General features: G+C 46.6%; 2 protein-coding genes across 2 annotated transcripts; one reads left to right on the top strand and one right to left on the bottom strand.

Annotated features, from left to right (window-relative positions):
• Window positions 1–44,797: 44,797 nt before the first annotated feature.
• LOC141153258 (interferon lambda-3-like) lies at window positions 44,798–46,515 on the bottom strand. The gene is made up of 5 exons (XM_073637964.1): window positions 46,375–46,515; window positions 45,643–45,720; window positions 45,356–45,499; window positions 45,150–45,230; window positions 44,798–44,887 (listed from the first exon to the last, which is right to left on the bottom strand). The coding sequence occupies exons 1-5, from the start codon at window positions 46,513–46,515 to the stop codon at window positions 44,798–44,800; spliced, it is 534 nt and encodes a 177-aa protein (XP_073494065.1).
• Window positions 46,516–47,523: 1,008 nt separating this feature from the next.
• On the top strand, window positions 47,524–56,874 carry LOC141153257 (interferon lambda-3-like). The gene is made up of 5 exons (XM_073637963.1): window positions 47,524–47,664; window positions 55,964–56,041; window positions 56,173–56,316; window positions 56,434–56,514; window positions 56,785–56,874. The coding sequence occupies exons 1-5, from the start codon at window positions 47,524–47,526 to the stop codon at window positions 56,872–56,874; spliced, it is 534 nt and encodes a 177-aa protein (XP_073494064.1).
• The last annotated feature ends 15,215 nt before the right edge of the window (window positions 56,875–72,089 follow it).

The following is a 72,089-nucleotide window of genomic DNA, read 5'->3' as shown; positions in this document are numbered from 1 at the left end:
CAAAAGATTTTACTTCACTAGGTGCAGTAAAAAAATTGGTATTCTATACACAGGTGGTATATCTTGCAAGACAGATAGGCTACTCCACTGACTAACACACTCTGCAATAGGCCAAAAAGGATTAGCTTTGCTAGATTCAGCCAAATGCTGTGAAAAAAACTTGCACAGCACTGGCACAGACCTGCCTGGCAAAAACTGATAGGAACTGATGTAACCTAGTCCTGAAAAGGACTGCAATTACAATTAGTCTTTACTCCCACAATCTATCTATTTAAGAGCACAGACCTGCCTGATAAAAGTCGTAGGAAATGCTGTAACCTAGTCCTTAAAAGGACTGCAATCACAACTATTCCCTACTCCCAAGCTATCTGTAGATTTGTGCGAAAATTGGCTTGAAATTAACAAGGTATAGCGCACACAGCAACAGGGGTGCCGTCTAACACGCAGCTGCAGCAGTGAGAAAATGGTGGCGACTGGGAAAATGGCTTGGTCTTATAGGGCAAGGACATGTGACATACACTGCCAATGACACATGCCCTTGCTTGTGTGAAAAACAGCAGTTCGCTCCGTGTGTGCGCTGCTGATAGGCTGACAGACTGCACCTCCCCACTGCAAATGCGGGAAAGAGAAAAAAAAATGGAGATCTTCATTATTCCTGCAGAGATCCATCCCCTGCCCCTCCCCCCACCCCGCTGTACACTCAAACTGCGTATTAACATTAATTTTCATCATTACTGAGAAAAAATCCAGTTATGATTTTGGTGCACGAACAGTTATCGAACATAACCTCGAACAGCCGAATTTTTCTCAAATCGTTCGTGTTCGCCGAACGGCTCGAACACCGCCCAAAACAGCTCGAATTTGAGATTGGCGAACAGTTCGAGTAGAACAACGCTCATCTCTATTCTCTAGTCAGGGGAACATTAGCATGCAGTACCCCCTGTCTCAGGCCAGTAGGGGGAGCTGGCTGCCCCTATAAAAGCTGGTACTGGGGGCAGGGTTAGGGAGAGCTGGACAACCTGTCTCAGGATTCAGGTCCCAGAGCAGAGAGGGACAGTTGTATTGCACCTAAGAGGAAGTGTGGCAGGAGGAGAGCCACAAGCCAGAGACAAGAGGCGAAGAGTGCCTGTCTTGGCAGATAACGGACTTAATTTACCAGACTTTGGTGTCTGAGGCTGGGAGGATTCCACATCCCCCAGCAGATAACCAGTCCGCAGGGGACTGTATGTTCCTTGGCCTAAGAAGCCTGGAGGCCCTGCCACAACCGAAGGGACCAGTAAAGCCGTACAAGGCTGGGAGCAGAAAGGAACCCACGTCGCAGGCCATACAGGCGAGAATACACGGAAAGCTCGGAAACGTGGGCTGTTACCCTATAACGAGGAGATAGCCAGAAGGAGCACAGAAAGCACGGTAGGCCTACACCCTCACCCTGACCAGGGCCAATTTCCCCGTTGCTCTCAGACATCTAGGTCCCCTCCTAACTAGGACTGTTTGTGGGTCAATTTACCTCTTCTAGTAAAGACCCTGGACTGCAACCTGTTGTCTGCGCGCTCCTTGCTCCTCCAGCACTATCAGCACTGGGACTCTCACTACCATCACTCCTAACATCCACTACACTGCCCTGGGGCCGCACTCTTCCCGTGGGGAGTCACACCATCCCAGCTGCGTACATCATCAGCCCCAGCGGTCTGCCCAGCAGCGGCGGTTCCTAATGACCGCAAATCCACGGGTGGCGTAGTCGGACATAATCATCAGCACATAACGGACTACCACTGGCCTGACCACCCTGAGCCACGGAACCGGGTTGCCACTACTACTCCCATCGTTCCCCTACTGCCCGGATCCGAGTGCCCCACGGCCCAGGGGGCGAGTCACAAACAACATTCTTTACGTTGAGAATCTTACCGCGCTGAAATGCAGACCAGCGCACCTCAACATCCATCAGCTGCCCCATCAAACGCATCAGCTGCTTCTTCCTCCTCCTCTGTTACCGTGCCAAGTATTGTCACGTGGGGAACTGCTCCAGTCAGGCTGAGTGACAGCCCGTCAGCTGGAACGGAAGCGGACATGCCTGCTGTGTTTGTTTCACTGAGCACACCACATGTTTCTCAATCTACCGTAACATCTGCACCTCACTCATGCTCCACTAGTTTTTCTGGTTCACCATTCTCTGCCCTCTCTCAGCACCTTAGCCAGCCCTCGGTCCCACAGTTGTGGTCACGTAAAAGATTGTTTCATCCTATGCATGACAAAGCTAAAAGGTTGAATTCCACCATCTCCAATCTTTTGGCCACAGAAATGCTGCCTTTCCACCTGATAGATACAGACGGTTTCCGAAAAATGATGGCCATCACAGTCCCCCAGTACCAACTGCCCAGTTGCCATTACTTCTCTAAGAAAGCTGTGCCTGCGCTACACCAGCATGTCGCAGACAACATGACCCAGTCCTTGTCTAAATCTACATGTGCCAGGGTACATTTCACTACAGACACCTGGATGAGTAAGCATGGCCAAGGGCGTTACTTCTTGCTGACTGGGCACTGGATTACTCTTGTGGCTGTGGGGGCAGGCAGGGGAAGGGGCTGCTCCACAAATCTTGGAATCCCCAAGGCTTGCAGAAGAAACCTCTGTATTTCCCACTTCCTCCGCTGCTTCTGCGTACTCCACCTCCTCTAGGGCCTCCACCCGTGCACTCAACCTCTGCCTTAACGAGACACGCGTTCCAGGGGTGCGGAGCAAATACACACCACCTCTGTACTGCGCAGTTAGGGCTCACCGTAATCAGGCAGTCTTCAAAGTAATAAGCCTTGGAGATCGCAGTCATGCAGGTGAAGTGTTGTGGGCAGCTCTCCAGGCTCAGTTTGAGCAATGGCTGTCTCCACTGAACCTAGAGACAGGGAAGGCCATGTTCGATAGTGGTGCGAACCTGTTAGCGGTCCTAGGCCGAGGCAAGCTCGCACATGTGCCTTGCATGGCTCACGTCCTTATTCTGGTGGTACAGCGATTTCTCCACCTCTATCCTGGCCTGGATGAGCTGCTTAACAAAGTGAGGAAGCTGTGTGCTCACTTCCGCTGTTCGCACTCCTTATGTCATCGACTTGCATCGATACAGAGGTCTTTATCTGTGCTAGTTATCAGGTTGATCTGCGATGTGCCGACGCGGTGGAATTCCACTCTGCACATGTTGAAGCGACTGTGCCAGCAGCAACGAGCTCTGATGCAGTATGTCATGACGTATAGCTTGGGGCAACGCAGTACGGACTTGGGCATATCACGTTTGCGGAGTGGGAACAGATTAAGGACCTCTGAATCCTTCGGCATGGTTTTAAAATGGCTACTAAACTGGTTAGCACTGACGATGTCATCATCAGCATCACTATTCCGGTCATATACATGCTGGAACAAAGTTTGAATAACCTGCGGCAAGAGGTGGTGGCCCCAGAAGAAGAGGTGGATGCAGAAGGGATACCAATATCTCAAATTTCCAGACTGTCGTCACACAGGCAAATGCCAAGTGACGGTGGATTACATAGATCGAGGGGGTTTGGTGATACCAGGCAAACTGTTAGTGAAGGTGCAAGAGCTGAGGAACTAATGGAGCATGAAGAGGTGATGGGTGACCAGCTGTCAGAGGATGAAGAGGATAATCATCCCCTCTCGTTTGAACATGGTTGGCAGGAGGGGATGGAGGAAACAAGCATCAGTGTTACAAAGCCCGCTATACAGCCTGGCTTTGGACCTCCTGGAAGAGCCCGACATATGAGTGCCTACTTGATGCACTATCTGCAACATGATCCCCATATAGTTAGGATTCTAAATAATGCTGACTACTGGGTTGCCACTCTGTTAGATCCACGTTATTAGAATCAACTTTGCCAGAAGCTTCCCGCCCTGGAAAGGGACCCGCTTATGTTGGAGTATTGAAAAAAGCATTTAAGCAACCTTAATAGAGGCTTTCCCCAAGATAACAGTGAGGCACACAGTGTGCATTGCAGCTGTAGTCTTTCCACCTCCAGCATGTCAGTTCGTCAACACCAAAACATTAGCAGCAGCAGCAAAGTGGCTGAAGCAATTTATGGGAGTCCTTTCACACATTTTTATCACCAGCTCATGCACCAGCACAACAGAGTACAAGTCTGACATGTGGTGAATGACTGGAGATGCTGGTGGAGGAGTATCTAGAGCTTAATATGAATACCATCAGAGAGGATTTTTACCCTTTTACATTTTGGTCTTCAAAAATGGATGAATGGCCTGAGCTCGCCTATCACGCCTTGGAGGTTTTATCATGCCCGGCAACCAGCGTTCTCTCTAAACGAGTCTTCAGCACTGCTGGTGATGTCTTGACGGATAAGCGCACCAGGCTGTCCCCTGAAAGTCTGTGATATGGCTTCTGTGCCTGCTCTTGCTGCTGCTGCAGGTCTTCGGCCCTAATTTTGGGAAATGTGGAGAATTCTGATTGTGTATCCATCCATTGGGTTGGCTGTAGTGGGACAGGTTTGAGTCTGTGTTAAACTACTTGTAGTCTGATGACATTGATGCCCCTTCGGTGGTGTTAGGCCCTCATTTAGGGCAATGTGAACGCTCCTGGTTAGGTCTCCATCTCCTGTGTTGGCTGTACTGGAAGAGGTGTGGGTCTTATTTACACTATTTCTACTGTAGTGAAATTGATTACACTGTGCTGGCGTCTGCCGCTAATTTTTGGAAATGTGGGGAATCCTGAATGGGTCTCCATCCATTGGGTTGACTGTAGTGGAAGAGGTTTTGGTCTCCATGCATTTCTATAGTTATACTGTAGTGAAATTGAGCATTTGATGCAGATATTGTTTTCCCCAAACGGGTACGCAAATGTGATAAACTCTAAATTCATTTTCAATAAACAACCATCAGCCACTCCATCAAACACCTCTGCCGCTTCTTCCTCCTCCTCTTCAGTTTCCGTGCCAAGTTGAGTCACACAGGTGTCCAACAGAGCCAGCTGTATACTTACTGGAGTTAGGCTGAGTGACAGCCCGTCAGCTGTAAGTGAAGCAGACATGCCTGTTGTGTTTGTTTCTCTGAGCACACCACAAGTTTCTCAATCCTCCGTAACATCTGCGCCTGCATCTCACGCACGGTCTATCGACTTGTCTGTTTCACCGTACTCTGCCCTCTCTCAGCACTGCAGCCAGCCCTCAATCCCACTGTGGTGGTCACGTAAAAGATTGTTTCATCCTACACATGACAAAGCTAAGAGGTTGAACTCCACCATCTCCAATCTGTTAGCCACGGAAATCGTGGACTTAAGCCCTATTTTTTTTTTATGTAAACACTTCCGATTGAGTCTGCATCTCCTGGGTTGGCTGTAGTGAGAAAGGTATGGGTCTGTGTTAAACTACTTGTAGTCTAATGACATTGATGCCACATCAGTGGTGTTAGGCCCTCTTTTAGGGCAATGTGAACATTGCCGGTTAGGCCTCCATCTCCTGGGTTGGCTGTACTGGAAGAGGTATGGGTCTTATTTACACTTTTTCTACTGTAGTGAAATTGATTAGACATTGCTAGTGTCTGCCACTATTTTTTTTAAATGTGGGGAATCCTGATTGGGTCTCCATCTATTGGGTTGGCTGCAGTGGAACCTTCCTGTTCTGCAGTCTAAGTGTAAGGCTGTGTACCAGTCCTTGCTGCACTCCTGATACAGACTCTGCCTGCTGCACTCCTGATACAGACTCTGCCTGCTGCACTCCTGATACAGACTCTGCCTGCTGCACTCTGATACAGACTCTGCCTGCTGCACTCTGATACAGACTCTGCCTGCTGCACTCCTGATACAGACTCTGCCTGCTGCACTCTGATACAGACTCTGCCTGCTGCACTGTGATATAGACACTGCCTTCTACACTCTGATACAGACTCTGCCTGCTGCACTCCAGATACAGACTCTACCTGCTGCACTCCTGATGCAGACTCTGCCTGCTGCGCTCTGATACAGACTCTGCCTGCTGCACTCTAATACAGACTTTGCCTGCTGCACTCTGATACAGACTCTGCCTGCTGTACTCTGATAAAGACTCTGTCTTCTGCACTCTGATACAGACTCTGCCTGCTGCACTCTGATACAGACACTGCCTGCTGCACTCCTGATGCAGACTCTGCCTGCTGCACTCTGATACAGACTCTGCCTGCTGCACTCTGATACAGTCTGTCCTACTGAGTCCAGCTGCTGCACATCCATTGATCTGTCCTGGAGTGGCACCTGATGTTCTTCAAGAGCCAAGTCTAACCTTTCCATCAGAGGCACTAGTGAACAGTCTGGTGCTCGCTTAGTCACGCCCCTCCAGGCTGTCCGGGGTCCGTGGCACAGTGGTTCCACAAACCACATCCGTGACAGTGCGCCCTCGCAGGCAGGGTCCTCTCTCCTGTTGTACCAGTCGGTGACCCCTTTTGACATGTAAAGCGCAACTGAATAAATGTTGCTGTCACAGTAATAATAATTATAGTACTTGTACTCTGGGTTAATTGATGGCACTTTCTGGTGTCTACAACTAATTTGATGTGTTTTGGCAGCTTTTGGTCCCGTTTCTAGTTGTTGTATATGCATTTTTTTGGTCCCCACATTGACTCCTATGGGATTCGGAAATGTTTGATGAACATGCGACGAATAAATTCGGGGAATATCAATTTGTTCGGCAAACTTTTCCAAACCGAGCATTGAAATGTTCGCTCATGCCTAATGTTGACATGAAATAGAGGCTTTTGTTTTAAATGAGAATCATTATGTTTGGAGAAAGAAAAACACTGTGTTACACCATATAAACTTCATACAATCTGTAAAACATGGTAGTGGTAGTTTTGGCCTGTTTTGCTGCATCTCGGCTTGGACAGATTATCATCATTGATAGAACAGTGAATTCTGAATTCTACCAGCAAATTGTAAAGGAAATTGTCAGAAAATTTGCCCAAGAGCTGAATCTCAAGTTATACTTTTGTTACATAAAAAAATATAATTTGATTCAGCAGAAAACCAGAATAGACATAAATACAATAACATACATTAATAATTATATCATATGTATTAATATAAATATTAATAAATATATATTTAAAAATATAAAAAACATTTATATATTATTCATGTTTAAGAAAGTTCATAGAGGGAAGTTCTTCTTGACTTTGAGGTCGTATTTTGAAGCTCCTCGACAGGTGACTGAAAATCCACTTCTAGCGTGAACTTATTGGGGTTAACATGTATTTTCTTTATCAGTTCTTCACAATGATCATGAATCATAAGATAAAGGGAAGGGAATTATTGGTGATTCGCTTGGAGGGTGTTCTACTGTTTGAAGAATATGTGGTAGATTTGTGTTTCTTCTTCAAAGCCTCTTTGTAGCTACTTCCCATGAGCCCAGCACCCAATATCTTCCACCACTAATGGGATGAGACTGTGTAACACAGCCTCCTCGAGACATTGTGGAGATGCCCGCAAAATAATATATTGTGATTATTATGTATGTTGAGAATTCACCATTAACAAAAAGTATTCTCTTCGTGTTATCTCCTCTGTCTGACATCTAGGGTTTTTTTTCTTCCTTTTGTCTTATCTATGTAGTACAGATCATTGAAAAATGTGATGTCCTCTAGTCATGATCAGGACTTCATCTACTGTATATGTCCAGGGTCACTTATTTGCTTCATGGAGGACAGGATCATACTTCTGCTTGTTACTATAAGATACTTACCTCTTTCACAAAGTGGTGGAGATGGTGCAGCCATGGCCTCAGCTTCTCAGAAGGTGTTTTACTGTGTCCTGGTGATTCTCTCTGAATACATAATATACAAGATGAAGATAAGTTTTGGGTCAATAAGTATAGTATTAGTGACGCGCCCCCTGGGCCAGTGTTGTTTGGGGGATACCCGGAGCCGGATCAGATGGGGGTTGTAGTCTCCGAGTGGCGGCGACCCGGTCCGTGCCCAGGGTGTCAAACTCAGTGTGTGGCAGTCTTTACAGATGTTATTAGTTGTTCTTAGTGTCGACTACGCCACCCGTTGATTTGCGGTCAAAAGGCCGCCGCTGCAGCAGGGTCCACTGAGGCTGGTGGTATGGGTGCAGCTGTGGTAGTATAACCCCCAACGGGAGGGGTATAGCCTCAGGGGGTCAGGTGTAGAGGATGGTAGTAGTGGTGGTGCAGTGTGGATGGTAGGAAGACTCAGAGTCGGGCTGTGCAGTTCAGGGTTTTTACTTACTGCTGTTCTGTTGGTCACTCTGGCCTTGAGTGACCGCCCGAGCCGTGCTGCGTCCACCAGGTCCTGGACTCGGCCAACCCCCAAGCAATTCTGGAGCGTGGTCCTGAGCTCCCTTTCTGACTGTCCTCTCTACTGGCCGTTCCCACCAGGGGTCCACTTATGTCCGGCTCCCTCGGGTCTCCTATTGGGTGAACCTTCTTTGGCTTCCCTGACCCTATGCTCGGTGTGCCTTCTTAGTGGACTTGGTGAGGGGCTGCTCCACATGTAATGTCGCAGCCTCCGGTTCTTAGTTGAGGGTTGTTTCTCTCCTCCACTAATTTGGGATCCGGTTCCCTTGCGTGCCAACCCTTCACCCTTCTGGTCTGATTCTGGGTTCTTGGGGTTCCTTCTTCTCCCCCTCTGGGTCCTTCTCTTCTCCTCTCTCTTCTCTCTGCAGGCGCTCCTGGACCTCTCTCAGGACTGACTAACCCTCTACAGAAGACTGACCCTGATCTAAGATGGTTCCCACCTTATATACTCCCTCTATGTGTGAGCTCAGGTGACCAGCACCCAATGAGCTCCTAGCTTTACCCAGGCTGCTCCCCCTATCTGCCCCTACACTACTGGGATGTTCCACCCCCCTCCCACACCAGCCAGGGACAGACGCTGTCGTACCTGCACATATACTTGGTGGGAGTACCGTCGATCTGTCCCCCGGAAATGGGATGTATGTAGTGTATGCAGCTAACTGAGCTCAGTTCCACACTCCATCCTTACCCGGGAGTGGAATATCACACCTCTGGCTTGAGGTGCAATACCCCTGTAGCAGCCGAATCCTCAGGGTGCTACATTCCCCCCTGGTAAATCACAGCACGTCCTCGGGCTGTAAAAGAATAAAAACATCCATAAACATACAATTTTTTTTTCATAACAACATAAACATATAAAACATTATATATATCATCAGCATAAAACTTTTCATAGTAAACATTCTTGTAAATTTTTCTTGTTCCTCCGGCCACGGTGCGACTTGTGACCGGGTAAAGTGCGACAGTCTCTTTTAGAATAACACAGCTTTCCTATAAAACCAGTAGGGGGCGCCTTAAAAAAGCGCAACTATATACAAGGGGAGGTATGGCCGCTCTCAGTCCTCGGCCAGGTATTAGGGAGGAATGACCGCTCTCAGTCCTCGGTCAGTGGGAATAGGGACTCACGGGTTTCAGTTCAATTTGCTGGTCCCAACGGGGACTATATTTTAACTAGCAGCAGTAACAGTTCTTATACCCTGACGGGTAACTATGTACAGTCTCTTTACCGTACTTTAATGACGGCGTCCTCCTGCTCCTTCTTTGTCTTCAGACCCGTCCGGGTCCTCTTGCTCCTCCTCACACCGCAGCTCCTCCTCCGTCAGGCGATGTACATGGAGGGCGTAGGGTCCTTTGGCACACTTGTGCCGGGTGAACGTGACCTCGTCCCCTACATATAGGTCACGACCTCTGTGTCCCTCCGGCAGATGGCTTTCTACGTCTCTGCGGGTGACAAAGACGTCGCCGGGGGTATGATGAGCCCTGATGAAACCCCAACCGTGCTGCAGTTGGAATTTAATTACAGTCCCGGTGGCACTGGGACCGTGGGCTGCACGGGGGTTCCTCCTGGTCCGGCTCTTCTGCTCTGCGCTCTGGATTTGCAGCCGCTGCTCACGGACCCGCCTCTCTCTCCTCTCCCGGTCGAAGACCTCTAACTGCTGCCGGCAGCACTCCGCACGTTCAGCTGCGGCCGCCCGAGTTTCCTGAGTGAACCCCATGAGGTCTCCTCCGGTGGGGTCCCACTCGAACTGCGCTTCTTCCAGCGGGAGCGGGGTCCTCTTAACGGGCTTCGGAGCCGGAATCAGGGGCTCGCACAGGGGCCTTGCTTTTTGGAGTTCCAGTTGGTAGTACTCCTGGGGCCATACAAAGGGCTGCCCATCCGGGCACGTGTGCTGGGCAAATAGATCTTCGCCCAGGTGCGGCACTCTAGATGTTGAGGGCGCGGTGGTGGAAGTGGCGCCCGGTTTGACCAGGCCTTGCGACCAGGCCTGGGGCACCCTAAAGGTAAAGGGCACCGTGAAGACGGCGGTGCCCGGGGGTACTCGGCCTTGCGACCAGGCCGGTGGCTCCGCGGAGGTAGGGGGCGCTGTTGGAATTGCGGCGCCCGGAGGTACTAGACCTTGCGACCAGGCCGATGGTATTTCCTGCTTCGCCGCTCTCAGGGTTGAGGCGCGTGACGTCACAGGGGTCGCGGCCGCGGCTTCTGCTTGAGGCCTAGTCTGGCACGGTGACGATGCAGCGACGGGCACGGCAGGGGGAATTTCGGGCTCTGCGACGGGGAGCTGGGACAGGTACACGGTTTCTCGGCTCGGGGTAGAGACGTCCCCTTTACCTGCCTCCGTCCGTTCAGCTCCCTTCTCGGCGCCGTCTCCTGCCTTCTTTCCTCCTGCGCCATCCTCAGAGGCGGTCTGTCTCCTCGTCTCGGGTGGCGTGCTCCGCTGACGGGTTCCGGTCTGCTGGGCCATCTCGCGGCTCCACTCCGTCAGCGTGTCTTGCTGCACCTGGGCCATCCTCCGTGCGAGGCCCTCCAGCGCGGTCTGTGCACACTCCCGGTCTCGGGGGAGCTGTGCTAGGATCTCCACTAAGCCTAGTGGGGTTGTTGCTTGCAGCAGGCTCCTGACCACTGGGTCGGTGCTGCCTGTCTCTCCCTCCATCTCCGGGTACGCTTTCTCTGGACTCCTCTCCAGACTTCTTGTCTCCGGGTGCGCTCTCTCCAGACTCCTCCAGGCTGCACCCATCTTCGCTCCTTTGTTCTGTCTCCGCCCACATTGAGGGTGGTCAGGGGAAACTTAGTGATTGTCAGTTCCAGGGGCAGTTCTCTCACGCTGATGGACACTTCCAGCATCACAGTCTCTGTTGGTGGGCGCGGTTTCCGCTTTTGGCGCCATTCTTCGACCTGGCCCACGATGGGAGGTGGCCTTTTGCCACCCTCTGGCACGCCCATAATGGCGTCCGCTCTTCCAAGGCGGGAAATCTTTGGAAATGGCGGGAATCCTCTCCCAGTGGCGGGAAACTCCATGGATGGCGGGAAAAAGCTGCAAATGGCGGACAACCGGCGGGAAACGACCTGTGATGGGGTCCGTTGGCGGGGACCCTCCGGAACCGGCGGGAGACTTCTTTTTGAGGTAACGGTGAACTTTTCTTCAGGCACGCAGTACCCGGATGTGGCGGGCACGTTATCCTGCCGACTACGCCAAAGTTGACGCGCCCCCTGGGCCAGTGTTGTTTGGGGGATACCCGGAGCCGGATCAGATGGGGGTTGTAGTCTCCGAGTGGCAGCGACCCGGTCCGTGCCCAGGGTGTCAAACTCAGTGTGTGGCAGTCTTTACAGATGTTATTAGTTGTTCTTAGTGTCGACTACGCCACCCGTTGATTTGCGGTCAAAAGGCCGCCGCTGCAGCAGGGTCCACTGAGGCTGGTGGTATGGGTGCAGCTGTGGTAGTATAACCCCCAACGGGAGGGGTATAGCCTCAGGGGGTCAGGTGTAGAGGATGGTAGTAGTGGTGGTGCAGTGTGGATGGTAGGAAGACTCAGAGTCGGGCTGTGCAGTTCAGGGTTTTTACTTACTGCTGTTCTGTTGGTCACTCTGGCCTTGAGTGACCGCCCGAGCCGTGCTGCGTCCACCAGGTCCTGGACTCGGCCAACCCCCAAGCAATTCTGGAGCGTGGTCCTGAGCTCCCTTTCTGACTGTCCTCTCTACTGGCCGTTCCCACCAGGGGTCCACTTATGTCCGGCTCCCTCGGGTCTCCTATTGGGTGAACCTTCTTTGGCTTCCCTGACCCTATGCTCGGTGTGCCTTCTTAGTGGACTTGGTGAGGGGCTGCTCCACATGTAATGTCGCAGCCTCCGGTTCTTAGTTGAGGGTTGTTTCTCTCCTCCACTAATTTGGGATCCGGTTCCCTTGCGTGCCAACCCTTCACCCTTCTGGTCTGATTCTGGGTTCTTGGGGTTCCTTCTTCTCCCCCTCTGGGTCCTTCTCTTCTCCTCTCTCTTCTCTCTGCAGGCGCTCCTGGACCTCTCTCAGGACTGACTAACCCTCTACAGAAGACTGACCCTGATCTAAGATGGTTCCCACCTTATATACTCCCTCTATGTGTGAGCTCAGGTGACCAGCACCCAATGAGCTCCTAGCTTTACCCAGGCTGCTCCCCCTATCTGCCCCTACACTACTGGGATGTTCCACCCCCCTCCCACTCCAGCCAGGGACAGACGCTGTCGTACCTGCACATATACAGTCATATGAAAAAGTTTGGGCACCCCTATTAATCTTAAGCTTAATGTTCTATAAAAATTGGTGTTTTTGCAACAGCTATTTCAGTTTGATATATGTAATAACTGTTGGATACAGTAATGTTTCTGCCTTGAAATGAGGTTCATTGTACTAACAGAAAATGTGCAATCTGCATTCAAACAAAATTTGACAGGTGCATAAGTATGGGCACCTTACCAGAAAAGTGACATTAATAGTTAGTAGATCCCCCTTTTGCAAAAATAACAGCCTCTAGTCGCTTCCTGTAGCTTTTAATGAGTTCCTGGATCCTGGATGAAGGTATTTTTGACCATTCCTCTTTACAAAACAATTCCAGTTCAGTTAAGTTTGATGGTCGTCGAGCATGGACAGCCCTCTTCAAATGATCCCACAGATGTTCAATGATATTCAGGTCTGGGGACTGGGATGGCCATTCCAGAACATTGTAGTTGTTCCTCTGCATGAATGCCTGAGTAGATTTGGAGCGGTGTTTTGGATCATTGTCTTGCTGAAAGATCCATCCACTTTGTAACTTCATATTTATCACTGATTCTTGAACACTATTGTCAAGAATCTGCTGATACTGAGTGGAATCCATGCGTCCCTCAACTTTAACAAGATTCCCAGTGCCAGCATTGACCACCCAGCCCCAAAGCATGATGGAACCTCCACCAAATTTTACTGTGGGTAGCAAGTGTTTTTCTTGGAATGCTGTGTTTTTTTGCCACCATGCATAACGCCTTTTTGTATGACCAAATAACTCAATCTTGATTTCATCAGTCCACAGGACCTTCTTCCAAAAAGAAATTGGCTTCTCCAAATGTGCTTTTGCATACTTCAGCCAACTCTGTTTGTGGCGTGCTTGCAGAAACGGCTTCTTTCGCATCACTCTCCCATACAGCTTCTCCTTGTGCAAAGTGCCTTGTATAGTTGACCGATGCACAGTGACACCATCTGCAGCAAGTTGATGCTGCAGCTCTCTGGAGGTGGTCTGAGGATTGTCCTTGACTGATCTCACCATTCTTCTTCTCTGCCTTTCTGATGTTTTTCTTGGCCTGCCACTTCTGGCCTTAACAAGAACTGTCCCTGTGTTCTTCCATTTCCTTATTATGTTCCTCACAGTGGAAAGTGACAGGTTAAATCTCTGAGACAGCTTTTTGTATGCTTCCCCTGAACAACTATGTTGAATAATCTTTGTTTTCAGATCATTTGACAGTTGTTTTGAGGAGCACATGATGCCACTCTTCAGAGGAGATTCAAACAGGAGAACAACTTGCAAGTGGCCACTTTAAGTAGCTTTTCTCATGATTGCATACACCTGGCTATAAAGTTCAAAGCTCCATGAGGTTACAAAACCAAAAAAAGTGCTTTAGTAAGTCAGTAAAAAGTAGGTAGGAGTATTTAAAACAAAAAAATGATAAGGGTGCCCATACTTATGCACCTGTCAAATTTTGTTTGAATGCAGATTGCACATTTTCTGTTAGTACAATAAACCTCATTTCAAGGCAGAAACATTACTGTGTCCAACAGTTATTACATATATCAAACTGAAATAGCTGTTGCAAAAACACCAATTTTTATAAAACATTAAGCTTAAGATTAATAGGGGTGCCCAAACTTTTTCATATGACTGTACTTGGTGGGAGTACCGTCGATCTGTCCCCCGGAAATGGGATGTATGTAGTGTATGCAGCTAACTGAGCTCAGTTCCACACACCATCCTTACCCGGGAGTGGAATATCACACCTCTGGCTTGAGGTGCAATACCCCTGTAGCAGCCGAATCCTCAGGGTGCTACATTAGCAGCACGACAACATCAAAGCATAAACTTTGAAAATAATAAAGATAAAGAGTCAATCACATGGACTTACACAGAGCAGAAGATCATCTCTGATTTTGAGGAACATCCCAAGTGACTGTGATGCCAGATCAGGTACAGCAGATGTGGACAGATTCACCAGAACTTCTGTAGTTATAGTAACTCGCTCCAAGGTCAGAATCAGACGATCATTGGCCTGAAGAAAGAAAAAAGGAAAATATGTGTCTAAGAATGGTACCTCAAGTATATTATTAAGTAAGAAGGATTTTATTTCACAGAACTGTTATGGAAGAAAGTGGTGTACAGTACAGTAGAAGAGAATGCGAGATATGTACTTACTAGTGTTGAGCATTCCGATACTGAAATATCGGGTATCGGCCGATATTCGCGGTATCGGAATTCCGATACTTAATTCCGATACTTTTGCAATATCGTATACCGGAATCGGAAGTTCCCATAATGCAATGAGCCATTTTCATTTTATTCAGCCAATGAGGATCCTAAGAAGTGTGGGCACATCCTGTTAGGCATGTAGGCATCTTAACTAATGGCATGGCTGTGATTGGCTGCTGAAATGATGTCATGATTAGAGATGAGCGTTGTTCTACTCGAACTGTTCGCCAATCTCAAATTCGAGCTGTTTTGGGCGGTGTTCGAGCCGGTCGGCGAACACGAACAATTTGAGAAAAATTCGGCTGTTCGAGGTTATGTTCGATAACTGTTCGTGCACCAAAATCATAACTGGATTTTTTCTCAGTAATGATGAAAATTAATGTTAATACGCAGTTTGAGTGTACAGCGGGGCGGGGGGAGGGGCAGGGGATGGATCTCTGCAGGAACAATGAAGATCTCCATTTTTTTTTCTCTTTCCCGCATTTGCAGTGGGGAGGTGCAATCTGTCAGCCTATCAGCAGCGCACACACGGAGCGAAGTGCTTTTTTTCACACAAGCAAGGGCATGTGTGATTGGCAGTGTATGTCACATGTCCTTGCCCTATAAGACCAAGCCATTTTCCCCGTCGCCACCATTTTCTCACTGCTGCAGCTGCGTGTTAGATGGCACCGCTGTTGCTGTGTGCGCTATACCTTGTTAATTTCAAGCCAATTTTCGCACAAATATACAGATAGCTTGGGAGTAGGGAATAGTTGTGATTGCAGTCCTTTTAAGGACTAGGTTACAGCATTTCCTACGACTTTTATCAGGCAGGTCTGTGCTCTTAAATAGATAGATTGTGGGAGTAAAGACTAATTGTAATTGGAGTCCTTTTCAGGACTAGGTTACATCAGTTCCTATCAGTTTTTGCCAGGCAGGTCTGTGCCAGTGCTGTGCAAGTTTTTTTCACAGCATTTGGCTGAATCTAGCAAAGCTAATCCTTTTTGGCCTATTGCAGAGTGTGTTAGTCAGTGGAGTAGCCTATCTGTGTTGCAAGATATACCACCTGTGTATAGAATACCAATTTTTTTACTGCACCTAGTGAAGTAAAATCTTTTGGGCATAGCATCATTCTATTAGTCCATCTATACTGACCTCCATCAGGTTGCAAACTGAATATAATTTTTTTCTGCATCTAGCTCTGAAAAAATATTTGGGCTTCTAGCAGTGTGTGGGACTTGGTCTATTAGTCCATCTATACTGACCTCCATCAGGTTGCAAATTAAAAATAATTTTTTTCTTCATTTAGCTCTGAAAAAATATTTGGGCTTCTAGCAGTGTGTGGGACTTGTTCTATTAGTCCTTCTATACTGACCTCCAGCAGGTTGCAAATTGAATATAATTTTTTCTGCATCTAGCTCTGAAAAAATATTTGGGCTTCTAGCGGTGTGTGGGACTTGGTCTATTAGTCCATCTATACTGACCTCCATCAGGTTGCAAATTAAAAATAATTTTTTTCTGCATCTAGCTCTGAAAAAATATTTGCGCTTCTAGCAGTGTGTGGGACTTGGTCTATTAGTCCATCTATACTGACCTCCATCAGGTTGCAAATTAAAAATAATTTTTTTCTTCATTTATCTCTGAAAAAATATTTGGGCTTCTAGCAGCGTGTGGGACTTGTTCTATTAGTCCATCTATACTGACCTCCATCAGGTTGCAAATTAAAAATAATTTTTTTCTGCATCTAGCTCTGAAAAAATATTTGGGCTTCTAGCAGTGTGTGGGACTTGGTCTATTAGTCCATCTATACTGACCTCCATCAGGTAGCAAATTAAAAATAATTTTTTTCTGCATCTAGCTCTGAAAAAATATTTGGGCTTCTAGCAGTGTGTGGGACTTGGTATATTAGTCCATCTATACTGACCTCCATCAGGTTGCAAATTGAATAAAAAAATTTTCTGCATCTAGCTCTGAAAAAATATTTGGGCTTCTAGCGGTGTGTGGGACTTGGTCTATTAGTCCATCTATACTGACCTCCATCAGGTTGCAAATTAAAAATAATTTTTTTCTGCATCTAGCTCTGAAAAAATATTTGGGCTTCTAGCTGTGTATGGGACTTGGTCTATTAGTCCATCTATACTGACCTCCATCAGGTTGCAAATTAAAAATAATTTTTTTCTTCATTTATCTCTGAAAAAATATTTGGGCTTCTAGCAGCGTGTGGGACTTGTTCTATTAGTCCATCTATACTGACCTCCATCAGGTTGCAAATTAAAAATAATTTTTTTCTGCATCTAGCTCTGAAAAAATATTTGGGCTTCTAGCAGTGTGTGGGACTTGGTCTATTAGTCCATCTATACTGACCTCCATCAGGTTGCAAATTAAAAATAATTTTTTTCTGCATCTTGCTCTGAAAAAATATTTGGGCTTCTAGCGGTGTGTGGGACTTTTTCTATTAGTCCATCTATACTGACCTCCATCAGGTTGCAAATTAAAAATAATTTTTTTCTGCATCTAGCTCTGAAAAAATATTTGGGCTTCTAGCAGTGTGTGGGACTTGGTCTATTAGTCCATCTATACTGACCTCCATCAGGTTGCAAATTAAAAATAATTTTTTTCTTCATTTAGCTCTGAAAAAATATTTGGGCTTCTAGCAGTGTGTGGGACTTGTTCTATTAGTCCTTCTATACTGACCTCCAGCAGGTTGCAAATTGAATATAATTTTTTCTGCATCTAGCTCTGAAAAAATATTTGGGCTTCTAGCGGTGTGTGGGACTTGGTCTATTAGTCCATCTATACTGACCTCCATCAGGTTGCAAATTAAAAATAATTTTTTTCTGCATCTAGCTCTGAAAAAATATTTGCGCTTCTAGCAGTGTGTGGGACTTGGTCTATTAGTCCATCTATACTGACCTCCATCAGGTTGCAAATTAAAAATAATTTTTTTCTTCATTTATCTCTGAAAAAATATTTGGGCTTCTAGCAGCGTGTGGGACTTGTTCTATTAGTCCATCTATACTGACCTCCATCAGGTTGCAAATTAAAAATAATTTTTTTCTTCATTTAGCTCTGAAAAAATATTTGGGCTTCTAGCAGTGTGTGGGACTTGTTCTATTAGTCCTTCTATACTGACCTCCAGCAGGTTGCAAATTGAATATAATTTTTTCTGCATCTAGCTCTGAAAAAATATTTGGGCTTCTAGCGGTGTGTGGGACTTGGTCTATTAGTCCATCTATACTGACCTCCATCAGGTTGCAAATTAAAAATAATTTTTTTCTGCATCTAGCTCTGAAAAAATATTTGCGCTTCTAGCAGTGTGTGGGACTTGGTCTATTAGTCCATCTATACTGACCTCCATCAGGTTGCAAATTAAAAATAATTTTTTTCTTCATTTATCTCTGAAAAAATATTTGGGCTTCTAGCAGCGTGTGGGACTTGTTCTATTAGTCCATCTATACTGACCTCCATCAGGTTGCAAATTAAAAATAATTTTTTTCTGCATCTAGCTCTGAAAAAATATTTGGGCTTCTAGCAGTGTGTGGGACTTGGTCTATTAGTCCATCTATACTGACCTCCATCAGGTAGCAAATTAAAAATAATTTTTTTCTGCATCTAGCTCTGAAAAAATATTTGGGCTTCTAGCAGTGTGTGGGACTTGGTATATTAGTCCATCTATACTGACCTCCATCAGGTTGCAAATTGAATAAAAAAATTTTCTGCATCTAGCTCTGAAAAAATATTTGGGCTTCTAGCGGTGTGTGGGACTTGGTCTATTAGTCCATCTATACTGACCTCCATCAGGTTGCAAATTAAAAATATTTTTTTTCTGCATCTAGCTCTGAAAAAATATTTGGGCTTCTAGCTGTGTATGGGACTTGGTCTATTAGTCCATCTATACTGACCTCCATCAGGTTGCAAATTAAAAATAATTTTTTTCTTCATTTATCTCTGAAAAAATATTTGGGCTTCTAGCAGCGTGTGGGACTTGTTCTATTAGTTGATCTATACTGACCTCCATCAGGTTGCAAATTAAAAATAATTTTTTTCTGCATCTAGCTCTGAAAAAATATTTGGGCTTCTAGCAGTGTGTGGGACTTGGTCTATTAGTCCATCTATACTGACCTCCATCAGGTTGCAAATTAAAAATAATTTTTTTCTGCATCTAGCTCTGAAAAAATATTTGGGCTTCTAGCAGTGTGTGGGACTTGGTCTATTAGTCCATCTATACTGACCTCCATCAGGTTGCAAATTGAATAAAAAAAATTTCTGCATCTAGCTCTGAAAAAATATTTGGGCTTCTAGCGGTGTGTGGGACTTGGTCTATTAGTCCATCTATACTGACCTCCATCAGGTTGCAAATTAAAAATAATTTTTTTCTGCATCTAGCTCTGAAAAAATATTTGGGCTTCTAGCAGTGTGTGGGACTTGGTCTATTAGTCCATCTATACTGACCTCCATCAGGTTGCAAATTAAAAATAATTTTTTTCTTCATTTAGCTCTGAAAAAATATTTGGGCTTCTAGCAGTGTGTGGGACTTGTTCTATTAGTCCTTCTATACTGACGTCCAGCAGGTTGCAAATTGAATATAATTTTTTTCTGCATCTAGCTCTGAAAAAATATTTGGGCTTCTAGCGGTGTGTGGGACTTGGTCTATTAGTCCATCTATACTGACCTCCATCAGGTTGCAAATTAAAAATAATTTTTTTCTGCATCTAGCTCTGAAAAAATATTTGGGCTTCTAGCAGTGTGTGGGACTTGGTCTATTAGTCCATCTGTACTGACCTCCATCAGGTTGCAAATTAAAAATAATTTTTTTCTGCATCTAGCTCTGAAAAAATATTTGGGCTTCTAGCAGTGTGTGGGACTTGGTCTATTAGTCTATCTATACTGACCTCCATCAGGTTGCAAATTAAAAATAATTTTTTTCTTCATTTAGCTCTGAAAAAATATTTGGGCTTTTAGCAGTGTGTGGGACTTGTTCTATTAGTCCTTCTATACTGACCTCCAGCAGGTTGCAAATTGAATATAATTTTTTCTGCATCTAGCTCTGAAAAAATATTTGGGCTTCTAGCTGTGTGTGGGACTTGGTCTATTAGTCCATCTATACTGACCTCCATCAGGTTGCAAATTAAAAATAATTTTTTTCTGCATCTAGCTCTGAAAAAATATTTGCGCTTCTAGCAGTGTGTGGGACTTGGTCTATTAGTCCATCTATACTGACCTCCATCAGGTTGCAAATTAAAAATAATTTTTTTCTTCATTTATCTCTGAAAAAATATTTGGGCTTCTAGCAGCGTGTGGGACTTGTTCTATTAGTCCATCTATACTGACCTCCATCAGGTTGCAAATTAAAAATAATTTTTTTCTGCATCTAGCTCTGAAAAAATATTTGGGCTTCTAGCAGTGTGTGGGACTTGGTCTATTAGTCCATCTATACTGACCTCCATCAGATAGCAAATTAAAAATAATTTTTTTCTGCATCTAGCTCTGAAAAAATATTTGGGCTTCTAGCAGTGTGTGGGACTTGGTATATTAGTCCATCTATACTGACCTCCATCAGGTTGCAAATTGAATAAAAAAATTTTCTGCATCTAGCTCTGAAAAAATATTTGGGCTTCTAGCGGTGTGTGGGACTTGGTCTATTAGTCCATCTATACTGACCTCCATCAGGTTGCAAATTAAAAATAATTTTTTTCTGCATCTAGCTCTGAAAAAATATTTGGGCTTCTAGCTGTGTATGGGACTTGGTCTATTAGTCCATCTATACTGACCTCCATCAGGTTGCAAATTAAAAATAATTTTTTTCTTCATTTATCTCTGAAAAAATATTTGGGCTTCTAGCAGCGTGTGGGACTTGTTCTATTAGTCCATCTATACTGACCTCCATCAGGTTGCAAATTAAAAATAATTTTTTTCTGCATCTAGCTCTGAAAAAATATTTGGGCTTCTAGCAGTGTGTGGGACTTGGTCTATTAGTCCATCTATACTGACCTCCATCAGGTTGCAAATTAAAAATAATTTTTTTCTGCATCTAGCTCTGAAAAAATATTTGGGCTTCTAGCAGTGTGTGGGACTTGGTCTATTAGTCCATCTATACTGACCTCCATCAGGTTGCAAATTGAATAAAAAATTTTTCTGCATCTAGCTCTGAAAAAATATTTGGGCTTCTAGCGGTGTGTGGGACTTGGTCTATTAGTCCATCTATACTGACCTCCATCAGGTTGCAAATTAAAAATAATTTTTTTCTGCATCTAGCTCTGAAAAAATATTTGGGCTTCTAGCAGTGTGTGGGACTTGGTCTATTAGTCCATCTATACTGACCTTCATCAGGTTGCAAATTAAAAATAATTTTTTTCTTCATTTAGCTCTGAAAAAATATTTGGGCTTCTAGCAGTGTGTGGGACTTGTTCTATTAGTCCTTCTATACTGACGTCCAGCAGGTTGCAAATTGAATATAATTTTTTTCTGCATCTAGCTCTGAAAAAATATTTGGGCTTCTAGCGGTGTGTGGGACTTGGTCTATTAGTCCATCTATACTGACCTCCATCAGGTTGCAAATTAAAAATAATTTTTTTCTGCATCTAGCTCTGAAAAAATATTTGGGCTTCTAGCAGTGTGTGGGACTTGGTCTATTAGTCCATCTATACTGACCTCCATCAGGTTGCAAATTAAAAATAATTTTTTTCTGCATCTAGCTCTGAAAAAATATTTGGGCTTCTAGCAGTGTGTGGGACTTGGTCTATTAGTCTATCTATACTGACCTCCATCAGGTTGCAAATTAAAAATAATTTTTTTCTTCATTTAGCTCTGAAAAAATATTTGGGCTTCTAGCAGTGTGTGGGACTTGTTCTATTAGTCCTTCTATACTGACCTCCAGCAGGTTGCAAATTGAATATAATTTTTTTCTGCATCTACCTCTGAAAAAATATTTGGGCTTCTAGTGGTGTGTGGGACTTGGTCTATTAGTCCATCTATTCTGACCTCCATCAGGTTGCAAATTAAAAATAATTTTTTTCTGCATCTAGCTCTGAAAAAATATTTGGGCTTATAGCGGTGTGTGGGACTTGGTCTATTAGTCCATCTATACTGACCTCCATCAGGTTGCAAATTAAAAATAATTTTTTTCTGCATCTAGCTCTGAAAAAATATTTGGGCTTCTAGCAGTGTGTGGGACTTGGTCTATTAGTCCATCTATACTGACCTCCATCAGGTTGCAAATTGAATAAAAAAATTTTCTGCATCTAGCTCTGAAAAAATATTTGGGCTTCTAGCGGTGTGTGGGACTTGGTCTATTAGTCCATCTATACTGACCTCCATCAGGTTGCAAATTAAAAATAATTTTTTTCTGCATCTAACCCAGCCAATAGTTTTGGCCTAATACCACAGTTTGGCCACTCAGCTCTGCTCGGTTACCATCCATTGTTTTTTTGTGCAAACAACTCCAGAGTTGTGAATTAGTTAACCACCAAAATGAGTGGAAAAAGGCCTGCTGCTGGTGGAAAGGGGAATAGGCGTGTTGGGAAGGGGAAAAAAGGTTGTGTCCGTGGGGTAGGTGCAGAAGAAAGACCATCTTCCAGCCAAACTAAAATGTCTACTTCTTTTAGCGGACAATGTGATAAGATCCCTTTCTTACGGCCACGCCAATCGCTACAAATTCCAGATGAGGCACAAAAACAGCAGGTGCTTCAACGGATATCAAGTGCTCCTTTAAGTGGGCTCTCCTCCACATCAACTTCAACATCACAAATACTCCAGTCCTCAAAGGTGTCACCCAAATCGCACTTGCTTCCTCACAGCTCCCAAATCTCCAGCTGCCCGTCTGAGTATGAGGTAGAACAGATGGTTGAGTCTGCAGAGCTGTTTACTCATACTATAGCCTGGGAATCAGAGGTCGACTCCAGCGCTTCTGTGAATCCAGACGAGGAAATGATCTGCACTGATGCCCAGAATCTTTATGAGTCGGATCCAGGACCAGACGCAGAAGGTTCTGACCATAATGTAGACCCTCATTCCCAAACTGTAACTCCTGCTGGTGGAGACAATGAGGAAGACGATGATAAGACTCAAATACCTGATTGGAGCGACAACTTTAGTTTTTTGTCAGGGCAGGAACAGGTTGGCTCTGAGGACGACGGGTGTGATAACGCACAGGGTGATGATGATGAGGTCGGAGATCCCACTTACTGTCAACCCACAGTCAGCCAAGAGATGAGGTCAGCAGAGGAGGTGGAGGAAGATGCTAGTGACGACGAGGTCAGGTTGCGCCTTCCTGGACAGAGACGTAGTACTGGAAGCATGTCAACAACTGCATCCTCAAACACAACTCTGCCTCTCACCACAAGTCGTGGTGGCTCTTCAGGTCGCATGGGTGCTAAGCCTTGCATAGCCTGGGCATTTTTTCAGATCGATAAAGATGACCCAACTCGTGTTATCTGTAACATTTGTCAGCAAAAGCTAAGTAGAGGCCAAAAAATACATAGTTTGAGTACTTCATGCATGAACCGGCACATGGACATGAAGCATAAGTTGCAGTGGGAAGCTCAGTGTGCTACAATGCGGCCTAGCCGGCCGGGCCAACCACCGCCTGCCATATCTTGTGCATCCGCGGCCTCTTCATCCTCTGTGACTGGGGGGACAGCAGTCACACCTGTTTTGGGGCGCAGACCTGCCACCTCTTTACCCGCAACAGCCAGCGTGATTGGCAGGTCATCATTTTCTTTGGAGGTGGTAACACCAGCTGGTGTTGAGCGCTGTCCGACATCGATAGCACCACCTTTGGATCAAGGCAACCTAACATGTCCGCCTGCATCTTCCTCACAGACCGGCAGTTTGCCGGGGACACCCTTATCAACCCCGTCTAAGCACAATAGCCAGCCCTCGGTCCCTCAGATGTGGACAAGTAAAAGACCATTTCCTCCTAGCCATGAGAAAGCTAAGAGGTTGAATTTCACCATCTGCAAGTTCTTGGCTACAGAAATGCTGCCTTTCCGCCTGGTGGACACAGAGGATTTTCGAGACCTTATGTCCGTCGCAGTGCCCCAGTACCAGATGCCCAGTCGGCACTACTTCTCAAAGAAAGGTGTGCCTGCGCTCCACCAGCATGTCGCACACAACATCACCGCTTCTTTGAGAAACTCTGTGTGTGACAGGGTGCATTTCACCACAGACACTTGGACGAGTAGGCATGGACAGGGGCGTTACATGTCGCTGACTGGGCACTGGGTAACTATGGTGACAGCAGGACAAGGGGCTGCTGTCCAAGTCTTGCCGTCCCCACGAGTTGTGCGTCAATCCTCTTTATGTCAAAGTTCCTCCACTGCTTCTGCCTCCTCAACCTCCTCTCGGTCTTCCACCTGCACCCAAAGCCTGTCTGGTCATGCCACAAGCTTTCTAACTGCGGAGAAGGGATCCTGCACACCTCCTTACTATGCTGGCAGTAGGGCTCAATGTCATCAGGCGGTTTTTACATTGAAATGTCTGGGAAATGTGAGTCACACAGCTGAGGAGTTGTGGTCAGCTCTGGAGAACCAATTTCATGAATGGTTGTCTCCACTGGACCTGAAACCAGGGAAGGCCGTGTGCGACAATGCTGCAAACCTGGGTGCGGCCCTTCACCGGGGCAATGTCACACACGTGCCTTGTATGGCTGACGTGTTGAACCTGGTTGTCCAGCAATTTTAAGCCCACTATCTCAGACTAGATGGCCTTCTGCAGAGGGCACGGTCGCTGTGTGCTCACTTCCGCCGTTCGCATCCTGCAGCTCAGCGACTTACATCTCTACAGAAGTCGTTGGGCCTGCCACTTCACCGGCTAAAATGCGATGTGCCTACCCGGTGGAATTCAACTCTGCACATGTTGCAGCGACTGTGGCAGCACCGACAAGCCCTGGTGCAATACGTTCTGACGTATAGCCTGGGCCAACGAGATCCAGAGGTGGGGCAAATCACGCTGGAGGAGTGGTCTCAGATCAGGGACCTATGCACCCTTCTGCACAGTTTTGAAATGGCGACGAAGATGTTTAGTGCTGACGATGCCATTATCAGCATGACTATTCCGGTGATTTACATGCTGGAGCACATGTTAAACAGAATTCGGAGTCAGGTGGTGGCACAAGAGGAGGTGGAGGAAGTAGAGGAGGAGGAGTTGTATGCGGAAGGGCTAACATCTGCAAGGTCCAGACGGTCGGCAGCACCAAGGCGGCAGGCATGTGAGGGTGGGGGAGATGGTTTTACCAGGGCGCATGGTAGCAGCCAAACTAGTGAGGAAGGTGCAGGAGCCCAGGAAGAAGTGGAGGACGAACTGATGGAAGACTCATCAGATGAGGGAGACCTTGATCACATTTCTGTTGTGCGAGGTTGGGGGGAGAGGACAGAGGAAGGAAGCATGATTGTTACCTCGCCACCAACACAACAGGGACTTGGTGCTCCTGGATGCGCAACACACATGAGTGCCTTCTTGCTGCACTACCTGCAACATGACCCTCGAATTGTGAGAATTAGAAATAATCCTGACTACTGGGTTGCCAAACTGTTAGATCCCCGGTACAAAAGTAAATTTGCAGAAATTATTCCTGCCATAGAAAGGGATGCACGCATGCAGGAGTATCAGCAGAGACTGTTGCAGAATCTTACATGTGCTTTTCCACAAAATACCAGTGGTGCACGTAGTGAATCTCACAGTTCCAACTTGCCAACCGTGGGACCGTCAAGTGTTCAGCACTCAAACCGTAACAGAACCACAGTATCTGCTGGTAACATCAATTTTGCGGAATCATTTCACCACTTTTTTAGCCCATCCTTTGCAAGGCCACAGGAGACAAGAAGTCTGACACATAGTCAACGCCTAGAGACGATGGTACAGGAGTATCTCCAAGTAAACATTGAAGCCACGACTGTGTCACTGGACCCTTGCTCTTTTTGGGCTTCCAATCTGGATAAATGGCCGGAGCTAGCCACTTACGCCTTGGAGATCTTGTCATGCCCCGCAGCCAGCATTCTGTCTGAACGTGTGTTCAGCGCTGCTGGTGGTGTGCTGACAGATAAGCGCACGCGGCTCTCCACTGATAATGTAGACAGACTCACGTTCATAAAGATGAAAAAATCATGGATCCGAAACGACTTTTCTACCCCTGTGTCATCCTGGGGAGAGTAAAAGCTTGATGATTGGTTAAAATCACCCTATTAACCGTTTTAAGCTTTCAAATTACTAATCATGTTTATCTGTATCTTGGCTGGAAAATAATTTGGGCTTTGTAGCAGTGTGCAGCACTGATTCTATTAGGCCATCTATAATAAGCTCCACCAGATTTAAAATTACTAATCATGTTTATCTGTATCTTGACTGGAAAATAATTTGCGCTTTGTAGCAGTGTGCAGCACTGATCCTATTAGGCCATCTATACTAAAGCTTCACCAGATTTAAAATTAATAATAATTTTTAGCTGCATCTAGCCCGGAAAATAATTTTGGGGCTCCGAGATGCGCAAGACACATAAGTGCCTTCTTGCTGCACTACCTGCAGCATGACCCTCATATTGTCAGAATTCGAAGTAATCATGACTACTGGGTTGCCACACTCTTAGATCCCCCAAACTTTTCGATCAACCTTTTCATTTTAATAAAGACCAAAAAAATGGTCATTTTTGAAATTATAAGCATTAGCAGGTTGTTAGAAACTGAAATCAAACAGTTTTCAAATCAAAACTTTATTCTAGGTGATGTTACATTTTCACATAGGACCCCTTGTTCGAAAGGAGCTTCTGAACTCTCTCGTCCATTGAATTTGTCAGGTTTTGGATGGTTTCTGCTTCAATTGTTTTGCATGAGGACAGAATACCCTCCCAGAGCTGTTGCTTAGATGTGAACTGCCTCCCGCCATCATAGACACTCCTTTTAATGATGCTCCAAAGGTTCTGAATGGGGTAGAGGTCAGGGGAGCATGGGGGTCACACCATAAGTTTGTCCCCTTTTATGCCCATATCAGCCAGAGATGCAGATGTTTTATGTGCAGCATGAGATGGTGCATTATCATGCAGAAAAATGATCTTGCTGTGAAATACACGGTTCTTCTTCTTGAACCATGGCAGGAAGTGCTGTTTGAGAAAATCCACATACATTATGGAGTTCATCCTTAGCGCCTTCAGGGATCCTAAAGGGGCCGACAATCTCTCTCCCCATGATTCCAGCCCAAAACATTACTCCACCTCCTCCTTGTTGGCGCTGTAGCCGTGTTTGTGTGGGGTGTCCATCAACCAGCCATCCTCCACTCCATCCATCTGGACCATCGAGCGCTGCATGGCACTCATCCGTGAACAAAACAGTTTTGAAATCAGTCTTCATGTAATGTTTGGCCCACTGGAGCCGTTTCTGCTTGTGTGAAGTAGATAGAGGAGGTCGACAGGATGGCGTATGCACAGCTGCAAACCTCTGAAGGACCCTGCATCTTGTTGTTCGGGGGACGTTGGAGGCACAAGCAGCTTCAAAAACTTGTCTGCTGCTATGACAAGGCTTTTTTGCCGCTGCTCTTTCAACCTGACGTAATTGCCTGTAGGAAAGAGTCCTCAATTTGCCCTTATCAGCACGCACACATGTGTACTGTGAATCAGCTACATACTTCTTGATTGCCAAGACACTTCATCCTGATCATCGCACAATGTTGATTGTAGTCATGCCTTGACCTAAACACTCCACAATTTGTTGCTTCTCAGCAGCCGACACATCCTTTTTCTTTCCCATTTTGGCAGAAAATGTAGGCTGCTTAATAATGTGAGACAGCCTTCTTAAGTAGTCTTGCCTTTCATTGGACACACCTGCCAAACTAATTAGCACAGGTGTCTGCAATTGCTTACAGTGATATAAAGAGCCCTGACACACATCACCATCAATGAGTTTAACTGACAAACAAACAAATTCTTCCCTTATCACTCCTAAACACTTTTTGCATAATTATTTGGAACACAGTGTACATATGCTTTTCCACAAAACACCAGTGGTTCACATAGTGAATCTTACAGTTCTAACTTGCCAACAGTGGTCTGTATGGAGTTGTTCAATAAAGGGCCCAAAATTAAGATAACATAGATGGGAGAGGTCTCTATGAATAGGAATTCCTAAGTATTTGATACCCTGTGAGGGCCAGGCAAAGGGAAAGTTTGACTGGATGGAATCCTATATGGATTTGGGGAGGGAGACATCGAGGGCCTTAGACTTCGCTGCATTGATTTTAAAATTTGACCATGTAACAAAGTGATCTATTTCAGCCATAACAGCATGGATGGATATATGTGATTGAGTGATATATACTAGGACATCATCGGCAAATAGAGAGCACTTGTACTCGGTGCCTCCCACCTCAATCCACCTAATATTGGGGTTATGGCGAATTGATGAGAGCAGGTGCTCCGTCACTAGGATGTATAAGAGAGGGGACAGAGAACATCCCTGCCTTGTCCCATTGGTGATTGTGAAAGGTGATGAAAATGTTCTGACGCGCCCCCTGGGCCTTGGGACACCCAGAGCCGGACCCTTTTTGATGGATGCTGTTGGTTGTAGTCTCCGTGGCGGCAACCCGGTTCCGTGGCTCAGGGCGGTCAAACCAGTGGCGGAACTATTTATGTGGTTTTGATGTTTAAATGTCCGACTACGCCAACCGTGGATTGCGGTCAGAGTGAACCGCCGCTCCAGGGCAGACCGCTGAGGCTGGTGTTGTGGGTGCAGCAGAGCGTAGCATAACTCCCCAAGGGAGGAGTATAGCCTCAGGGCAGTGTATGCGGAGGATGGGGGTGACGGTGCAGGGCAGCAGCAGTAATGACACGGAGTCAGTGATGCAGTCCAGGGCCTTTACTCACAGTTCTTATTATCCATACCACGTCTGCAGGTAACGGCTGCCCACGTCGTACTGTGCTCACCAGGTGAGGGGCTCAGACAACTCCCAGATAACTTTGGAGTGCTTCACAGGACCCCCTTTGTGTGTCCTTTGTCTGGCCTTTCTTACCAACCCTTCTGTCCGGCTGCCTCGGGCCTCCTCTTGGTAAACTTGGCCCCAGGTTCCCTGACCCTATGTGGTGCCTTCCTAGCGGGTGTAGCGAGGGGCTGCGCCACATAAAATGTCACAGCCTCCTGTTTCTAGCTGAGGGTTGTTTCCTGCCTCCACTAGTTTCGGGGACCGGTCTCCCCCTTTGGCCTGACCACTCCACGCAGGTGGATTCGGGCGTGCGGTGGCGACTCGCCCGTCCGCACCCCTGAGATCCCTTCGTTCCTCGTTCCTGGAGCCTTCTCCGCTCCTCTTCCTTCCTTCTCCCTCTTCCAGGCCTGGGCCTCTGTTATTAGGCCCGCCTCCGGAGCAGAGCTCATGCAGAGCCCCTGCTCCCTGCCACTTCTGCTCAGACTTCTCTGCACTGAACTAAGATGGTGCCCACCTTTTATACTCCCTTCTCAATGCACCCAGGAACTGCTTCCTCCCTGCTCCTGCACTACAGGGTTCCCCTTCCTCAGTGTTCCCTCCCCCCACTCCAGCCAGGACAGGGACTGTCGTGCCCATCTCAGGGGCATATTGGTCGCCCTGCCCCACGGCAATGTGGTGTAATGCATGCAGGTGTCGGGTCCTGATCCACACTACATCCTTACCTGAGAGTGAGATATCACACCTGTGGGTGAGGTGCAATACCTCTGTAGCAACCGAGCCCTCAGGGTGCTACAGTTCCATTTATCTTCAGCCTAGGTGACGCATTGCGATACAGGGCCGTGATTTTGGCTATAAAAGGGTCCCCTAGACCCCTACCCCAAGCTTTTTAAGAGAATCATATATGGCGTGCCAGGAGACTCTATGGAATGCTTTCTCAGCATCCAACGAGAGTATCTAATTACAAATTTTTAACTGCATCTAGCCCAGGAAATACTTTGTGCCTAGTAGCAGGGTCTGCTAGTCAGCGGATTATCCCGGCTGTTAAGCAAGCTACACCACCTGTAGTTTGGACACTTCATTTTTTCAAAGGAAATTCTTCGGGACCACGGGATACTCAGTGAAGAGCATCAGGAGGCACCCCAAGGCATAGGGGCTGGGACTGGCAGTAGGATGCCTTGCGGTGGACAGCCGAGCTCGATCCTTATAAAAGCTTTTTAACTGCAGCAGCTTTAGTGGACGCTACTGGACCTGGAATTACGCGGCTGCTGGCATGAGACTTGCCCTCCAATAGATCCTTGTAAATGGATTTAAAGTGTATATATTCAAATTAGAGAGACAATTTAAATTAAAAAGCTTAGAGCTGCCTCCACCACAGGGGGGCTCGCTCGACCCACCAGCGGACAGGCACCAGTATTGGGAGAGGGGGGCTGGCCGTCAGGGTTCACCGCGGCTCTGGCACAAACCCGGCGACACGGAGGTGGCACGGGCAGGAGCGGACTGAACGTGTCGGCTTCTCACTTTTTGGATTTTAGAAGGGCATGACATGCCTATATCTGTGTCTCCCCCTCCTTTTACTCCTCCACCTCTTTTCTTTTCGCATGACTATATGTACTTGTCACTTTTCCATGTGTTAGTTGTGTCTTCTGAGCGGTTTGTCAGCTTTTGGACACCTTTGAAGGTGTTTTCTATGTGTTTCTATGTGTTTTTGTTTGCCTGCCATTGGTTTTAAAGGTGTTCGAAGGTGTTCTACGAACAGTTCGACGAACAGTTCGGCGAACACACGGGTGTTCGACGAACCGAACCGAACTCGAACACTACGGGGGTGGCTCAACACTATTCATGACTACAGAGTTGGGCAATGGCCTGATCTGCAAGGCAGTTTGAGAAATAACATGCATAAGTACGTCCAATCCACAACAAAAAAAACAGCCATAGAGTGTCCGGGAACCTTCCCCCACACTTTTCTTAGCCAGGGCTGCTTTTCGGCAGGGTTGGACGAACCCACCATAAAACCGGAGACTCCTCCGGTGGGCCCTGGCTTCTCCTTCAGGAGAGTTCATAGTGCTGAGGTGAGGCCATGAGGATGATAGAGGCTACTATCTGCTTAGTTTTCTGTTGGAATGCAAGCGCAAATATGCAGCCAGCCACCCACCCACAGGCTGCAATACTAAACTGCCAGATTTCTGGACTGCTGCTTGCACTTGAATTGTGGCCTTTTAGGCTCTTGGAGGTGGAAGCTTTTCACAACCTCATGCCTCATGCCTCTTGTCCATACTCGGTCCCCAGCCATCACTAATTCTCCTGGTGTTGTCTCCGCCTTCTACAAGCGCGGATCCCTGAACATTACTGCTGGTACTTTTCTGTGGAAATTTGCTTTCCTCCTACCAGCCTGGAATATTTCCAGTAAACTATGGTACGACGTCATGGTATTAGCACTGCCCCCAGTAACAGCAGTGATGCCATCCCCAATTTCCTTCTCAGTAATTTAATCTCCAGGTTATTTTATCTCCAGGTAATTTTTTAGTCTTGAGAAAAATATGAAAGGTGAAATCAAACACCAGCTGGACGCAGACTTTTTGAATATCTGTTTGGAGCAGAAAATTATCCCAAATGGTCTGCGGATACATTTTAATAGCACATTTATAGAAGATAAGGAATTTACGGAAAAATGGTGCAATATATTAGATGATTGTTCCTATAACCTTGTGAAACTTAATAGAAAAACGTAATAAGTTGGCACAAAATTTTGCGCCATTATGTGAAAATGATCTTGAAGAACTAGTAAAGTTTAGTTCTTTACCTCTGTATGATGCACTTAATAGGGATACAAATAGAAATTTACAAACTTTTGGAAGCAATTTATTCGAGATGAAGACCAAAAAGGTCCGCAGAGATTTTTTTGATCTAAAAAACCTTGTGAAAAAACATCCGGAGAAACCGAAGCTGGGGTGGAGAGTGACTAAAAATTATGAAGTTCCCACAAAACCAAAAACCTCTGGTCAGGTTAACTCCATCTGAACTGCATTAGAGGTAGACAATGATAGGTTTTTTCAAAAAACAAAATGAAATAGTAAAGGGTTTGCGTACCTTTTACAATTCTAAGACGAATTCTGCCCTCATGAAGGGTTCATTTAAGCCCCGAAGAACCTTTACTGCATTGGAAGCGGGGGCTATTCCAAAAATGAATATTAAAAATACCATGAATAAAAATAATAATAATTTGGAACCAGTGAAACAAAATACTAGAGTCATATCTTCCACTCCAGGTGCGATTTCTCTACCGTTACATAAGAAACGATTTTATGGGGCAGCTAGTGAGGAGACTAGTCCACATAATTCTCAGGGAGATATAATAATTGAGGAGGAAGAGGAATCCAATAATTCACTATTCTCCTTTCTTTCCCCCAATTTAGTAGAGTCTTATAGAAAATCAGAGGAAACAATACGACCCAGTAATAGTATACATAAAAATGTCCGTCCCAAATCCAATTTTAACCCCACTCACCACCGGGACAGCCATTTGGATACTTTTTATGCTTTAGTATCCGAGGAATTTCGGAGATTAAATAGGACTGGAGAAAAAAACATACAAAAAGGGAAAACCGAAAACATGAGTTCTGTAGTAAGAAACAGACTAACAAGGAATAAAAGATCTATTAAAAAACAAATATTTCAAAGGAAGAAAAAGAAGCCCTAATAAAACTAAAGGACAATGAAAAAATCGTGATTAGAGGGGCAGATAAAGGAGGGGGTATTATCATTCAGGACTGAGATGACTATTTGGAGGAAGCATACAATATATTATCGGACGCAAAATATTATAAAAAATTAGATGTTGACCCTTCCGAAAAACATATTGAAAAATATCATAGGTTGATAGACATTGCCTTTAAACAATACATCATAAATAAAAGGGAAAAACGGCTCCTGACTAACAAAATTCCAAATACAGCCCTCTTTTATCACGTGCCAAAGGTGCATACAAACCCTGTGAAACCTCCCGGACGACCGATCATTTTGGGTATACCAGTCAACTGTCGATCTGCACCTACAGGATCTAGTTAGAAAATTACCTTCTTTTCTTCTAGACTCCAGTCAATTAATAAAAGAATGTGAAAATTTTGTATGGGAAGAAGATGACATGTTCATAACCTTAGACTTACATGCTCTCTACTCCAATATTGAACACATGATGGGAATCAATTCAGTTTCACATTATTTGAATGGGATAGTAGATATGCCAGAAAATCAGAGACAATTTTTAATAATGAGTCTAAAATTCATATTGGAACATAACCTTTTTACTTTCCAGGGGCAATTGTATATACAGCGGCTTGGCACAGCGATGGGGACTCTTGTAGCCCCAAGTTTTGCAAATCTTTTCATGGGGTGCTTCGAGTCCTCATCATCCTTGTGTCAACGCCCCTTCTGCAACAATATATTATATTATCGTCGCTATATTGGCGATTTAAGCGTTTTTTGGAAAGGTATTGAAGTTGAAGCTCAAGAATTCATTACGACATTAAATAGGAATGACTGGGGCATTAAGTTTTCTGCACAGGTTAATAAAGAAAAAATAAATTTCCTCGATTTAGAAATATCCCATAAAAATAAAAAAATCAGCACTAAAATGTACTTTAAGAAAACTGATACTAATGGCTTCCTTGATTTTCGGAGCGCACACCATCAAAAATTGAAGCAAAACATTCCTTATAGCCAATTCCGTTGAATTAGGAGAAATAATACAAATAAAGAAGATTATGTGGAGCAATCAAAAATTCTGATCGATAGGTTTACAGATAAGAAATATCCAAAACGATTAATTATGGCAGCATACAGAACTAATCAAGAAAGAACTCAGCAGGAGTGCCTATCTAGGGAGAATAACAAAAATAAGGACGTGGAGGAGGAGATAACTAAGGAACGAGGAGAAAAACCTGAGCAGATAATTAATAAGAATAAGAAAAGAAAAAAAAATGGGTGACAGTATAACTTTATGACCTCTTTTAATCGTAGTAATACGGAGATAAGAAACATTTTAAATAAATAATTGTACTTGTCGAAAAAGGATACATTTTTGAAAAAACTTTTACCAGATAGACCCAATATTACCTTTCGTAGGGGCCAAACAGTGAAGGGTATAATTGCCCCTAGTAATCTCAAAATGACCAAAGATGAGGAACGGGAATGTATGAAGAAAAAAGAAAAAACTAGGATAAATAAAACAGATGCTTTCAAACTGGGTGTCCATCGATGTGGTTCCCGAAAATGTTGTACCTGCAAAATCATCAATCATTTGACTCAGTAAATTACGTTGTACAGTACGGGTTAAACCATAGCAATCACACATAAATTAACGTGTGATAGTGATTTTGTGATATATGTCATTACCTGTGCCTGTGGCCTGCAATACATGGGTCGGACCATCCAGTCCCTACGATCCCGTATGAATGGCCACAGGCACAATTCCGAAAATGTTTTTTTTAAAACAGAGCTTATCTCGGCTCTAATGTTTGAAGCATAATAAAACATTCAATATTTCCGTGAACCCGTTGGAGCAAATACCTGAGAATTGTACTAACAGGGTACAAAATTTAAACCAGAATGAATCATATTGGATCTTCCGTCTGGGTACGCTATACCCAGATGGATTAAATGATATTATAGAGGGTATAAGACATATAAAATAAATATTGACAGGTATATATATATTTTTTATCTATTTATTTTTCTTTTTTTTTACATAAATGAATAAAATATCGAAAAATTGTATTAGAAAATGGCAATAATATGAAGACAGAAAGTGTTTTAAATTTTGTCATAATGTGTATGTTTGTAGGATTTTACATTTCTGTATAAAATCACACTTTTAGTATGTTTAATAACATTTTAAAAGACATTTTATATATGGTAAAACTATATTTATAGTGTTTTTAGAAAAGAAAATACTTTCTGTGTGAAAAAATTTGCTGCGCAAAAAAAAAAAAAATTTTGGTGGAAAAAAACTGTATAAAAGTCATTTAGTATATGGGTTTTGTTAGATTCCTCAGAGTGCAAAATCCTGCATATCTGAGTATCTTGGCGTGTCTGAAAAACAGATCTTTCTGTCCCCACCCAAAATGACAAGCAGGAATATCTGCTATAAAATGTGTGTAGATAGATCTGTTTATATGCATGATGTTATACCTGAGGAAGGCTCAAAGAAGTCGAAACCGGTTGTATTTTAGTTTGAAATAAAAATTATCTTTGAATCCGAATATCAAGTTCCATCATCATCCTTCAGGACCGCATATTGCTGGGAAAAACATTTACAAACAGAAATTTTATTTGGTACACTGAGTGGCTGCTCAAATACATTAGTTTCTCACAAAGTAGCTGAAGATAGAGTGTCAGTATGTGCAAGTTTCTCCAGCCTGTAAGATATTAGAGGGTAAACGGCAGCACATTGGATCAGTAGTTAGCACTGAAGCCTTGCAGCTCTGGGATCCTGGGTTCAAATCCCAGCAAGGACAACATCTGCAAGGACTTTTTGTGTTCTCCCCATGTTTGTGTGGGTTTCCACCTCAGTAAAAAAGCAGCCATAGTGTGTCCGGGAACCTTCCCACACACTTTTCTTAGCCAGAACTGCTTCTCGGCAGGGTTGGACGGTCCCACCAGAGAATCCTCTGGTGTGCCCTTGCTTCTACCTCAGGAGAGTTCAAGATAGCGCTAACTTTGCAGGTGCTATGGGGCTCTTGAGAGGGGTAGAAAGGTGAACCCTCAGAATCAAATCCTCTGGTGAGCACAATGTTTTTCAATATGAAACATCTTCTCAGTGGGAGTTGTATTTCACAGCCATATCCGTTAGCTCGGTGAAAGGACTGGCAGAGAGGGAAACTGTATTTACTCCGGCTGTCATTTCTCCATCACCAGGTTACACCCATTGTCGCACACGACCATGCCTGGCTGTATGTTCAGCAGTGAGAGCCACAGATGAAGCTGCTGTGTTACAGCTTTCAACAACTCTGCAGCGATGGAGGAGGAGGTGCAGGAGCTGAACAATGTGATTACATTGAGGTTACATTGGTGACTCTGTTTTTATACTGAGGAAAAAGACCCAATTGTTTTTTTTTTTTACGTTATTTTTTAAGGCAAACGCATTCCCCCGGAAATGTAATTTTAACATTTTACAACCTTATCTGGCAATGTGGTGTGTGACACATCATCAGACACATCCTGTTTCATTGATGATGGAGAGTCTCTGAAAGACACATAGAGCAGGGCCACAGTAACGAGTATGACATGTTCCCATTAGAAAGCAGAGAGTCTGCTATACAGTTACAGGGTATGCAGTGAGGCATACCAAGTGCTCCTGACAACCCCAACCCCTGACAACCCAAACAGCAGTAAAACATGGATTTTCTGAATATAAGCCTAGTGATCCAACATGTGGCAATCCGGATGTTGGCTATTGTAGCCCCCTGGGACAAATGCCTTCATGGGGTATGATATCAAATAACACCGGTTATATCGATTTGGTACATAAATTAGTATTACAGCACTCTGCTTTTTGGGACCTGCCATCAACCACATATTGGGTCTGTGGGAATAATGCATACAAATGGCTCCCAGTTGGAGTAGGGGGGACTTGTACGTTGGCCCGGCTAACTCCAGCCACTTATCTTATTCCCCATAGTAAAGTAAATATGAGAGCCATCCCTCTTCATACCATCTATAAACGTGCTAAGGACAACAACCAACGCCCATCAGGAAGACCTCATTTAGTACAAATGAGTATACCCAATAAGATAGCCAGTGCTGTCTTCCTCTTCCCTATGGTTACACAAATGTGGGACAAATTAGTGGAAGTCACTGACTACTTAGATGACCAGATTTGTAGTATATTGGAAGTAATTAATACTACTGTTGCAGTGCAGAATCAACTTATTATTGTAGCTAATCAACTTACTTTAGTGCTGGACTATTTGACAGCAGCTCAAGGAGGGATGTGTCAGGTTTTCGGCCCAGCCTGTTGTCACTATATTGACCCCGACTCTACCATATGGTTAAAGACTAAAATGGAAGACATTAGGAAACTCAGGGAAGAATATAACAAACATAACAAATTGACCAAAGACAATTGGTGGTCTGATACGTTTTCCTTTTTAAATCCTGCTAATTGGTTTAGAGGGATTGGTGGATGGATTGCTGGAATATTACAAGGAGTGTTGCATATTGCTGCTTGCATCTTGTTAATATATGTCTTACTTAAACTAGTCTTTTATTGTATCCCAATTTGCATGAGGAAAACCTGCCAGTCATCTGAGAGCAAGGAGGACGCTGTCAACCAACATCCAGTGATACTATACACGGACCTCCCAGATGTAACCAGCATTGAGGACCTGGACGACAAGGGAATGATGACCTTTACCCGCTTGCCCCGACCAACCTCACGTCTGAATATCAGAGGTTTATGATTATATCAATGGACAAGGGGGGATGGACATGCCGCGACGGCCTCAATTGGTAACAAGGGCACTAATTGAGTGAAGACCAATGTCCCTCAGGCTCAAACCATGACCCTGGGAAAGCACCTCTATTGTTGATAATAACATCATTTTTAGGGGGGAAATGTAAAGGACATATTAATATTCATGCTATCCAAGTGTAAAGGACATATTGATACTCGTGCTATAGCAACTCCATTTTGTCTGCTTGCTTCAAAATCATGTTATTATACTCTTTGCATAACATACATTCTTTCCTTCTTTCCTCTTGATTCACAAGTGTAGCGTCTGCGTCCCTACCTCCTGCTAGGCAGGGACGCCGTTCCCCTCACCTCTCCGCTCATGCCCGGCGGCTTCCTCCCACTCTGCTGGCAGCACGTGCTGCTTCCTGGCCACTGTGCTTAGGGCGCGCGCGCTCCCCCTCTCTTAAAGGGGCCGCGCGCGCCGTCCTAAGGAGTCCCCGGCCAATGGCCGGAGGATCTCACCATATATAAGGCACCTCCTCCAAAATGGAGGTGCCCGAGCAATGTTGTTGCAAAGCCTTTCAACTCTGCTTCAGCCCTCAGGTCCCGTTACCAGTTACCTGCCAGTTACCTGCCAGTCACCTGCCAGTCACCTGCCAGATTCCTGCCTGTTACTTATCTATCTGCGGTACGACAGTCTGCCTACCAGCCCTGCCAGTCTGTCTATGGATCAGTCTGCCTGCTCACCTGGGAGCGCTCACCTACTACCTGTCTGCTAGCCTACCTGGAGGCTCCGCCGTCACGTGCTGTGACCACCTGCCTGTCCAGAGACTCTTGCCAGCTCACCTGGGAGCGCTCACCTGCTACCTGCCTGTTAGCCTCTTTGGAAGTGCATTAAGGTGAAGGTGAAGAGGTATTTGGGAATCCTGCAGAAAATACCTGTGTGAATTGCGTTTGCGAGTGTGAACGAGCTGCGTGTGTCCGGAGCGTAAGTGCGAACGAAAGTAAGTGTGTGACTTGTTTTTCAGTGACTTTGGATTCAGGGAGTTTGGAAGGGAGGACTTAGGACTGAATTGCTGACTGTATTTCATCTTTCTTTACTTTACTTTTCACTTAATTAATCCACCTGACCTACTTATCTGATTCCCCCGTCCATACTTGATGCTTAATTGATCCCCCGTCCATACTTTACTGATCCCCCGCCGATATCTAATTGATACACTTGCACATCCCTAATTGATCCCCGTCCATACACCTATATATAAATAATTGTGTTTTGTACTTGTATATATATACTGACTGTATCCCCATATTTAGAATGACGTCCATTTTGGCCGGAGCCGTGCAGTGTACATCTTGCGCAATGTATGCATTCCGTGAGCAACCGCTCGAGGATCCATACTGCTGCGAGAGATGTGAGCATATCGTGCACTTGGAAGCCCAAATTCTGGATCTAAGTGCTCAGATAGCGGTACTGAGGAGCATAGACAACATGGAACGGAGTTTGCTGCTCACCGAGCAGACACTCAATGGGTCAATACTGGGGGTGGAGCATAGAGGGGAAGTGCAGGCTGAACAGGCAGGGAGCTGGATAACAGTTAGGAGGGATAGAGGGAAGAAGTATAGGAAGGCTGGTTCAGAACCGGCATTATTGGAGCACGACAGATCCTCTGACTGCCGGGGGAGTGTATGCTCCAGTAATGAGGGGGAGGGGGGAAGTGTAGGGCAGGCAAGACAGGTTCTGGTAGTGGGTGACTCTATTATTAGGGGGACAGACAGGGCAATCTGTCACAAAGACCGGGATCGCCGAACGGTGTGCTGCCTCCCTGGCGCTCGAGTCCGGCACATCGCGGATCGGGTTGACAGGTTACTGGGTGGGGCTGGCGAAGACCCAGCGGTCATGGTCCACATCGGCACAAATGACAAAGTGAGTGGTAGATGGAGGGTCCTTAAAAATGATTTCAGGGACCTAGGTAGGAAGCTTAGGGCAAGGACCTCCAAGGTAGTTTTCTCAGAAATACTACCAATCCCGCGAGCCACACAGGAGCGCCAACGGGAAGTTAGGGAGGTGAATAAGTGGCTAAAGAGTTGGTGCAAGGCAGAAGGGTTTGGGTTCATGGAGAACTGGGCCGACTTCGCGGTCGGCTACATGCTCTACCGTAGGGACGGGCTGCACCTCAATGGGGAGGGTGCAGCGGTGCTGGGGAAGAAGATGGCTAATAGGTTGGAGGAGTTTTTAAACTAGAGACGGGGGGGGGAACCAAGGAAATAGGTGGGATGTGAGGCAAGCAAGGGGGAAGGGGAGAAGTGAATATAATGAGGGTGGAGAGGGGGGTGGGGATAGTACAGTTAGATCGTTAGAGAAGAATAGGATGCTAAATAACCCCAAAGTTTTATCTTGCATGCTGACCAACGCAAGAAGCCTGACCAATAAGGCGGATGAGCTGCAGGCGCTTATATCGGAGGAGAGGTATGACATCGTAGGTATAACAGAGACTTGGCTAGACGATAGCTACGACTGGGCGGTAAATTTATTTGATTATAGTTTATTTAGAAGGGACCGGAAACAGGGGAAAGGCGGAGGAGTCTGCTTATATGTAAAGTCATGTCTAAAACCCAGACTAAGGGAAGATATAGGAGAGGGAGAAGAGGGGGTCGAGTCCATGTGGGTAGAGATAGAGGGAACTAAAAATAATAATAAAATATTACTGGGGGTCTGCTATAAGCCACCCAATATAACAGAGGAGAATGAGAATCTGCTATTAGGACAAATAGACAAAGTAGCAAAACATAATGAAGTGATTGTAATGGGGGATTTCAACTACCCGGATATTGACTGGGAAACAGAAACCTGTAGATCTCAGAAAGGAAAAAGGTTCTTGACAAATATTAAGGATAATTATCTCTCCCAACTAGTGCAGGAACCAACGAGAGGGAAGGCCGTGTTGGACTTAATATTGACTAATAGGCCTGATAGAATAACTGAGGTACAGATAGGGGGGCACCTAGGTAATAGCGACCATAATATTATCGACTTCAAAATGCCCTTCAGTAGGGTTATCAATAAGGGAACAATAAAAACATTAAACTTTAGGAGGGCGAAGTTTGATCAGCTGAAAGAAAGCCTTCAACTTATTGACTGGGACAAAGTTCTTAATCAAAGGAATACGAATAGTAAATGGGAAACCTTCAAAAGAATTCTGAATACTCAGTGCGAGAGATATATACCGTATGGGAATAAAAGGGCCAGAAATAAGAGGAAACCAATATGGTTGAACAAGAACGTAAAGGGGGCGTTAAATAGCAAAAAAGAGGCATTCAAGAGATTAAAACAGGAAAACAGTAAGGAGGCACTAATGTATTACAAGGAAAAAACGAGAACCTGTAAAAAACAAATAAAAATAGCGAAGGAGGAAACAGAGAGACGTATTGCTAGGGAAAGTAGATCAAATCCCAAACTGTTCTTTACGTATATAAATAGTAAAAGGATTAAATCGGATAATATTGGACCGATAAAAAGTGAGGAAGGCAAAATCATAGAGAAAGATGAGGATAAAGCTAATCTATTAAATAATTTTTTTCGACAACTTTCACAAAGGAAATCGAACTAACAGGAGAAATGAGAAGTGACAAACTTAATCCTCCACTAAGTATGACAAATCTAACCCAAGCTGGGGTACAGAAACGCCTCAGTAACATTAAAATAAACAAATCACCAGGGCCTGATGGCATACACCCACGGGTACTAAGGGAACTAAGTAATGTGATAGACAGACCGTTATATCTTATATTTAAGGACTCTGTTGAGACTGGGTCTGTGCCACTTGATTGGCGACAGGCGAATGTAGTGCCAATATTCAAAAAGGGAGCGAAAAGTGACGCCGGAAACTATCGGCCGGTGAGTCTGACGTCCGTTGTGGGCAAAAGTTTTGAAAGCTTCATTAAAGAGGCAATTACGGAGCATCTTGATGCTAATAATCTTTTAATCCCGAACCAACATGGATTCATGAGGAATCGCTCCTGCCAAACAAACCTGATTGACTTCTACGAGGAGGTTAGCTCTCGAGTAGATCAGGGGGAACCAGTGGATGTCGTGTATCTCGACTTCTCAAAAGCGTTCGATAGCGTGCCACATAATAGGTTGGTATACAAAATGAGAATGATGGGGCTGGGGGAAAATGTCTGCAAGTGGGTAGCTAACTGGCTAAAGGATAGAAGGCAGAGGGTGGTTATAAATGGAATATACTCAGAATGGGTAAGCGTCACTAGTGGGGTACCACAGGGGTCTGTACTAGGCCCAATGTTATTTAATATCTTTATTAACGACATAGTCAACGGGATAAATAGTAAAATATCAATATTTGCAGATGACACAAAGTTATGTAAAACAATTAATACAAAAGAGGACAATGCAGACCTACAGAGGGATTTGGATAAGCTGGGTAGGTGGAGCATTAAATGGCAAATGAGGTTTAACGAGGAGAAATGTAAGGTCATACATATGGGAAGGAAAAATGGAAGTCACCAGTACTCACTGAATGGGAAATCATTGGGGAATTCAGAGATGGAGAAGGACTTGGGCATCTTGATTGATAGCAAACTAAATTGGAGTGCCCAAAGTCAGGCCGCTGCTGTAAGGGCAAACAGGGTAATTGGATGTATCAGAAGAGGTATAGCTGCAAAGGATGAGAACATTGTTCTTCCACTGTACAAAGCACTGGTCAGACCACACTTGGAATACTGTGCTCAGTTATGGGCCCCAATATATAGAAAGGATATAAATGAGCTTGAAAAGGTACAAAGGAGGGCAACAAAATTAATAAAGGGAATGGAGGGACTGCAATACCCAGAGAGGTTGGCAAAACTAGGACTATTCAGCCTGGAAAAGAGAAGGTTGAGGGGGGACATAATAAATGTGTACAAATATGTTAGGGGACAGTATAGAGATCTTGCCCAGGATTTGTTCAAAAGGAGGGATATTACAGTAACAAGAGGGCATTCACTAAGACTGGAAGAGAAAAGGTTTCAGCACCAGCATAGGAAGGGGTTCTTTACGGTAAGCAGTGAGAATATGGAATTCACTGAGTGAGGAGACGGTAATGTCGGATTCACTACACCAGTTCAAGCGGGGACTGGATGCATTTCTAGATACCAGGCAGATTTCAGCATATACTTAAAAATAAAATAAAATAGTAGGTTGATACAGGGATTTATTCTGACTGCTGGTTTCAGATTCGGGAGGGAATTTTTCCTCAGGTGAAGATTGGCCAAATCATTTGGGGTTTTTGCCCTCCTCTGGATCAACTTTAGCAATAACAGAACTAACAGGTCGAACTTGATGGACGCAAGTCTTTATTCGGCTTTACAAACTATGTTACTATGTTAGCCTACCTGGAGGCTCCGCCGTCACGTGCTGTGACCATCTGCCCATCCTGAGACTCTTGCCTGCTCACCTGGGAGCGCTCACCTGCTACCTGCCTGTTAGCCTACCTGGAGGCTCTGCCGTCACCTGCCGTGACCACCTGCCTGTTCAGAGACTCTTGCCCGCTCACCTGGGAGCGCTCACCTGCTACCTGCCTGCTAGCCTACCTGGAGGCTCTGCCGTCACGTGCCGTGACCACCTGCCTGTCCAGAGACTCTTGCCCGCTCACCTGGGAGCGCTCCTCTGCTACCTGCCTGCTAGCCTACCTGGAGCCGTCACTTGCTGTGACCACCGGCCTGTCCAGAGACTCTTGCCCGCTCACCTGGGAGCGTCCACCTGCTACCTGCCTGATAGCCTACCTGGAGGCTCTGCCGTCACTTGCCGTGACCACCCGCCAGTCAAGAGACTGTCCCCGTCTCTTGCCGTGACCTCCTGCCCTTCTACCCAGAGACTGTCCCCGTCACCTGCCGTGTCCTCCTGCCCTTCTACCCAGAGACTGTCCCCGTCACTAGCCGTGACTACCTGCCTGCCTTCCCTGGGAGCCACCCGCTTCCTTACAAGGACTGCCCCCTTGTATAGTTGCTCAGAGGTTCCACCTCCCAGACCCGTTACAACAAGCAACTTTCCCACACTAACCTTTTCTCTCAGGAACATTCTATGAGACACCCTGCTCCTGTTATCTAGATAGTCTGAACCAGGATATACGACCTTGTAACTTTCCACCATGCACCGAACTACCGATAATATGACCATATGTGTATTTCCGTATTAATTGTACTAACATTGGTTCAAGCTTGTAGTATGCGTGTAGGTGATTGGACATTAATGAACTCAAAACAATATAAAATGCTAAGTAGAAATAAACGGGATTAGAAATTCTTTAATTCCCCCCATACAGAGCTTTGCCTCGGTCTGGTTTTCTATTGGATTGCAATCAACCGTGTAAAATAATTTGACACTCACTTGGTCAACTGTGAAGGGTCATTACTGCCCTCCCTCAACACTCTAATACAGACTCTGCCTGCTGCACTCCTGATGCAGACTCTGCCTGCTGCATTCCTGATGCAGACTCTGAATGCTGCACTCTGATACAGACTCTGCCTGCTGCACTCTGATACAGTCTGTCCTACTGAGTCCAGCTGCTGCACATGCATTGATCTGTCCTGGAGTGGCACGTGACGTTCTTCGAGAGCCAAGTCTAACCTCTCCATCAGAGGCTCTAGTGAACAGTCTGGTGCTCGTTTAGTCACGCCCCTCCAGGCTCTCCGGGGTCCGTGGCACAGTGGTTCCACAAACCACATCCGTGACAGTGCGCCCTCGCAGGCAGGGTCCTCTCTCCTGTTGTACCAGTCGGTGACCCCTTTTGACATGTAAAGCGCAACTGAATAAATGTTGCTGTCACAGTAATAATAATAATAGTACTTGTACTCTGGGTCAATTGATGGCACTTTCTGGTGTCTACAACTAATTTGATGTGTTTTGGCAGCTTTTGGTCCCGTTTCTAGTTGTTGTATATGCATTTTTTTGGTCCCCACATTGACTCCTATGGGATTCGGAAATGTTCGATGAACATTCGGCGAATAAATTCGGGGAATATCAATTTGTTCGGCGAATTTTTCCGAACCGAGCATTGAAATGTTCGCTCATGCCTAATGTTGACATGAAATAGAGGATTTTGTTTTAAATGAGAATCATTATGTTTGGAGAAAGAAAAACACTGTGTTATACCATATAAACTTCATACAATCTGTAAAACATGGTAGTGGTAGTTTTGTTGCATCTCGGCTTGGACAGATTATCATCATTGATAGAACAGTGAATTCTGAATTCTACCAGCAAATTGTAAAGGAAATTGTCAGAAAATTTGCCCAAGAGCTGAATCTCAAGTTATACTTTTGTTACATAAAAAAATATAATTTTATTCAGCAGAAAACCAGAATAGACATAAATACAATAACATACATTAATAATTATATCATATGTATTAATATAAATATTAATAAATATATATTTAAAAATATAAATAACATTTATATATTATTCATGTTAAAGAAAGTTCATAGAGGGAAGTTCTTGATTTTTAGCTCGTATTTTGACGCTCCTCGACAGGTGACTGAAGATCCACTTCTAGCGTGAACTTATTGGGGTTAACATGTATTTTCTTTATCAGTTCTTCACAATGATCATGAATCATAGGAGAAAAGGAAGGGAATTATTGGTGATTCGCTTGGAGGGTGTTCTACTGTTTGAAGAATATCTTGTAGATTTGTGTTTCTTCTTTAAAGCCTCTTTGTGGTTACTTCCCATGAGCCCAGCATCCAATATCTTCCACCACTAATGTAATGAGACTGTGTAACACAGCCTCCTCGAGACATTGTGGAGATGCCTACAAAATAATATATTGTGATTATTATGTATGTTGGGAATTCACCATTAATAAAAAGTATTTTCTTCGTGTTATCTCCTCTGTCTGACATCTACGTTTTTTTTTCTTCCTTTTGTCTTATCTGTGTAGTACAGATCATTGAAAAATATGATGTCCTCTAGTTATGAGCAGGACTTCATCTACTGTATATGTCCAGGGTCAATTATTTGCTTCACTATGGAGGACAGGATCATACTTCTGCTTGTTACTATAAGATACTTACCTCTTTCACAAAGTGGTGGAGATGGTGCAGCCATGGCCTCAGCTTCTCAGAAGGTGTTTTACTGTGTCCTGGTGATTCTCTCTGAATACATAATATACAAGATGAAGATAAGTTATGGGTCAATAAGTATAGTATTAGCAGCACGACAACATCAAAGCATAAACTTTGAAAATAATAAAGATAAAGAGTGGACCACGTGGACTTACACAGAGCAGAAGATCATCTCTGATTTTGAGGAACATCCCAAGTGACTGTGATTCCAGATCAGGTACAGCAGATATGGACAGATTCGCCAGAACCTCTGTAGTTATAGTAACTCGCTCTAAGGTCAGAATCAGACGATCATTGGCCTGAAGAAAGAAAAAAGCAAAATATGTGGATTAGAATGGTTCCTCAAGTATATTATTAATTAAGAAGGATTTTATTTCACAGAACTGTTATGGAAGAAAGTGATGTACAGTACAGTAGAAGAGAATGCCAGATATGTACTTACCATTAGGTCACATACAGATGGCTTGTGTCTCACCATTCTTCTGTAGCATTTGATTGCACTGGTGGACATGTTCTTCTCCTGTAGACAGATGGAGCAGAATTTGTTGAAGCTTTACATCACATAAAGTACATTGAATATAAATTAAGTCATTCAGAATATCTTCCTGTATAGTGTGACTATTGATGTTAATTATACAGAAGTCAGGAACCCACTGTTAATGCTTTTACTCATCATGGACTAGACCAATGGCAGTACCAATTACTTAATTTAACCAACCCTATTACATTATTAAAAACCACCATATAATATAAATATCTACTTGAAAATAGGAGATCAATTCCTTTACAGATTTCTATTACAGGTTGCTTTCACATTGTGCTTATCTTCACGTTCATCGGTCCTTTCAGGACCTGCATCTGAACCCCCCTGAAAAACGGGATTGAGACGTCTGCACCAACAGGGTCATAGACTATAATGGTGCTGGCAGAGCAAACATGAACTCTGATGTGTATCACTTTCAGGCATATACGCCTACTGGAGGCGGACACTCAGATGTAGTAGACTGGTTCTGGGTGTCTGACTTCTATTTTAAGGGGGAGTTCAAACGCAAGCCCCGACTGGACCCACAAGCGTGAAGATAAGAGCAATGTGAAAGCACCCTTAATTCCTGACTTCTGACTCTGGATGTACAGTAAATCTATAAAAAAATATATAAGCAATTTCTCTCCTTACATGTTCATTCTGCAGTTGTTTGATGACCCTGATGTCAGCGGAAGATACTGATAGATATCTGGACATTGGACAGCGTCTTTTGTGTGGATGTCCGGTCACTGCTATAAGAACAATACTGAAGACCACCAATCTGATGTCCATGGCTGGAGTATTTGTGGGGATCTGGAGAATTTATTCTCTTCCTATGAATCTGTGTATACAATAATAAAACATAGAACATGATTTTTGCACATAAACTCATTATGCAAATGTCCATTGTGTTGCTATTCTGCATATACACCCAGGAGAAGATGCTCACCTGCTCGGTTGACTTGCGTTTCTCTGCTGCTCTCAGCTCTGTTTCTTGTCTTCCCATGTTTCTCCTTTTATATTTCAGTCTCCAGGAGAAATCTTCTTTTTACGTTCAGAATTGAAATGACATGAGTAAAGTGTCTACAGCAATGGGAATTTATTACAACTTTCAGTTTCCTTAGTATGCAGGTAAGAATGTAATGACAGGTAACGGGGAGGAGACTCCTCCACTACTACAGGTGACAGGAGGAATCCCTGCTGTAATCAGAGGGATTATATTTAACAACGCGAGGAAGTTACCGAGTGATGGGAAAATTGTTAATATATAGAGTCGTTTAATCTGTATTCATAGAATGTTAGAGTTGGAAGGGACCTCCAGGGTCATCGTATCCAACCCCCTGCTCGATTATTAAATGTAATATCTCTGTATAAAGCAGGGATTCCTCCTGTCACCTGTAGTAGTGGAGGAGTCTCCTCCCACTTACCTGACGTTATCTTCCTAGCTACATACTAAAGGAAACTGAAAGTTGTAAGGATTTCCCACGGCTTCTGTCACTTGAATTCTAATCGTAGAGCGAAGTTTTCTCCACATCCTGAAAATGAAGAAATTTCTCTCCTGCAGATTGAAGCATAAAAGGAGAAACATGGGAAGACATAAGACAAAGCTCAAAGCAGAAGAAAGACGCAAAGCAAGCGGGCAGGTGAGCATCTACTATTCGGTGTTTGTACAGAATGTTAGCGCTTTGACCGTCTACATAATAAGTTTATATACATTAATACTGTTCTATGCATTCATATCTTACACACAGATCCATTGGAAGAGAAGAAAGTATCCAGATCAGCACCTATACTCAAGCCATGGACATCAGATTGGTGGTCTTCAGTCTTGTACTTGTGGCAGTGACCGGACATCCACACCGGAGACGCTGCTCCATGTCCAGATATCAATTAGTATCTTCTGCTGACATGAGGATGATCAAACAACTGAAAAATGTACATGTAAGAAGAGAGATTGTTTTATATTATTTTTCATAGATCTACGTCTATAGAGTTAGAAGTCAGTAACTAAGGGTGCTTCTGATGCGCCCCTGGGCCTACTTGGTGTAGCGTTGCGCACGCGGGGACTACCCGGAGCCGGGCCTGTTGGGGGTAGTAGTCTCGTGGCGGTGACCCGGTCCGTGCCCAGGGAGTCAAACTGTGTGGCTGAGTATTAGCAGTAGATGTTGGATGACTACGCCACCCGTTGAATGCAGCTATGGAGCTGCCGCTGCAGGGCAGACCGCTGAGGCCGGTAGTACGATTGTGCAGCGTAGATGGTATAACCCCCAACGGGAGGGGTATGGCCTCAGGGCAGCCGACGTGGATGATGGGGGTAGCAGGAACCACTCAGAGACGATGCGGTGTAGTTCAGGGTCTTTACTGGTGATAAAGATAGACCCTCCCGGAGTACTGGCTAGCGATCGGGGTCTGGTCAGTCTTTGAGCAGATGGGATTTCCCCTGGCCAGGCGGAGTTGTAGGCCTCCCCAACTAATTGTACTCTTCTGGCTACCTTGCTAGAGGCGGGTAAAAGTAGCCCACGTCCCTGAGTGTACCGTGTGGTGCTCACCCGTATGGCCGGTGACTCGGGGCCTTCTAGTGGCTTCCGCTCCACGACGGCGGTGCTGGTCCCACGCGTGTGACCGTGCCTTCGGGTTTCTTGGCCAGAGGACCTGAAATCCCCTGCCGGTCGGTTTCTGCTGCTGGGTAAGGATTAGTCCCCACATCCTCGGACTCCGGGTCCGGTGGTAACTCTTCAATCAGGGCGAGCTCTACAGCTGCCAGCCCCTGATTCCTTTTAGCACGATTTCCCCAGAGCTCCTGATCTCTCTTTCCTATAGCTGCTTCTCCTCTTCTCTCTCTACTCTTTTCTTTTTAACCCTGCCTCAGCCCCAGTTTTATATAGGGGAAGTTCTTCCCCTCCCAGGACTGGGCAGGAGGTGTGGCATGCATAGGATTCCTGACCAAGAGACCTCCCACCTGCTCTCAGACGTAATATCTCTATTACTGTGGCAACCAGACCCCTGGGGTGTCACATTCCCCCCTAGTGAAATTTAGTACTCCGGGACTAAACATATTTTTGTAACATAACAAATTACAAACAGAAACAACGCAATAAAGAAAAACATTAGGATGGTCACGGCATGTCCGCAACCGGGTGCAGTCTTTGAAGAAAACAAAGGTGTCCATTTCACCAAAACAGGGAGACGTAACCAGGTAGGGGTCTGTCCTGCCCCGAGTCCTTAACAGTCTTTAGTCCGTCCTGGGTTACGCTCCAACTATATGCACAAAGGATTCCTGATAAATCCACCAAAGACTCCTACAAATAACTAGAAACACAAAATTATACACAAGCAACAATAAACAGGTAAACATTAATAAAATAGCTTGAACATTTAGATCCTCCACCGTATGGGCAACTGGCCTCTAGTGACCCTAGTGGACCTACGGAGCTGGCTGACTGGTCCTGAGCTACAGGGTATAGGAGCTGTCAAGGGTAAACTGGGCAGCCGTCTACGGACTCTTTGGCTCACTAGGGGTATGGCAGGCTCACAATAAGCAGAGGGTTGATTCTCCTGGTCTGCTTGTGTGGGGTCTTCTGCCTCCTGGACCGGCTGTTCTTCCAGCTCTACCTGTGTCTCCATAGGCACTTGGGATGCTGGTTGGAGGAACGTGAGGACGGGTACCACAACAGCACCATTGACTTGAGTCCAAGACCGAGGGAAGTCTCCGAGCACAGTACTAACCATATCTTCCCTTTCCTCTACGGGTCGAGGGTCTTCTTGTTCCTCTTCAGGGTTCCGTAGCTGTTCGGGACACTTCTTCAGATGATCCCGGGATACAATGGCTGTGGTTTCCCCTCCGTCTTTACTGATTGTACAGATCTTTGGGTTGTCGTGGCTTGAGGGCAGTACGGTGTACGGGTCCTTCTCCCACTGGTCGTCCAACTTGTGGAGCCGTCTTTTCCTCTTCAAGACCTGCTCTCCGGGCACCAGGGGAACAGCGGGAGCATACTGGTTGTAAGTTTTCTCTTGTCTTTCCCTAGCTTGACAGAGACTTCGCTCCACGCTCTCCTGTACTTTCCGGTACTGCTGCTGCCTCTCTGTGTCCCAGTCTGCTTCTGGTGAAGTGTCCTCGGGTGTCAGGACTCCCATCTCCAGATCAACAGGAAGCTTACCAGGTCTCGCCCTCATTAGGTAAGCCGGGGTGCAGTTGGTGGAACCCACAGGGATGTGGTTGTATAGGTCCACCAGGTCGGGCAGCTTTTCAGGCCACAGACTACGTTCTTCCAGGGGCAATGTTTTCAGAAGATCTATCACCACCTGGTTCATTTTCTCACAAAGTCCATTAGTTTGCGGGTGATAGGGTGTTGTTCTTATCTTCCGGCAGCCAAACAGGGTGCAGAACTCCTGGAAGACTTCCGCTTCAAAGGCAGGCCCCTGGTCCGTCAGCACCTGCTCCGGGTATCCGTGCGGACGGCAGAAGTGCTGCTGGAAGGCTCTAGCTGCTGTTTGAGCCGTTAAGTCCTTGACGGGGACGACAACCAAGAACCGGGAGTAGTGATCCACGATGGTTAACGCATAGACGTAGCCACTTCTGCTTGGGGTCAGTTTTACATGATCCAAGGCTACCAGTTCCAACGGCTGTCTGGTGATGATGGACTGCAGGGGAGTCTTCTGGCTGGCACGGTCCCTCCTTCTTAGGTTGCATGGGCCACAGTCTCTGCACCACCTCTCGATGGTTCCTCTCATGCCTACCCAATGGAACCGCCCGCGCAGCAGGAACTCCAGCTTCTTCCATCCGAAGTGCCCAGCTCCGTCGTGGTATGCCTCCATCACCATAGCTGCGTCTCTTCTTGGCACCACTACTTGCCAGATTAGTTCATGCGTCCGGGAGTTAACCATTCTGCGGCACAACTTCCCCTTGTAAAGGAACAGTCGACTCTTCTCAGCCCACAGTTGCTTGGCTTCCTCCGGAGCGTCTGGGTCAAGGCGTGCATCTGGTCGAGTCAGCATCTCCTTTACCAGTCGGACAGCAGGGTCACTGTCTTGCGTCTCCGCCCAGTTGTAATGAGGTAATGGGTTGAACGTAGCGGATTGCTTACTCCTTACACGGTGGGAATACTGGATAGTCCCATGACGGTGGAACGCGGGGAGTTCAACTTCTTCTAGTTCCTCTGAATCTTCCCCTACGTCCGGTAGGTTCGGCATCCTGGACAGGGCGTCCGCGTTGGTATTGGAGCGTCCTGCCCGGTATTTGATTGTAAACTCATAGTTGGACAAGCGGGCCATCCATCTCTGCTCTAGGGCACCGAGTCTTGCAGTGTCCAGGTGTGTCAACGGGTTGTTATCCGTGTACACGGTGAACCGGGAAGCAGCGAGGTAGTGCTTAAAGCGTTCGGTGACTGCCCACACCACTGCCAGGAACTCTAGCTTAAATGAGCTGTAATTCTCAGGGTTTCTTTCGGTGGGTCGCAGTTTTCGGCTGGAGTAAGCAATTACCCGTTCCTTCCCCTGCTGGATCTGGGACAGTACGGCTCCTAGCCCGATGTTACTGGCGTCGGTGTAGAGGATAAAGGGCTGGCTATAATCAGGGTATGCCAGGATTTCATCCCCCGTGAGGGCCATCTTCAGCTGGCGGAAGGACTCTTCTTCCAGCTTCTCCCATCTGAAGGGTGGCTTCTGGTTCTTGGCCTTCCTGGACTGGCCTATCAGGAGGTCCTGCATAGGAGCTGCCTTTTTGGTGAAACCGGGAATGAACCTTCGGTAGTAGCCTACCAACCCGAGGAACTGCCTCACTTCCTTTACGCTGGAGGGGCTTGGCCATTCCTTAATTGCGGTGATCTTATCAGGGTCGGGAGCCACTCCGTCAGCACTCACCACGTGTCCCAGGTACTGCACCTTTGGCTTCAGGAGGTGACACTTGGAGGGTTTCACCTTTAGGCCGTAACTTGCCAGAGCTTTGAACACTTCCGCCAGGTGTTTCAGGTGGTCCTCGTAGGTCTTGGAATAGACGATGACATTGTCCAGGTATAACAGGACCGTCTCAAAGTTTCGGTGTCCCAGACAGCATTCCATCAACCGTTGGAAGGTTCCTGGTGCGTTGCAGAGTCCGAACGGCATGCAGGTAAACTCGCTAAGTCCCATCGGGGTGGTGAATGCGGTCTTCTCCCGGTCCGCCTCTGCTACAGGAACCTGCCAGTACCCGCTAGTGAGATCCAAAGTGGAGAAGAAGTTAGCAGATTTTAAAGCGGCCAAAAACTCCTCTATCCTTGGTAAAGGGTACGCATCTTTGTGTGTGATACGGTTGATTTTCCGGTAATCTACACACATTCTCATGGTGTTGTCTTTCTTTTTAACCAAGACTAGTGGAGCTGCCCAGGGGCTACAGCTATCCCTGATTACCCCAGCCTCCTTCATGTCTCTAAGCATCCCCTTGGCGTGTTGGTAGTGTGCAGGGGGTACGGGTCGGTATCTCTCCTTTATGGGAGGATGGTCTCCCATGGGGATGTGGTGTTCTACCCCCTTTACTCGCCCGAAGTCTAACGGGTGTTTACTAAACACTCTCTCGTACTCTTGAACCACCCGATAGACTCCTTGTTTCTGGTGTGAGGGAGTGGAGTCAGTACCCAGATGTAGTTGCTGACACCAGTCCTCCATTGGTTTCTTAGAGCCGTTACCTTCCTCTGGTTGAGATGGAGGCAAGGGTTCCACGGCCTGTACAGAATTCTGATTGATGGTATACAATTTGGCTAGCGTAGCATACCGGGGCAGGTACACTTCCCTCTTCCCGATATTTATTATGCGAACGGGCACCCTCCCATGGCGTACATCAACCACCCCCCGTGCTGTCAAAATGGTGGGCCTACTGTCTGAGTAGACGGGTTCTACCATTGCTTGGTAGTCTCTACCTCTTAGACCAATAGCTGCCCGGCACCAAATCATCATTTCACTTTTTGGGGGCATGGCAATAGGGAAAGGGTCACACATTCTCACGCTTCCAATCTCACCACCGGAGAGTTCCACCTGTTGCCGCCGCATCAGTGCCCGGATCTCTTTTTGGAGCACTCGCTGCTGGCCGGAGCTGGCGTTCTTGGCAACCTGCTGTAAAATGAAAATCACCTCTGCAAGACAATTTTCAATCACATTAGTTCCTAGAGTTATCTTTGGGTGACTCTCGCGCTTGTCAATGTCTACAATGATCAGTCCCTGTGCTGCCAGCTCGACTCTACCGATTTTAATGGTCATTTCTTTAAATCCGATCTGTGGCACGGGCTGACCATTACTGGCGATGATACTCAAGTCGTCGTCTGGATAGCGGGTTATATCCGAGTCATTCCAGTACTGCTTGAAGAGCACGTACGGGATGGTGGTGACCTGTGACCCGGTGTCCAGTAGGGCACTCATAGGGATGCCATCCAGTACCACAGGCAAGACTGGACGTCCTCCCACATATTTGTCGCGCCAGCTCGATGGGCCTGGTGATCTTTTTCCTGGGGGTTGGCCCTCTACCCCAGGTTGTGCCAGTTTAAAGGGCAGTACCTTGCCATATGTCCGGGTTGATTGCAGCGGCGGCAGATGGGTTGTCCGTCCTCGTTGTATCGGTCGCTGGGTCTTCCTCTGGCCGGTGGGGTCCTCCTTGGTCGACGCCACGGGATGTCCTCCGGTCCGGATGCCAGCTGGATCTTCCCTGGAGTGGAAACCTGTAAAGACTGCACAGTTCGGGTTAGCGCGGCAACGCTTTTAGCTAGCTCTTGGACCTGATGGTGCAGGTCTGGAGCCGGGTCATTGTTCAAAGCCTGCGCATCAGCTCCCACAGGCCCTGCCGACAAGGGCGCCGCCTCCTGGTGGTAAGCGGTAGTAGGGCGCCGGTGGGTCACAACGCCACCCGGTGCCGGTTCTCGGAGCACCCGGATGGCTCTGTCCTTGAACTGTGCAAAGTCCAGATGAGGATCCTGTAAGGCCATTGCCCGCAACTGGGTTCGGTGGGCATTGCAATATAGTCCCTCTATAAATTGTTCGGTCAACAGCTTGTCCTCGTTTCCCACGCTGTCAGGGTCTGTCTGCTTAATGGCTCTCAGGGCCTCTTGTAGGTTTAGTGCATAGTCCCTTATATTCTCATGTGCTCGCTGTTTGCACCCGCAGAATCTAAGCTTAATCTCGGCTGAGGTGCGGGTATCAAAGGTGTCCTTCAGCCGGGTTAATATCCCTGCGACAGTCCTCCTCCCAGGTGGCCAGGACTTTACCTCCCTTTGGGCTGCCCCGGTTAGTTGGGCCACCAGGATGCTCACTTTTTGCTCTTCTGTGAGGGGGTACACCTGGAAGAGGCTATCCAGCTTTTCTCTAAAGTCATTCAGGGTATGTGACTCCCCTGAGTACTGGGGTAGCCAGGCTGCCCCCGGGATATAGGGCATGGTGAAAGGCATGACCGCAGCAGCGGCGGCGCTGGCGGTGGCTGTGGCAGTGTAGCTCTCCTCCGTATCCCACATCCTCCTCCCCCCTAGTGGACCGTGGCCTACCTTGCGATGATCCTCTTCCGTAGGCCGCGGCTCCGCAGTGGATCGTCAGGGTCGAGGACCTTCCATCGCGCTCCTGTGACATCGGCGTCTGCTGGGCTCCTTCCAGGACCTTACGCAACGTCCGGACGTGAGGCGGGGCTTCAGTTCTCGCGCGCTTTCGGAGTCCACGCCCCTCTTCTTCCCGCGCGGCGTCTTCAAGATGGCGTCCAACGGCGGGAAAACTCCACGGAAGGCGGGAAGAAGGCAGAAGATGGCGCCGGATGGCGGGAAAACTTCGCGGATGGCGGGAAGAAGGTAGAAGATGGCGCCGGATGGCGGGAAACCTCCACAGATGCCGGGAATCTTCACCACTGGTAAGTTTGAACAGTCTTTTTCAGGCACGCAGTACCCGGTGGTTGCGGGCACGAAATCCTGCCGACTACGCCAAAAGTTGACGCGCCCCTGGGCCTACTTGGTGTAGCGTTGCGCACGCGGGGACTACCCGGAGCCGGGCCTGTTGGGGGTAGTAGTCTCGTGGCGGTGACCTGGTCCGTGCCCAGGGAGTCAAACAGTGTGGCTTAGTATTAGCAGTAGATGTTGGACGACTACGCCACCCGTTGAATGCAGCTATGGAGCTGCCGCTGCAGGGCAGACCGCTGAGGCCGGTAGTACGATTGTGCAGCGTAGATGGTATAACCCCCAACGGGAGGGGTATGGCCTCAGGGCAGCCGACGTGGATGATGGGGGTAGCAGGAACCACTCAGAGACGATGCGGTGTAGTTCAGGGTCTTTACTGGTGATAAAGATAGACCCTCCCGGAGTACTGGCTAGCGATCGGGGCCTGGTCAGTCTTTGAGCAGATGGGATTTCCCCTGGCCAGGCGGAGTTGTAGGCCTCCCCAACTAATTGTACTCTTCTGGCTACCTTGCTAGAGGCGGGTAAAAGTAGCCCACGTCCCTGAGTGTACCGTGTGGTGCTCACCCGTATGGCCGGTGACTCGGGGCCTTCTAGTGGCTTCCGCTCCACGACGGCGGTGCTGGTCCCACGCGTGTGACCGTGCCTTCGGGTTTCTTGGCCAGAGGACCTGAAATCCCCTGCCAGTCGGTTTCTGCTGCTGGGTAAGGATTAGTCCCCACAGCCTCGGACTCCGGGTCCGGTGGTAACTCTTCAATCAGGGCGAGCTCTACAGCTGCCAGCCCCTGATTCCTTTTAGCACGAATTCCTCAGAGCTCCTGATCTCTCTTTCCTATAGCTGCTTCTCCTCTTCTCTCTCTACTCTTTTCTTTTTAACCCTGCCTCAGCCCCAGTTTTATATAGGGGAAGTTCTTCCCCTCCCAGGACTGGGCAGGAGGTGTGGCATGCATAGGATTCCTGACCAAGAGACCTCCCACCTGCTCTCAGACGTAATATCTCTATTACTGTGGCAACCAGACCCCTGGGGTGTCACACTTCCACATGTGTTTTGTCAAAAGTGAAGAACCACAGCAAGTCTTAAAGACAATTGATCTCATCTTTTCCATTATGTTTTACTTGACAGCTTTCCGTGGTAGAATTGTAGGTTAAATTGAGTAATTGATTAGAACTACTGTTGGTCTGGTACATGAAGAAGTGATCCATTTATGGTTGGTTCTTGATTCTTTCACTCACTATATATAATATACATCAATTATTACACTGTACAGAAGTTTATTCTGGATGAGTTAATTTATAATATGCAATATGCCATGTACATCTAAAACAAATCCTGCTCTATCTGTCAACAGGAGAAGACCATGTCCACCAGTGCAATCAAATGCTACAGAAGAATGGTGAGACACAAGCTATCTGTATGTGACCTAAATGTAAGCACAGATATGTTACTTTCTTCCATTACTGGGCTTGAAATGGTGCTTGAAAATAAAACCCACCTTACCGCCTCACACAGTCATATATTTAGATGCAACTAATATTTTTACCTTCTTCCTTTCTGCAGGCCAGTGACCGTCTGATTCTGACCCTGGAGCGAGTTACTACAACTACAGAAGTTCTGGCAAATCTGTCCATATCTTTCGCTCCTGACCTGGTATCACAGTCCCTTATAATGTTCCTCAAAATCAGAGAAGATCTTCTGATCTGTGTAAGTCCGTATGGTCCTCATGTTCATTGTCTGCATCGTTTGTGCTTTGATGTTTCGCTGCTGATATTGGAAATATTGACCCATAGCTTATCATTATTTTGAAATTTTCACATTCAGAAAGAATCACCAGGACACAGTAAAACACCTTCTGATGAGCTGAAGCCATGGTTACACCATCTCCACCACTTTATAAAAGAGGTAAGTGTCCTACACTAATCTACAGATGCACTAATAGCATCCTGACTTCCATGGTGGAGCAGATAATTGACTCTTGACATAGACAGTAGATGAGGGTCAACATTGACTTGAGAGACCACATAGTGTTCTGAATGGAGATGACATTATAGAACTGAATATTGACAGAACATAGATGAAAGAAAGAAGCCCATGACATGTAGACTTGGAGAAATTTTAGGTAATGCTGAATTCATATCATGGACAATTAAAATGTTGCATATTATTTTGTAGGAATCTTCTCAATGTCTCCAGGAAGCCGTGCTACTCAGTCTTATCTCATTGGTGGTCGAAGATATTGGATGCTGGGCTCATGGAAAGTAACTACAAAGATGTTTTGTAAAAGTCTTCAAGTCTAGAGGACGCTTTTCAAGTGATGGAACATTTTCCATTGACATCACCATGGATTTGTTAACTTTTTATATGATTGATACCCCTTGTAAAGAACTGACGAGGACAATAAATGATAATCCTAATAAGTAGATCTCCAGAAACTGATCTACAGTCACCTGTCATAAATTCTCAACATTGGACCTCAAGATCAAAAAGGAGATGCATTATCTCTACAAGAATTTTCCTAAATATACATAATTCGGTCATGCTTTTGATACTGTTAAAAAATATATTTATTGATATCTATTTAATTATGTATGTAATTGTTTTATTTATTTATTTATATATATTAATATATATTTTGCAATGTTAATTATTTTAATAAATTATATTGTATTTATTTTTTTTTTTAGTTTTCTGCTGTAATTTTTTTTAAATTTCAATAAAAGTGAATTAATTTGCCTGTGAGTAAATGCAATTCTTTGGTGTATGCTGATTTCAAGTTGGCCATCGGACAGTCATTTTGCCAAGATAGGACTGGTCTGGTAGAGTACAGATTCTGCTGTGGGTATAGGTATTAATGGAGTAATTTTCCCTAAAACTCCATGAAATGCAACCCATTTTAGATGTGACTATAGAGTCAATCATTTGCCTCCTAGATTCTGTTTCCATTTGGTGATTAACTAAAAGACTGCTATTGATGACGTCTTGTGTGAGCAAGACCAGATGTAATGTGTTTAATTGCTACCTGACAGCTTTTGTATCCTAAGTAGTGATGAGCGAGCACTAGTGTTGAGCGAGCACTAAAATGCTCGAGTGCTCGAAGCTCGGGCCGAGCTCGCCGTGATACTCGGTTGCTCGACCCGAGCAACGAGCCCAATGTTAGTCTATGGGAGACTCGAGCATTTTTGCGGTGGCACCCCCGGCAGTCTTTTAAAAGCCTAACAAGTGCCCAAAACGATAGTGACAGTGCTCAAATGACATGGGGACAGCATGGGGATCGCCCCAGGAAGCATTTCAGGTCACTGCTGTCAACAACGTGGTCAGAGGTATTAAGCCACTTTTACGGGCTCACAATAAAACATTCAAAAACGAAAGTGAAACTTTTTTCCTGTGAAATATGTTAAGGAACATCCTTTCCAGGGAAAAGACTTGTGTATAAGTTAAAATAAATGACCCAAAACAAAAATACTCCTCCACACCTTCGGCTATGTTCACAAGTAGCATTTTTTATGCGTTTTTGCACTTTTGTATTGCTTTCAACTATGACAAATGCATTCACCGAGAAATGTCATTTTAACATTTTACAACCTTATCTGGCCAGGTGCTGTGTGACACATGCATAAAGTGCTGAAAAGACATGGGAACAGCATGGGGAAGACCCCTGGAAGCATCTCTGACTCCCAGGTCACTGTCTAAAAGTATGCCCATATTAAGTGATCCTTGCCGCATCAGAAGATGCAGACTTGCAACTATCCCCATGCAAGTTCTAGTCCCAGGGCAGTGTTTAATTGTACCTCCCCCATTCCTTGCAATGCAATACAAGCGCAAGTATGCAGCCTGCCACCCACCCACCCCCAGGCTGCAATACCATACTGCTTGCTTGCTTGAACTTGAAATTGGGCCTTTTAGGCATGTGGAGGCGGAATCTGGCCATCACGTCATGGCTGCGTTGGCGGCCTGGAATTCATACTCAGTCCCCAGCCGCCCTGCGGCCGGGTGTCCATGCTCGGTCCCCAGCCGCTCCACGGCCGGGTGTCCATACACCGTTCCCAGCCGCCTGGGGGCAGCCGGGTGTCTATAAACAGTCCCCAGCCGCCCCTATTTCTCCTTGGAACATCCCCCCACACACTTTTCTTTGCCCGGCCTGCTTTAGGGCAGCATTGGACGAGCCCACCAGAGAACCAGACTCCTCCGGTGGGCCCTGGCTTCTCCATCAGGGGAGTTGAGAGTGCCAAGGTGAGGAGCATGATGATGATGACAGAAGTTAGCATCTGCTTTGTTTTCTTTTAATGCAAGTGTAAGTGTGCAGCCTGCCACCCACCCACCCCCAAACTGGAATGCCATACTGCTAGCTTGCACTTGAAATGGGGCCTTTTAATTTGGAGGAGGCCGAAGCTGGCCACTACCTCATGGCTGCTTCGGCAGCGAGGTATCCATACTCAGTCCCCAGCCGCCCCTATTTGTCCTGGTGTGCCTTATACATAAGATTAAGCGCGTATACCAAAACATTACCTGTGCCCTCCCCAGTGCATTTAGTGGGAAGGAGAGCCTTTTCCCCTGTAGTGTGTGCATGCCAAACCCCTGTTCATAGAATCATAGAATCATAGAATCATAGAATGGTAGAGTTGGAAGGGACCTCCTGGGTCATCTGGTCCAACCCCCTGCTCAAAGCAGGATTCACTAGATCATCTCAGACAGATGTCTGTCCAGCCTCTGTTTGAAGACGTCCATTGAAGGGGAACTCACCACCTCTCGTGGCAGCCTGTTCCACTCATTAATCACCCTAACTGTCAAAAAGTTTTTTCTAATATCTAATCTGTGTCTCCTCCCATTTAGTTTCATCCCATTGCTTCTAGTCTTTCCTTGTGCAAATGAGAATAAAGATGATCCTTCTACAATGTGACAGCCCTTGACATATTTGTAGACAGCTATTAAGTCTCCTCTCAGTCTTCTTTTTTGCAAGCTAAACATTCCCAAATCCTGCAACCGTTCCTCATAGGACATGGTTTGCAGACCAGTCACCATTCTGGTCGCTCTTCTCTGAACTTGCTCCAGTTTGTCTATGTCTTTTTTAAAATGTGGTGCCCAAAACTGTACACAGTATTCCAGATGAGGTCTGACCAAAGAGGAGTAAAGACCGATAATGACTTCACGTGATCTAGACTGTATGCTTCTGTTAATACATCCCAGAATTGTATTTGCCTTTTTTGCTGCTGCATCACACTGTTGACTCATGTTCAGTCTATGATCTATTAGTATACCTAAGTCTTTTTCACATGTACTGTTGCTTAGCTCTATTCCTCCCATTCTGTATATGCTTTTTTCATTTTTATTGCCCAGATGTAGTACTTTGCATTTTTCCCTCTTAAAAACCATTCAGGGTACATGCGAAGATGCCTCCCACCTTGCACCTGTCGTTGCAGACTTGCAACTATCCCCATTCAAGTCCTTGTCCCAGGGCAGTGTTCAATTGTACCTCTCCCATTCCTTGCAATGCAAACGCAAGTATGCAGCCTGCCACCCACCCACCCCCAGGCTGCAATACCATACTGCTTGCTTGCTTGCACTTTAAATTGGGCCTTTTAGGCATGTGGAGGCGGAATCTGGCCACCACGCCATGGCTGTGTCGGCGGCCTGGTATCCATACTCAGTCCCCAGCCGCCTGGTGGCCGGGTGTCCCCGCTTGCTCCCCAGCCTCCAGGGGGTGGCCGGGTGTCCATACTCGGTCCCCAGCCACCCCTATTTGTCCCGGTAACCTTTCCCACACTTTTCTTAGCCTGGCCTGCTTTAGGGCCAGCCCACCGGACTATCAGACTCCTCCGGTGGGCCCTGGCTTCTCCATCAGGTGAGTTGAGAGTGGCAAGGTGAGGAGCATGATGAGGATGATAGAAGTTAGCATCTGCTTTGTTTTGTTGTAATGCAAGCGCATGTATGTAGTAGCGGCTAGGCCTGAGGTGGTCAGCGTTTTGGCCCATATCCTACCTCCTCCGAGGATTACTGGATGTTTTCTTGCTACTATCCAAGTTCTATGACTCCCGTTAAAATGATGGATGAGGTAGTGGCAAAGGGGAAAGAGCAGGAGGAACAGGGACCATTCACATCAATATCAGGCCAGTCAACCAGATATGTCTTGTAGGATATGTTTCTGTAACAAAAGGAGCGGTTCGGCTACACAGTTATAGGGCATACAGTGAGTGCAATGCCTACCAAAAATTTCAAGGCACTCCAATGCCCCTTGGAAATGACATGGAGGTCAGAGGGCGTTAACTAAATCTTTTTTTCCATTTATAGCAACTGGGTCTCCTGTGCACTGTTGGCCTAAGCAGTGAATGGAAGGCTTTCCAAAAGTTATGAGGAACTGCAATGCTCCTTACAAGAGCCAAGTGTGGCACCCCAGGGGTCTGGTCACCACAGTAATAGAGATATTACGTCGGAGAGCAAGTGGGAGGTTTCCTGGTCAGGATCCCTTAAACATGCAACATCCTCCTTCCCCAGTCCTGGGAGGGGAGAATTCTGCCCTTATAAACTGGATCTGGGGTGGGGTTGAGTGAGTCAGAGAACAGAGAACAGTCAGAGTCAGAGTGAGAGCAAGGGAAAGTAACAGCAAGGAGCTCTGTAGGAGCTGGGAGCTAAAGACCAGGGACTGGAAGCTGAGCAGAGCTCGCCCTGGAAGAAGACAATAGGAACCGGACACAGGAGTCCGAGGCTGTGAGGACTTATATATCCAGCAGCAGAAACCAGCCGGTAGGGGATTTCAGGTCCTCTGGCCATAGAAGCCCGGAGGCTCAGTCACAAGCAAGGGACCAGCACCACCGTCATGGAGCGGAGGCTAACGGAAGGCCCCAAGTCACCAGCCATACGGGTGAGCACTACACGGTACACTCAGGGACGTGGGCTACTTCTACCCGCTTACAGCAAGGTAGCCAGGAAGAGTGCAGACAGACGGGGAGGCCTACAACTCCACCTCGCCAGGGGAACTCCTGCTTGCTCACAGACTGACCAGGCCTCTTATGCTAGCCAGTACTTCCAGGAGGGTCTACCTTATAATCATCAGTAAAGACCCTGAACTGCACTGCAAAGACTCTGAGTCGTTCCTGCTGCGCTCGTGCACCATCACCCCCATCATCCACACTGCCCTGAGGCTATACTCCTCCCGTGGGGAGTTATCCCATTCTCTGCTGCGCACACACCAGCCTCAGCGGTCTGCCTCGCAGCGGTGGTACTCCCTGACCGCAATCCACGGGTGGCGCAGTCGGACAATTAACCTCAAAACCTAAGAAAGACTGCCACTGGTTTGACCAGCCTGAGCCACGGGACCTGGTCACCGCCACGGAGACTACAGACCCCAGAGACCCGGCACCGGGTATCCCACACACGTGTACACACGGCCCAGGGGGCGCGTCACATGCAGTACAGCATATTACAAACATAAGTCCCATTATTGGGGAGTGGGTCTCCCATAGTATTTGCTTATGCCTTGCAAGCAAAAGCTTCCAAAAATTAGGACGGAGCAACTTGCAATGCCCCTTACAAGAGCCATGCAGTACAGCATATTACAAACATAAGTCCCATTATTGGGGAGTGGGTGTCCCATAGTATTTGCTTATGCCTTGCAAGCAAAAGCTGCCAAAAATTAGGACAGAGAAACTTGCAATGCCCCTTACAAGAGCCATGCAGTACAGCATATTACAAACATAAGTCCCATTATTGGGGAGTGGGTCTCCCATAGTATTTGCTTATGCTTTCCAAGCAAAAGCTGGCAAAAATTAGGACGGAGCAACTTGCAATGCCCCCTACAAGAGCCATGCAGTACAGCATATTACAAACATAAGTCCCATTATTGCGGAGTGGGTCTCCCATAGTATTTGCTTATGCCTTGCAAGCAAAAGCTGCCAAAAATAAGGACGAAGGAACTTGCAATGCTGGCACCCTGGTGGTATAGTGGTGGTGGAGGCTGAGGATAAGGAGAAGAAGATAAAACAGCCGAAACGAGGAAGCGTATACCCATGTGTGGGTGTGAAGCGGTGCATGTGAATACACCTCCCGAAACAACACAGTGGATTTGACTTTATGTTACTCTGCTGTCATTTGGTGGTGATGAGAAGTCTGGCCCAATCCAGCCCTTGTTCATTTTGATAAGGGTCAGCTTGTCAGCATTGTCAGTTGACAGGTGAGTGCGCTTATCAGTTATAATTCCCCCAGCGGCACTAAAAACACGCTCTGATAACACGCTAGCGGCAGGGCAGGCCAGGACCTCCAAGGCGTACAGAGCGAGTTCATTCCAAGTGTCCAGCTTGGATACCCAATAATTAAAAGGCACAGAGGAATCACGGAGGACGCTGGTACGGTCGGCAAGGTACTCCCTCACCATCTTTTGAAACTTTCCACTCCTTGTGAGAGTACCCCGCGCCTCAGGGCCTGTAAGCTGAGCGGGTGTCAGAAAACTGTCCCAGAACGGTGACAGTGTTCCCCTGCCTCTGCTGGATTGGAGTTGCATCTCTCTCGCCTGTACGCCTTGGTTGGGCAACGAACTGTGACCTCTGCCGCTAGCGTGTTCAGATGGGAATTTTTTTAAGAGTTTTACAGCAAGGGCCTTCTGGTACTGCCCCATTTTTGTAGACCTCTCCACCTCAGGGATAAGAGAGTGAAAGTTCTCCTTGTAGCGGGGGTCTACAAGTGTCACCAACCAGTAATGACTGTCACCCAACATTTTGACAACGCGAGGGTCACGTTTAAGGCAGTGTAACAAAAAGTCAGCCATGCGTGCCAGACTGGTAACGGGCAAGATTTCCGTGTCCTCACCAAGATGACGACTGACCATGCTCTCCTCCTCCTCCTCCTCTTCCTCCTCCCCCCTGTCCCCAGGCCACCCACGCTGAACCAACGGTATGACACTTGTACAGGTACTACCGTCTACAATGCATGATAGCAGCTCCTGTTCTTCCTTCTCCTCCTCCTCCTCCTCCTCTCCCTCATTGTCCCCCAATTCACGTTGGGATGAGATGAGGCTGGGCTGTGTGTAATCGCCCGCTACGGCTTCTTGATCCATCTCATCATACTCTGGCTGCAATGCCTCCTCTTTAATTCTCTGCAGAGAGCGTTGCAAAAGACAGTCAAGTGTGATGCTGACACTAATGTGTGCAGTCTGACCTGAATATTGACGGCCTTGTTGCAGCTGGTACTCCACAACTGCTCTCTTCTGCTCACAAATCCTTTGCAACATGTGGAGGGTAGAGTTCCAACGTGAGGGGACATCACACACCAGTCGGTGTGCCGGAAGCTACAAACGCTGCTGCAACACAGCAAGGGCGGCGGAAGCTGTAGCCGACTTGCGAAAATGAGCTGACAGGCGGCGTACTTTCACGAGCAGATCTGGCAACTCAGGGTGCGATTTAAGAAACTGCTGAACCACGAGGTTAAGCACATGAGCCAGGCATGGTACATGTGTGATCTCACCTCGCCTCAGAGCCGCCACCAGGTTACGGCCATTGTCACACACGACCATGCCGGGATGTAGATTCAGCGGTCTCAGCCACAGATCTGCCTGCTCTTTAACAGCTGTCCACAACTCACAAGCAGTGTGAGGTTTATCACCTAAGCGTATGAGTTTCAGCACAGCCTGTTGCCACTTGGCGGAGGCAGTACTGCAATGCTTCCAGCTTGTAACTAATGTGGTGATATCTGAGATGAAGGCTGAACATGGGGAGTAGGAGGAGGAGGAGGATGCGCAGGAGCTGTACACTGTGGGGGCAACTATGACTGACATAGGGCCCGCAATCCTCGGTGTGGGGAGGATGTGTTCCGTCCCAAGGTCCGACTGGGTCCCGGCTTCCACTATGTTTACCCAGTGTGCCGTCAGGGAAATGTACCGTCCCTGGCCACAAGCACTTGTCCACGTGTCCGTTGTCAGGTGGACTCTCCCAGTAACTGCGTTGTTGAGGGCACGGCAGATGCTTTGGGACATGTGCTTGTGTAGTGCGGGGATGGCACACCGGGCAAAATAGTGTCGGCTGCGGACCGAGTACCGAGGGACGGCCACCGCCATAAGATTGTGGAAGGATTCCGTCTCCACCAGCCTAAAAGGCAGCATTTCCAACGCAAGCAGTCGTGAAATGTGCGAATTTAGGACTGTGGCCTGTGGGGCGTTAGCTGCGAATTTCCGCTTTCGTTCAAAGGTCTGGGATATGGACAATTGAACACTGCGGTGGGACGTAGACGTGGACGTTGATGCTGTTTCTTGAGAAACTGCCATAACAAGTGAAGACTGAGAGGAGGGGGAATCTTTACATGCAGTATGGACAGGGGATTGCCTTGCACACACAACAGGGGGTTCTATTGCATGCACAACAGTGGAAGAAGCAGTGGTGACACCCGCTGACACTGGTCGTGGACCCTGGGTTTCGCCCCACAAAGTCGGGTGCTTTGCTGTCATGTGCCTGATCATGCTGGTGGTGGTCAGGCTGGTAGTTTTGTCACCCCTGCTGATGCTGGCATGGCAGGTGGAACATATGGCCTTTTTGGGGTTATCAGCAGAGTCTTTAAAAAAATTCCAGACTCTGGAAGACCTACCGCTTGTACTTTCAACGTCCCTCGTGTTGGTGTTACGGGGAACGGTTGCCTGCCTTCTGTCTGCGGCCACCACACTGCTTCTTCCTGCCTGTTGGGGTACTCTGCCTCCCTCCTCCTGTGTGCTGCTGGCCTCACTCTGCATGTCCTCCTTCCACGTTGGGTCAGTTACTAGATCATCCACCACCTCCTCCTCTTCCACTTGCGCACCACGATCCTCCTCCTCACTTCCTGGCAATTGTGTCTCGTCATCGTCCACCTCTTGTGACAGATTGCCAACGTCGACTTCCTGTGGCCGTGGCTGTTCAAATATTTGGGCATCGCAACATGGGATCTCCTTTTCCACCACTTCAAGCGTATCAGGCGAGGGGCCCAAATATGGAAATGGACCAGTGAACAGCTCTTCAGAGTGTCCAAGTGTGGGATCACTTGCTGTCTGACGACACTCGGCATGGTGGGAGGAAGGAGCATCAGGGTGAGGAGGAGTATGCGGTCGAGACTCACGGCTACTAAGAGTTGACCGTGTGGAAGACAGACCGGAGGTGGTGGTGCCCAGGTAACTGGAATTATTATCTGCTATCCAATTAATAACCTGTTCACACTGATCAGTTCTCAATACTGGTGTTGTTCTGTGCTTCCCTAGTAATTCGGTCAAGAAGTGGAAGCGAGAAGATGTGGCTGTTGGTTGTGGCAAATTTTCACCTTGGCCACGGCCCTGTCCTCTGCACGAACCATCACCAGAATGTCCACTTCCACGTCGCTTGTCACGCGCCTTGCCCATTGTAAATGAAGTAAAATAGCTTACACTTGCACTATCAATGGAAAAAGGGTAATAAAGAGTAGATTAGAACCGTGGAAGAGGAAAACCACAGTTATTGTTTACTGGGGTATACCACACTTTTTTAAATAGAGATATTTGCGGCTGAACAGTGAGCGACACACTCAAACTGCTTTTTTTTTAGATACCAAAGGCCCAAAACTGGATAGTACAGCGATTTGACCCTTGGAACTGCGAAACCACACTGGGATGTCGGGCCTACACAAGACTATTTTCAACAGATATATTTTTGTGTCACAACAGTCAGGAGACACTACTGTTTTTCTTTACGGAAAAAACAACCAAAAGCTGAATAATTGAGATTTTTACAGCGGGATTGCAAAACTACAGTTATTGTTTACTGGGGTATACCACACTTTTTTAAATAGAGATATTTGCGGCTGAACAGTGAGCGACACACTCAAACTGGTTTTATTTAGATACCAAAGGCCCAAAACTGGATAGTACAGCGATTTGACCCGTGGAACTGCGAAACCACACTGGGATTTTGGGCCTACACAAGACTATTTTCAACAGATATATTTTTGTGTCACAACAGTCAGGAGACACTACTGTTTTTCTTTACGGAAAATATACCAAAACCTGAATAATAGAGATTTTTTACCGTGGGATGGCAAAACCACATTTATTGTTTACTGGGGTATACCACACTTTTTTAAATAGAGATATTTGCGGCTGAACAGTGAGCGACACACTCAAACTGCTTTTTTTTTAGATACCAAAGGCCCAAAACTGGATAGTACAGCGATTTGACCCATGGAACTGCGAAACCACACTGGGATGTCGGACCTACACAAGACTATTTTCAACAGATATATTTTTGTGTCACAACAGTCAGGAGACACTACTGTTTTTCTTTACGGAAAATATACCAAAACCTGAATAATAGAGATTTTTTACTGTGGGATGGCAAAACCACAGTTATTGTTTACTGGGGTGTACCAGACTTTTTTAAATATATAGATTTGCGGCTGAACAGTGAGCGACACACTCACACTGTTTTTTTTTTAAGATACAAATGGCCCAAAATGGATAATACAGAGGTTTGAACAGTGGAAGTGCAAAACAACACTTCTGTTTCTCTAGCCTACACCAGAATAATTTCAACAGTTATATTTGTGGCTGAAAAATCAGAGACACGCTTTTTTTTTGGGGGCGGGGGACACACCAAAAGGTTAATAAGACGGGTATTTGTACAGTGTGAAGGAGGGAAAAAAAAGAAGGATTTAGATGAAAAAAAAAGGATTTTTCCTGGCCCCCGATACCTGGTGCTAAGTCAAGCAATTTCAGCAACAGGAGCACACAGGACTGCAATGCAGCGTTTGCTGGTATAACCACTGTGTCTCCTATACAGCCTGCCTGCCTTGTATCTGGGATGGATATTAGTCCTGAAAAGGACTGTTTGTTTGTTCTGGCAGCCTTTACAGACCCTACACTAACTATTTCGCAGTTTATATCTCTCCCTAAATCAGCAGCGCTGTCCCTACACTGTCTAATCCGGAGCGACTGTGTCCAAGATGGCGGCGCCCAGTTCTAAATACTCGAGGTGACGCTGTGCGGCCAGCCAATCACTGTAATGCCCACAACCAACATGGCTGCTGGATTACAGTGACTGGCTGGCAATCCCTGCATGTTCACTGGCTCTGTAAAGAGCGCCAAACATGCAGGGCGGAGACCCGAGCTCCCGCCCGAGTAACCCGGAAATGCTCGGTGCTCGCCGAACATCCCGAGTAGCGTGATGCTCGGGCGAGTACCGAGCAGTCTCGAGCATGTTCGCTCAACACTAGAGAGCACTAAAATGCTCGGAAACTCGTTGCTCGTGTCAAGCACATTGGAATAATCGGGTACTCAACACGAGCAACGAGCCCAATGTAAGTCTATGGGAAACTCGAGCATTTTTAAGGCAGCTCCCCTCGGCGGTCTGAGGAGGGCCTAAAAAATTGGCCAAATCGATGGGAACAGTGCTCAAATGACTCTAAGTGCACTTACTAGGTAGAGCCACCTAACAACAAACACGTGGACAGGTGAATGTGGCCAGTGACGGTACGAGCAAGTGCACAGCTTTTTTTCTGAGAGTTTTATTTCAACACAGCCATATTCTTTAGCTCGGTGAAAGGACTGGCATAGAGGGAAACCGTATCTACTCTGGGTGTGATTTCTCCCAGGAATTCCTCTAAAGCAGCTTGTTGCAGAAGCAATGGCAGCCCGTCCAACGTGAACTAGCCCTCATCGGTTGTGCTTTTACACACAAACATCTTTCTTTGCGCATTTAATTTCATGAATATAGAGTTGGGCAATGGCCTGATCTGCAATGCGGTTTGAGAAAAAACATGCATAAGTACGTCCGATCCACATTAAAAAAACAGCCATAGTGTGTCCGGGAACCTTCCCCCACACTTTTCTTAACCAGGGCTGCTTCTCGGCAGGGTTGGACGGACCCACCATAAAACCGGAGACTCCTCCGGTGGGCCTTGGCTTCTCCTTTAGGAGAGTTCATAGTGCTGAGGTGAGGCCATGATGATGATAGAGGCCACCATCTGCTTAGTTTTCTGTTGGCCTTCTAGCAGTGTGTGGGACTTTCTCTATTAGTCCATCTATACTGACCTCCATCAGGTTGCAAACTGAATATATTTTTTTTCTGCATCTACCTCTGAAAAAATATTTGGGCTTCTAGCTGTGTGTCGGACTTGTTCTATTAGTTCATCTATACTGACCTCCATCAGGTTGCAAATTGAATACAATTTTTTTCTGCATCTACCTCTGAAAAAATATTTGGGCTTCTAGCTGTGTGTGGGACTTGTTCTATTAGTCCATCTATACTGACCTCCATCACGCTGCAAATTCAAAATAATTTTTTGTCTGCATCTAGCTCTGAAAAAATATTTGGCCTTCTAGCAGTGTGTGGGACTTTCTCTATTAGTCCATCTGTTCGAGTTCGGTTCGGTTCGTCGAACACCCGTGTGTTCGCCGAACTGTTCGTCGAACTGTTCGTCGAACACCTTCGAACACCGTTAATACCAATGACAGGCAAACAAAAACACATAGAAACACATAGAAAACACCTTCAAAGGTGTCCAAAAGCTGACAAACCGCTCAGAAGACACAACTAACACATGGAAAAGTGACAAGTACATATAGTCATACGAAAAGAAAAGAGGTGGAGGAGTAAAAGGAGGGGGAGACACAGATATAGGCATGTCATGCCCTTCTAAAATCCAAAAAGTGAGAAGCCGACACGTTCAGTCCGCTCCTGCCCGTGCCACCTCCGCGTCGCCGGGTTTGTGCCAGAGCCGCGGTGAACCCTGACGGCCAGCCCCCCTCTCCCAATACTGGTGCCTGTCCGCTGGTGGGTCGAGCGAGCCCCCCTGTGGTGGAGGCAGCTCTAAGCTTTTTAATTTAAATTGTCTCCCTAATTTGAATGAATACACTTTAAATCCATTTACAAGGATCTATTGGAGGGCAAGTCTCATGCCAGCAGCCGCATAATTCCAGCTCCAGTAGCGTCCACTAAAGCTGCTGCAGTTAAAAAGCTTTTATAAGGATCGAGCTCGGCTGTCCACCGCAAGGCATCCTACTGCCAGTCCCAGCCCCTATGCCTTGGGGTGCCTCCTGATGCTCTTCACTGAGTATCCCGTGGTCCCGAAGCATTTCCTTTGAAAAAATTAAGTGTCCAAACTACAGGTGGTGTAGCTTGCTTAACAGCCGGGATAATCCGCTGACTAGCAGACACTGCTACTAGGAACAAAGTATTTCCTGGGCTAGATGCAGTTAAAAATTTGTAATTAGATACTCTCGTTGGATGCTGAGAAAGCATTCCATAGAGTCTCCTGGCACGCCATATATGATTCTCTTAAAAGCTTGCGGTAGGGGTCTAGGGGACCCTTTTATAGCCAAAATCACAACCCTGTATCGCAATACGTCACCTAGGCTGAAGATAAATGGAACTGTAGCACCCTGAGGGCTCGGTTGCTACAGAGGTATTGCACCTCACCCAGAGGTGTGATATCTCACTCTCAGGTAAGGATGTAGTGTGGATCAGGACCCGACACCTGCATGCATTACACCACATTGCCGTGGGGCAGGGCGACCAATATGCCCCTGAGATGGGCACGACAGTCCCTGTCCCTGGCTGGAGTGGGGGGAGGGAACACTGAGGAAGGGGAACCCTGTAGTGCAGGAGCAGGGAGGAAGCAGTTCCTGGGTGCATTGAGAAGGGAGTATAAAAGGTGGGCACCATCTTAGTTCAGTGCAGAGAAGTCTGAGCAGAAGTGGCAGGGAGCAGGGGCTCTGCATGAGCTCTGCTCCGGAGGCGGGCCTAGTAACAGAGGCCCAGGCCTGGAAGAGGGAGAAGGAAGGAAGAGGAGCGGAGAAGGCTCCAGGAACGAGGAATGAAGGGATCCCAGGGGTGCGGACGGGCAAGTCGCCACCGCACACCCGAATCCACCTGCGTGGAGGGGTCAGGCCAAAGGGGGAGACTGGTCCCCGAAACTAGTGGAGGCAGGAAACGACCCTCAGCTAGAAACAGGAGGCTGTGACATTTTATGTGGTGCAGCCCCTCGCTACACCCACTAGGAAGGCACCACATAGGGTCAGGGAAACTGGCGCCAAGTTTACCAAGAGGAGGCCCGAGGCAGCCGGACAGAAGGGTTGGTAAGAAAGGCCAGACAAAGGACACACAAAGGGGGTCCTGTGAAGCGCTCCAAAGTTATCTGGGAGTTGTCTGAGCCCCTCACCTGGTGAGCACAGTACGACGTGGGCAGCCGTTACCTGCAGACGTGGTCTGGATAATAAGAACTGTGAGTAAAGGCCCTGGACTGCATCACTGACTCTGTGTCGTTACTGCTGCTGCACTGCACCATCACCCCCATCCTCCGCATACACTGCCCTGAGGCTATACTCCTCCCGTGGGGAGTTATGCTATGCTCTGCTGCACCCACAACACCAGCCTCAGCGGTCTGCCCTGGAGCGGCGGTTCACTCTGACCGCAATCCACGGGTGGTGTGGTCGGATATTTAAACATCAAAACCACATAAATAGTTCCGCCACTGGTTTGACCGCCCTGAGCCACGGAACCGGGTCGCCGCCACGGAGACTACAACCACCAGCATCCACCAAAAAGGGTCCGGCTCTGGGTGTCCCAAGGCCCAGGGGGCGCTTTAGAACATTTTCATCACCTTTCACAATCACCAATGGGACAAGGCAGGGATGTTCTCTGTCCCCTCTCTTATACATCCTAGTGACGGAGCACCTGCTCTCATCAATTCGCCATAACCCCAATATTAGGTGGATTGAGGTGGGAGGCACCGAGTACAAGTGCTCTCTATTTGCTGATGATGTCCTAGTATATATCACTCAATCACATATATCCATCCATGCTGTTATGGCTGAAATAGATCACTTTGTTACATGGTCAAATTTTAAAATCAATGCAGCGAAGTCTGAGGCCCTCGATGTCTCCCTCCCCAAATCCATATAGGATTCCATCCAGTCCAACTTTCCCTTTGATGGCCCTCACAGGGTATCAAATACTTAGGAATTCCTATTCATAGAGACCTCTCCCATCTATGTTATCTTAATTTTGGGCCCTTTATTGAACAACTCCATACAGACCACGGTTGGCAAGTTAGAACTGTAAGATTCACTACGTGAACCACTGGTGTTTTGTGGAAAAGCACATGTACACTGTGTTCCAAATTATTATGCAAAAAGTGTTTAGGAGTGATAAGGGAAGAATTTGTTTGTTTGTCAGTTAAACACTTGTCAGTTAAGCACTTGCTTCCTCACAGCTCCCAAATCTCCAGCTGCCCGTCTGAGTATGAGGTAGAACAGATGGTTGAGTCTGCAGAGCTGTTTACTCATACTATAGCCTGGGAATCTGAGGTCGACTCCAGCGCTTCTGTGAATCTAGACGAGGAAATGATCTGCACTGATGCCCAGAATCTTTATGAGTCGGATCCAGGACCAGACGCAGAAGGTTCTGACCATAATGTAGACCCTCATTCCCAAACTGTAACTCCTGTTGGTGGAGACAATGAGGAAGACGATGATGAGACTCAAATACCTGATTGGAGCGACAACT

Source organism: Phyllobates terribilis, unplaced genomic scaffold, assembly GCF_046119375.1.
Source record: "Phyllobates terribilis strain yellow unplaced genomic scaffold, ASM4611937v1 Scaffold_7__3_contigs__length_470593459, whole genome shotgun sequence".
NCBI lineage: Eukaryota > Metazoa > Chordata > Amphibia > Anura > Dendrobatidae > Phyllobates > Phyllobates terribilis.
The sequence above is the reverse complement of the archived record's forward strand: the minus strand, read 5'-3'. Positions and strand labels throughout refer to the sequence as shown.

Coding starts and splice junctions, on each gene's coding strand:
- LOC141153258 (XM_073637964.1), bottom strand. CDS start 46,515: ATGGACATCAGATTGGTGGTCTTCAGTATTGTTCTTATAGCAGTGACC. Junction 45,500..45,642: donor CATCTGTATGTGACCTAATG/GTAAGTACATAT, acceptor TTCTTTCTTCAG/GCCAATGATCGTCTGATTCT. Junction 44,888..45,149: donor TCCACCACTTTGTGAAAGAG/GTAAGTATCTTA, acceptor ATTATTTTGTAG/GCATCTCCACAATGTCTCGA.
- LOC141153257 (XM_073637963.1), top strand. CDS start 47,524: ATGGACATCAGATTGGTGGTCTTCAGTCTTGTACTTGTGGCAGTGACC. Junction 56,042..56,172: donor TATCTGTATGTGACCTAAAT/GTAAGCACAGAT, acceptor TCCTTTCTGCAG/GCCAGTGACCGTCTGATTCT. Junction 56,515..56,784: donor TCCACCACTTTATAAAAGAG/GTAAGTGTCCTA, acceptor ATTATTTTGTAG/GAATCTTCTCAATGTCTCCA.